This window comes from Prorops nasuta, unplaced genomic scaffold, assembly GCF_024137725.1.
Source record: "Prorops nasuta isolate Cenicafe-Biocafe unplaced genomic scaffold, Cenicafe_Pnas_1.2 PNAS00013, whole genome shotgun sequence".
Lineage (NCBI taxonomy): Eukaryota > Metazoa > Arthropoda > Insecta > Hymenoptera > Bethylidae > Prorops > Prorops nasuta.
In genome coordinates, this window is record NW_027116810.1 from 2,693,980 (window position 1) to 2,766,068 (window position 72,089).

At 35.5% G+C, this 72,089-nt stretch overlaps 4 protein-coding genes across 4 annotated transcripts; 3 read left to right on the forward strand and 1 right to left on the reverse strand.

Annotated features, from left to right (window-relative positions):
- The first annotated feature begins 19,311 nt into the window (after nucleotides 1-19,311).
- On the forward strand, nucleotides 19,312-20,019 carry LOC136778068 (uncharacterized). Its single transcript, XM_066734680.1, has one exon. It carries the CDS (start codon nucleotides 19,312-19,314, stop codon nucleotides 20,017-20,019), a length of 708 nt encoding a protein of 235 aa, XP_066590777.1.
- A 21-nt stretch (nucleotides 20,020-20,040) lies between these two features.
- Nucleotides 20,041-20,686, forward strand: LOC136778070 (uncharacterized). The gene is made up of 2 exons (XM_066734681.1): nucleotides 20,041-20,532; nucleotides 20,657-20,686. The coding sequence occupies exons 1-2, from the start codon at nucleotides 20,041-20,043 to the stop codon at nucleotides 20,684-20,686; spliced, it is 522 nt and encodes a 173-aa protein (XP_066590778.1).
- Nucleotides 20,687-32,702: 12,016 nt separating this feature from the next.
- Nucleotides 32,703-34,666, forward strand: LOC136778071 (myb/SANT-like DNA-binding domain-containing protein 3). Its single transcript, XM_066734682.1, has 7 exons — nucleotides 32,703-32,906; nucleotides 32,969-33,182; nucleotides 33,288-33,307; nucleotides 33,362-33,416; nucleotides 33,526-33,642; nucleotides 33,970-34,280; nucleotides 34,628-34,666. Exons 1-7 carry the CDS (start codon nucleotides 32,703-32,705, stop codon nucleotides 34,664-34,666), a joined length of 960 nt encoding a protein of 319 aa, XP_066590779.1.
- A 774-nt stretch (nucleotides 34,667-35,440) lies between these two features.
- Nucleotides 35,441-37,291, reverse strand: LOC136778072 (putative nuclease HARBI1). Its single transcript, XM_066734683.1, has 7 exons — nucleotides 37,260-37,291; nucleotides 37,160-37,210; nucleotides 36,997-37,055; nucleotides 36,599-36,936; nucleotides 36,183-36,479; nucleotides 35,819-36,027; nucleotides 35,441-35,735 (listed from the first exon to the last, which is right to left on the reverse strand). The coding sequence occupies exons 1-7, from the start codon at nucleotides 37,289-37,291 to the stop codon at nucleotides 35,441-35,443; spliced, it is 1,281 nt and encodes a 426-aa protein (XP_066590780.1).
- Between the last annotated feature and the right edge of the window lie 34,798 nt (nucleotides 37,292-72,089).

Consider the following 72,089-nt stretch of genomic DNA (forward strand, 5'->3'; position numbering starts at 1 on the left):
TAGTACCGGCTCATTTTTGATGAGAAAAATATGGAAAAAATATGAGAGGTTCCCAGATAACCATACTTTCAGCTAAAATAAAGGTGATCTCGATCGGACTAATAGTTTTGCTGCAAAAAATGTTTTAATCGAAAAGAGCGTTGACTGCAGAATGGCAGACGTAATATGGCATGCGGTGTACTCTTTCTGTCTTCAGTTGAGCATTGAAAACTCGCAAAAAATGTTATAGGTTAATATCTATACAAGAGCATCTATACTTTGATCTTTATCATTATATTTTCATATATCGTTGAATGTATTTGAGTTTTTTTGCTAGAAAAATAGGACGCAGAAATCAGTACGTTTATTCTTTTCCAAACGTCGCTCTGATAGATTCATCCACTTTTTGCATCTAAATTATTAGTCCGAGCGTCTTTGTTGTGGTTTTAGCTCAATGTGTAATGAACGAGGCATCGCTCTCCTTGTGAAGCATCAGTTTCAGCATTCTTAAATAGTGTATGTAATAATAATTCTAGGAAGCCGTATTTTGTTTTAAATGCTTTTCTTTACAAAATTGTGAAGTTTCAGTGCTCTCTTTTGGGTAAAAATAATATCGGAAAAAGTGTTCTGTTTTACCGACATTACGTCTCTTTGGACAAATTTGAATCTAAATTACTAGTTTTCAAACTGCAGCGTTATTTGTGAACCGATTCTCGATTTTGCGGGCATTTTGGAATCAGCAAAGTAACGCCTTTGGGATAAAACAGCGAAATCTTGAAATTATTGTTTAATTAAATTTTAATATCTATTAATTAGTCTTCATATTTTTTTTTGTTATTTTTCAATATTTCTTTTTTTATCCCAAAGCTGCTATTTTACCGGATACAAAACTACCGCAAATTTGAAAATCGGTCCATAAACAACGCTGTTATTTGAAAACTAAGATTTGAGGTGGAACCGCTCTATAATGTCGGTGTAGACTTTCCCGTTAACTACGTTTCTTTTTTGGAAAATTATGAGTACTACAATTTTCATTGCTCGACTTATACCCATTCACGTCCCTACAAGTTTAATTTTCAAGAGTTCTTAAAATGCTTAATTTTTCATGCAGCATTGCCAACTGTAATCGTTATTAACGATTTCTTGACAAAATTGGCAATTCTACGTGATAAATTGATCATTTTAGGAGCTGATGAAAAACACCCTTAGACCCACGGTCGTATTCACAGTCGTTCCTCTACCTCGACTCAAGTTTCAATACTATAGTTTACGTAACATATACTATAGTATTTTAGCCTGTGTCGAGTTCGAGTCGAGATGGAGGAACGACTATGAATACGACCGCCAGTCTCAGGAATCTTAATTCTGCTAAATTAAATTAAGAATGCTCTAACTTACGTAATATTTAATACAGTATAATTAATTTAATTCAACTTAATCAAAATTTGCGGGACCGGATCTTAGGGTGAGTTCCACCAAAACCTTAGATAAAATTTTACCATGCAGGATTACCAATTTTTTCAAATATACACTAACGCTCAAAAGTCTGAATACACTACAGTGAAAATCGACCCATCTTTCAACTGTTATATCTTTATACCAAAAAATGGTACAGAAGTGTACCAGGTTTCAATCGAAAGGTTATTTAAAGGTGTTTCGATTGGTGTTTGATAAAATTAATTTAAGGCTTTGTGTACATATTAAATTAGGAATAACTTAAAGATAAACAATTTAAATATTTGTACCATTTTGCAATTGCCCTCAAAATAGAAGGGAAAAATCATATTAATACTTAATACACAAGGGTTTGAAGATTGTTTCAATAGCTTTCGAATGAATCTAGGAAGAAATTGATATCTTTATTATTAAAAAAACTATGATGCTTTTAATATACACTAATGTTCAAAAGTTTAAATACAATAAAGTGAAAATCGACCCATTTTTCAAGTTTTTCGTCTTTATTCCAAAAAATTTTATAATTAAAGTGAGTAATAGTCATTTCTCGCCCAAATATAAAATTTTTCCTTTAGGAGTTTTTGTGTAAAATTATTGATTTCTAAGTTATATGAAAGTAGTGGAAAGTGACAATTGTTTATTAAAACCGCCATAACATTTTTAATAATAAAGATATCAATTTCTTCCTAGATTCATTCGAAAGCTATTGAAACAATCTTCAAAACCTTGTGTATTAAATATTAATATAATTTTTCCCTTCTATTTTGAGGGCAATTGCAAAATGGACAGATATTTGAATTGTTTATCATTAAGTTATTACTGATTTAATATGCAAAAAGTGCCTTAAATTAGTTTTATCACACACCAATCGAAAGACCTTTAAATAACCTTTCCATTGAAGCTTATTACACTTCTGTACCATTTTTTGGTATAAAGATAAAATAGTTGAAAGATGGGTCGATTTTCACTGTAGTGTATTCAGACTTTTGAGCGGTAGTGTACATATGTTGATAAAGAGCACAATTGAAAATCCTACATGGAATATTTAGTAATAATGCCCCTAATTATCAGCCAACATCAAACTCCTTTAGCACAGACCATTTCGGTTGACCCTTGACGTAAGATGAGATAAACAGTTCATTCTCAGATTCTGAATGGAAGGCTCCAACTAGATTATTTGCTGAGACACCTTACTTTTGAAATTGACCTTTTTGTACCATTGGTAAGAATCTGATGAGATCATTGTAATGCTTCATAGCCAAAAGGAATGTTAAACCATAATCATTGAGTGAATACGTAGAAACTGTTTCTCCTTTTGATATACCAGTAAGATTTTCTTTGGCTATGGTATTTTATGCAGTGTCTATAATGAAACGCACAGCAAAATCGACATTACAAGTCGGTATAATAACAGCCAATGCAAGATGCATTTAATCAAGGTTAGGCAAGCCAGGAAGATGAGCGTGCGTTACATAACAACACAGCATTATACCTTGCCTGTGACCGAAGTGTAAAATTCCTTATCTTTCTGGTACTGAGGACCTTCTATCTTTCTGTCGCGAAACTTAGTAGTCTTCTTCCAACATTATATCCAACAATTCCTACACGTTCACATTACTATAAAACGAGCCATTGTAATCCTGTTTATCTTCGGTTAGCTGTGCTACATTTGTCTCTTTGTCGGCAATAAATTGCGTCCATAATGTCAGAAGAGGGATAGACGTAATCTTAGTATAATTCTACATCGATTCATTAAGTACTTGAGTCATTGATCCCCCAGGTTTTAGCAAAGAAGTCGAGCCCACATAGCTGATCGACGTTGCTCTTAGTCTTGACCATCCTCTTAGTTACTTCATCAAATTTCCATCATCCACTCTTAACGCAGATAGAGTACCAATGAACACCTCACCAAATGAGCCAGTATAGTCTTTATCTATCTCTGTCTAATTGTATTCGAAGAAATACCTGATATGTAAAATTAACAAACCCAAGTGAAGTTCCGCATGTAAACGAACCTTTATTGAGAGAAATCTTTAATTTTATTTTTTTACGAAATTAATTACTTTCAAGCGTTGCCATTGTTTTTTTTGCAATTGTCAAACGATTATCTATCGAATCATATATTCCAAAATGATTTTTCTACAAGAAACAAAAACTTGTCGCTAAGTTCACGCATAATTATAATTTCCGAACTTATGAAGAAACTAAAAACTGTCAAACGTTTTTTTCTGGTTGTCAAACATCGTCAAACGATGTATAAAGTTTGAAAGTAATATTCTACTTTTTAGACGCCAACTTCATATAGGTAATGTATTTGTTCAAATTTCATTATAATGAACCTTATTGCTTCGGGACACAACTGATTGTGTTTCAAATCCTAAGCATTAAGGTAGCGTTATATCATGATTGGTCAGTTGAAACGATTTCACCAATCATGACATGCATATTGCCTAACGCTACCATAGCGCTAAAGTTTTGAAACACAGCCAATGTGTTTCAATGCTATAGTCAAATAACACAAACCTATGTACTATGTTCCCATAATAGAGAAAAACCCTATTGTAGTATTATTTGACTATAGCACTAAAGCACTTACTATACATTATCATAATTAATAAAAGCGTAGATAGTTAAGTTTTAATGGTTATGTTAATTTAATTGCTTCTATTATTCATTATAAATATCATTTTACTCAATTATACTCGGTCATCATGTTTAATACTTAAATTAAATGGAAAATAGTAATTTTACTGTAGTTAAAAATGCTATAGTCTAATAACACGAAATCTATTTTAAGTGCACCATCTACTAAAAATTAAACTTTATAGAGAAAGGCACTATAGCCTATGCAATTGCAAAGATGTCTGACCCCGCGGTGTTGGACGACGACGAGGTAAGTTCTTAATTTTATTTAATTTTGATTGTTTAATTAAACACATATATAAATTACTAATTTTTGCTTTTTGTAATTACAGAGAATGCTGGAGGAAATGGACCTAGACGGTATGTAGCTAATTTATACAAATTAAATAAGTAGAGTTGAAAATGTATGCACGTGGTCACAGTGGTAAGTTAGAATTAATAATTTAATAATTTTTTTCAGAACCAGTACCTGGGCCATCCACGCAGTTTCGGGGGGGGGGGGCAAGATCGGCTCATCCCCATAACCCAACGAATGGTGCTGACACCAAATAATGGTAAGTTTAAAAATAAAAAAAATGTTCAATAATAATTTATATTTTATATTTTTTTAACAGCACCAATGCCAGCTGTGCCACCACCGGCACCATTGCCGCCACCGGCACCCCCAGGGCCACCGGCACCCCCATTGCCACCGGTAGAACCAGCAGAGAGGGTGGGGCGAGGATATGGTAAGAGAGAGTTATTCAATAGTTTTATTTAATTACAATTTTAAATAAAAAATTTGTTTTTGCAAGTAGGAGACAACACCACCTCTCCAGGAGGGCAAGGCCTGGCAGATACAAACAGCACAACATCAATTTTACAAATGCTGCAAAAATGTTGTGCTCTATGGCCAGCGAGGCCTATGGACAAGGGAAAGGGGGAGGTAGAGGCCGTGGTCATGGTCGAGACCAGTAATACCCCCCTTTTCCCTTCAATAAATAACCCATTTTTATAATTAATATATTGTATGTTATTTAAACCCCTTATTCACTTCCAAATTATCCTTTTTTACACCTTTTTCAGGTATTACTAAACAACATATCTGGATCGTAGTTCTTAAATTATTAAATTAGCACAATTATTAACATTCTTCGATTAATATACAGTAGAAAATATGTCAATACAACAAATGCCTCTGTTTGTTAAATATACTGCTTTCGGTTTCCAAAATTTATTCAACGTATGCCTATAATATAAGAAACATTAAATAAATGGTTTTTAAAAATTATATTCTCCTATAGACTTTTAACATAATATTTATTAATTATTGGCCTTATAATCCAATAAAATTCAGCCCAACTTCACTAACAGTCCTTACATTTTTGGGGATTTGACTTTAAACATAACTTTTTTGATATTTCTATGAATTGAAGGTTCTAACATGACCACAGACTTCTGGCATACCTTGTGCCAAACCAAAATCATTTTTATCTTCCTCTGAACATTCTGTATCAGGAAATACCACAGAGAATATCATTGAAGCCTCAGTTTCTTAGAAATTCTGCTGTCAATTTCCCACTTTTATCTACTGTATGCCTATAACATGAAAAATGATAAATTGGTAGTATTTTCATAATTATAAGCTTCCAGATGTTCTGGTCATAATATTTGTAAACTATCAGCCTCATATTCTAAAGAATTTCAGTCCAAACTGAGTTGCAACTCCTTCTTTTCTCAAAATTTTACTTTAAATTTACTCCTTTTTTCATATTATTATATACTCCAGGTCTCAACATCACCATTGAGTTCTGATATATTCTCTGCCAAACTAAGATCATTTTTATCTTCCTCTGAACATTCTGTATCAGGAAATACCACAGAGAATATCATTGAAGCCTCAGTTTCTTAGAAATTCTGCTGTCAATTTCCCACTTTTATCTACTGTATGCCTATAACATGAAAAATGATAAATTGGTAGTATTTTCATAATTATAAGCTTCCAGATGTTCTGGTCATAATATTTGTAAACTATCAGCCTCATATTCTAAAGAATTTCAGTCCAAACTGAGTTGCAACTCCTTCTTTTCTCAAAATTTTACTTTAAATTTACTCCTTTTTTCATATTATTATATACTCCAGGTCTCAACATCACCATTGAGTTCTGATATATTCTCTGCCAAACTAAGATCATTTTTATCTTCCTCTGAACATTCTGTATCAGGAAATACCACAGAGAATATCATTGAAGCCTCAGTTTCTTAGAAATTCTGCTGTCAATTTCCCACTTTTATCTACTGTATGCCTTATAACGTACAATATTCTGCCACCTTACGGCATGCAGGACACTATCACGTATAATCTGAGAGCTTCCTAATCAAACCTGTAAAGATCCCGGGACAGGGAAACATACTATCTCGAAACTTTGTTGGGCGCCAGGCTCGATGTTAGAGCCCAGGTTCTCAAAATCTTCTCCCAGAATTCATCCTCACTGCGGCTAGTCAGTCCCCGAAGGTAAGAGAGGGGCAGGATTAGGACGGGTGTAGAACAAGGACAGGATGGCTACTCGTTACAAAATTGCTCGCAAATTAACCACACATACTCACTTCAGGGGTAATTATTGGGGCTTTATTCATTCGTTTAGTTTACATTTCGCTCAGAATAGCCCCGTATAATCTTCCTGATCACGAGTTTTCTACAAAATTTCACGTACACACTCATACCATTCAACATTCACGCACTGTTTCTCTCTCAATCATACTCTTCCCGCCCGAGGAGCGGGGAGGAGGGATCTCCTGGCGGATCGTACCAGGTAGGTGACTCCCTGGTGGTAGTATCGGCCCGATGACGGGGATAAATGACCATTTCCCTTATGTTAACCACGTCCCGAAGGGGGTTCCATCCAAGGCTTGAGACCTCTACTCATAGGGGAGGCACGCCATGGGCACACATCCTCCGGCTGCGCCCTCCGAAGGAGCCCCACGGATAGGCACTCGGTCAAGGCCCATTCAAGAGACACCCGACACTTCGCTAATCACTAGATGACCGCGCAAGTTCAAGTCCCGTCCTACGACCGATCGGATACCATCCGCACACGTGAGCGGGATATTTAACGAAACATCTCTACGCTCTTACAGGAGTCGGCGCCTCAGCCTTGTGGATTATTCTATTAGACAACCGACGGCATTCTTTTCTCTACGATAATAATAACTCCCTGTACAAATAAACTAAAAGAAGGGGAAAGTGGTCAATATGGGCCGAAGATTACACCCTACTAACTTTGCCTTCCGGTGGGGAGATGCCTGGGAAGAAGCGCCCTACAGGGAGTCCCGGGGCCCTCGTGAAAAGGGGAAAATTACTCCCTCCGCGACTCACATCCCTGGCGGAAGAGACAGTGTCCCCGAAAACCTCCCACAGGGTGCCTCCCCCCTCCTGGGCCCATCTCACCCACTAACCACCACTCAGGAAGGACCTTGGAAAGAAATCTAACCTGTTCCTGGAGATTCTACTTCAGTGGCGAGCCGCCCCCTTCACAGGTCCAGTCCGGTACTCTGCCTGGTAGTCCTCCCTTTCTTCGTTCAGAGCATCCTCTTACTCCTCTGCTCCTGATTCCTTGGTCTGGAACGACTGACTTCTTTCCTCTAACTTCTGTTCGGTCACACCTCGGACCCGATTCCTTCCTCGTCGAAGTTCTTCGTACGACTCTTTTTCCAGTCAAACCTTCTTCACTTCCTTTACAGTTCCTCTCCTCTCCGACCCATCTCCTCGTCCTGTTTTCTCAAAACCAGGTCGCTTGATTGGCCGAAATCGGGCCGCGTGAGTAATTGTACTACGCATCTGGTCGCCTATTCCCCAGTAAATAGTCCCATTTCGCGTAGTACTTACAGGTACTTATGCGTGGGTCTCTATTTAGCAATACTGGGGGAGGGGGCCTGGGCTGGGAGGGAGGGTACTGGTAGAAAAACATCTCCTTCTTTCTTCTAACTTCTTCGCTCCGTCGCTTTCCACCTCCAAGTCCATAGTGGGCCGCTCCAGGGACGACTCGCTCCAATTTTCCCCTACATCTCAATTACCTCCTCCTCGCTCGTCAGGATACTCTCACATTCATCCATTCCTTAAACCTAAACAACAAGTATTCTGGCACATACGTGCTGACTCGATACAAATTTAAAACAAGGACTAATACGATAGGTCGTTATAATACAAAATAGCTCAGGAGTACGCTCCTGAACGGGTGGGGAATATGAGTAGGGAGGAGAAGCACAGCCTTTACTTTCCCTACAGGGATAGATAACCTAAAAACTCTATTATAAAGGGGATCTCAAAATCCACGTTATAGCCTATAACATGAAAAATGATAAATTGGTAGTATTTTCATAATTATAAGCTTCCAGATGTTCTGGTCATAATATTTGTAAACTATCAGCCTCATATTCTAAAGAATTTCAGTCCAAACTGAGTTGCAACTCCTTCTTTTCTCAAAATTTTACTTTAAATTTACTCCTTTTTTCATATTATTATATACTCCAGGTCTCAACATCACCATTGAGTTCTGATATATTCTCTGCCAAACTAAGATCATTTTTATCTTCCTCTGGACATTCTGTATCAGGAAATACCACAGATATGATGATTGAAGCCTCTGATTCATAGATATTCTGCTGCCAATTTCCTATTTTCATCAACTGTATGCCTGCAATTTAAAAATTTACAATCTTACATGACAAATTGATCAGTTTGTAAACTGATATATATCTTAAGATTGTTCAAATGAAGTAATATTTTTATTTAATCTAATTAATTGTTACAAAGCATTCAATATTTGTTCTTGACATATATATTATATCTTTGTTTCTTTTGTAAAATGTACTATCATATAATTAGCTCAAATCCAAGCACTGGTCAACTTGTATTCTACGTAAATAATATTTTTTTGGAATTTCACATCATCCAAATAAGCATTTTTTTTATCTTAATTTAATCTGAAACCTATTAAACAGTTGATATCCTCATCAGTTTAAAGAGAAGATATAGCTAAACATGTATTGTGTTAATGATTTCAGTACCTGGAAGTTTAGCATATGATTTTCAAATACCTTAACAATTTCTTGCAATCTTGGCAATCACCGATGCATATAAATATTGAAAGTATACTTCTACTTGGCACAGTGTTGAAAATTAATCATACTTCATCCCGTCAGCTGTATCCTCAGCAATGATACAATAAACACATCACAATAATTTAATCTGAAATAAAATTCCACAAAGTACCACAAAATATATTACATTTAATATTATAAAATTCATTGTTATGCTTATCTAATTTGTTGATTCCTTTACGTAAAAAATTCGTTTAATGAGTATAACCTCATCGGATTCAAATAGGGACTGTTGTGGTTCAATCGCTGATTCACGACAAACTTGAAATTTTTTGTATAATAAGGTTTATTGATTTTTGATTTACAATGTCTCTTCTTTATACAAGTTGATAACCAGAGCTATGAGCTAGATAATTATAGTTTTAAGAGACAAAGGTTTGCCTGGATAAGATTAAGAGATAAGAGGACTGAAGGTCCTAGGAGACTCGACTTGTTCCTTCTAGCTTGTGACTCGAACTGATTTTTGGGGCTGCACGTTTGGGGCTCTTACCCTCAAAGTGCAGCGTCAAACATTACCTTATATGGTAACATTTGCGGGTCCTAATGGTCAAATGCGTCATTGTTCTAGAACATTCGACTGCCGTCGAAGTGCATTTGCCACGTGTCGGGCTTAGCCTTGGCGACAGTGTGAACGAGCTGCGTCTGGCGCTTCGTATTACACTCAGGAATTTGTCGCTATTAGGAGTATTTCTCCTTTACAATGAGGCTATTGGTATTTTAGTATAACTATGATAATTTAGATTTATTAATTATGTCTTCAAATGAAAATAATATTAAATATATTAATTATATTAATTATATAATGCTTATTGTAACAATGAGTTATGTATGTTTATTCTATGTACATAACACCCCTCCCCCCCTGGAAAAAGAGGGTGGGTGGCTAATAATCGGGGTCGTATTGAAGATTTGCTGCTTGCTCAGGTGTGACGATAATCAAGTGCGTCGGGGCAACGTCGTCCGTTGCTGGGGCGGCGGCTTCGTCTGTTACGATGGCATTGGATGGCAATGCCTGTATTGACCTGAGTCTTGGCTTAGGTTTTGGTCTTCTGTGAAGATATCGCCAGATTACGTAGATGGTTAATCCTATGATGATTAACGTTGTAGTAGAATATGAGATGGCCATATGTTGATAGGTGTGGTGTTGTCCTAGGTCTTCGTTTTGTACATCCCTTTTCAGCTGTTTTAGCTGGATGCTGAGCGTGTTGAGGCCGTTGACCTTGTTCAGGATGTTATGCAGCCTGGGAATTTAGGTTGTGTTGATTGCTGCTACGTAGTTTTCAGGATCTATGGCTCTCAAAGAGAAATTATAGTGCGGGATATAGTGTTTATGTTTGTTGGGCTTGGAGGTTTGTACGGGTTCCAAAACAAAATCAGTAGCTGTTAGGATACAATTTTTATATAAATTAATTACTCCGGAGCCCATTAATTCTATATTATAGGTAGGTTTTTGTTTGCAAATTACTTCTACAATTTCTAATCGCGGTGTGGAGTATATTCACGAGGCTTGGTTTTTCATGGGAATTAGCATCGGTTGCACTAAATGTATAAGTTTATGCTCGCACGTATTTATATCTATGTATTTTAAGTATAATGCAATTTCGCATGGATTAACTGCTTTTATTTTGTTGGATGGTTTATCCGTCGGGCAGAAATAATTATCTTTTATCGTATAACATTTTTGTAGTTCGTCTTCGGTATACTCTGTATAATGTTCAGCAATGCTGTCTATTGCTATGTATTCCTGTTTTAAATCTATTATGGAGTGTAGTGTTGTAGAATTCTGAATAGGGATTGGAATTGGATATATTTGCAAAAGATCGAATTCTTTGGGCGTTATTAGAGGTATATGAAATACTACAATTAGTTTGTTGGTTTTGGAATAAATTGTGGGTTTCATTAGTTTTGAAATTAAATGTATATTTAGTGTTTCTAATGGAAAAGGGAATTGCGTGCCAGGAAGGATGTGAGGGATCGCATCCTTAAGGTATTCGAGAATTTTTTTATATCGTATAATTTTCGGATTTATTACTCCTTGGCTCGCCTGTATTACGAAATTTAGTAAGTGTTCCGTGTCTATCATTAATTCTTCGGATGTAAGATTAATGTTATATAGAGCTTCTCGCTCGTCCGCTTGGGCTTCTAGATCACGTACTGCTTTCATCAGCATTTTTTCGTTCGCATCTATTTTTTGTATCGTGTTATTATAAGTTTCTATAGTTTGGTCGATAATTTGTATTTGTTTCAGGAGTGCTATTTTGTTGGTCTCTACTGTTTGATCTATGCTTTGTAGATGTTTATTTATTTCTTCTTCGTCGTTACTATCCATTATTCCGAATAAAATTTTTCCGATTGATCCTACTCCGTTTGCTAGTCCTCGTTTGTTTCTCTCTTGGTGTAATGTTATTTCATCTATTTCATCTAGGTTTTTTTCGGCTGTCTCTAGCTTGTAGACGGTATCAAGGACGGGGTGTTTACAGATTTTTCTTCCTTCTTGTTTGTAGCAAAGGGTTTGATCATATAGGAATTTGTCTAGCTGCGCGAGTCTTTGGCGATATTCTACTATGTCGGTGATTATCACTAATTTCCATTTTTCTTTATAAAAATTGACCGTGCCGAATTTTTCATAAAATAGTCCCGGTTGACCTTTGATGGGAATGTTTTGGACTTGCTGGGAGCTTCCGTGGATCGTTATGACCATAAGGGTCAGCATGCACCTATAATAAAGGGTAAGTGTGGTTAATTGTGGAGTTTTAATGTGAAAAATTTTAACAAGTTTTATTTTTTACTGGGAGTTATTTTAGTCGGTCGCGAAGGTGCGTCTAGTTCGTAGACATTGGGTCAGCGTTTTTGCGTGAATTTGCGCGAAGTGGGGAATGGACTATATATTAGTGGTTTCCGTACGGGGAATTTCATTTCGATTCTCAAAGTTCTGGAAACCGATAGTGACATGGCTGTTCAAGTATACAAGCGGAAAGATATGTACGACCGAGGGGAGATTGACGGCCAGAGTCGTCGCCTTTTCCTAAGGCTAGATAATGGTGAGTGTCTCTCTTTTTTTTTTGTTTTAGTTTTTGTTTCTATTTAATTTTAATTTCGTTGTTTCTATCCCTTTTCTTTTGTTTATTTAGTCATAATCTTCAACGTGGGTGCGGTGCAGTTCCGGAGGATGTGCCGAAAGTCGGACCGCATCCAGAGGTACCATGAGTGGGATTATGACTGCCTGGAGGATAGCTTCTGGGTCGTCTTCGACCTGTTTGGGATAAGGTGGCTCCAATACACCGGGGTGGAGCCCTACCGTGGTTGGGGGTACCCCAACCAGCAGGTTGAGGGGTGGACGGGTCCACCTCTGGAGGAAAAGGACGTCCTCCGGTACCATGGTTTAATTTAGAAAAGAAAAATATTTTTTTTTGTGTTTTTGAGATTTTAAACAATTGTATTTATATTTTAAAATTTTTGTAACAATTGTGAATGTGGTGAGGCGATTCTTGAATAAATTCCAGTTTATTTTAAAATGTATGTTTTAATTTCTAATTTTAGTACCTTTCCCTATTAGTTAAGTTTTAGAGATAGTTAGGGCAAAAGGAAAGGAGGGTAAAAAATAATAAAAATTGTAATAATCATATGAGAGGGGAAAATTATAAGAGTACTGTAGAATTAAAATTACATATATATATCTCTTTTCTTTTTTTTTTGAATCGAGCTTTACTTATTAATTGTAATAAAAATATTTAAGAGTTGATTTTGATATATAAAAATATGGTAAAGTTGATTACTCGTAGAAGAATTTATTATTATAGTTAACTAGTTTTAGTATATAGTGATTATTAAATTTTAGTGGTAATTATGAAATAAAATTGTAGTAGGAAGTAAATTAGGGGGATCGAGAAAGTGTAGGAGAGAGGGTGGTATGTGTGTGTGGTCGAGTCGGTAACTACACGTGATAAGGCTTTAGCCTATTGACGTGGGTTACAATCTTCTTTTTACCCACTGCTAATTCGTAATTTAATTCGCTTAGTTTTGCGGTTATGGTATAGGGACCGTCGTATAGGGGTTCCAATTTCTTCGGTCTTCCAGCGCGAATCATATCTCGCTTTAACAATACTTGGTCTCCTACTTCGTAATTTGATTCTTGTGTATTGTGATCGTAATAGATCTTCGATTTTTCCTTTTCCCGTATTAATTGGTCTTTCATTATGTTACCTGTTGAGCGAATTCTTTCGCGAAGCTCGTTATAGTAATCTTCGAATGTATATGTAGGTTGCGGCGGATATTTGAGCGTGGTCGGTAATTCAACCTCGCGTCCGAATAGCAATGAAAAAGGCGTTCGGCCTGTAGCTGTGTGTGGCGTAGTGTTATAGGTGAACATGGCGTAGCGTAACCATTCGTCCCAGTTATCTAAATCTTCGTTGACAAAGTTTTTTAAGTACGACGCCAATGTTCGGTGCGACCTTTCTAGCGCACCATTCGACTGTGGGTGGTATGCCGTGGTCTGTATTTTGTCAATGTCCTTTTTCATATTTGGCCAGACGTGTTTAATTTTAATTCTTTGCAGAGTTCTATTTACGCCTTCATGTCCTCCGAAGGGAGTATCGTGATACTCGTAAAGGATTTGATTTATCATTGCGGGAGTATAGGTTGATGATTTCTCATCAGCTGTTTCTTCCTCGGCGTCGGAGTTAGCTGAGGTTGCATCTTCGTTTGAGTCGGTTGGCCTTGGGGCGGCTTGCCGTGCTCTTGAGCGCGTGGTCACGTATATACGACTTAGCGCATCTGCGTTTGTATTCTGAGTACCTGGTTTGCATCTAATTTCGTAATCGTACTCGGCTAACTTTAATCTCCAACGCATCAATCTGGAGCCTGGGTTTTCTACATTGAAAAGCCAAGAGAGTGGTTGATGATCGGTGATGATGGTAAATCTAGTACCATATAAGTAAGGTCGAAAATTTTGTACAGCCCAAACTATAGCTGCTAATTCTTTTTCCGTGGTGCTGTAATTTACTTCGGCCTTGTTAAGCGTTCTGCTGGCGTAAGCAACGGGGAGGTCTTTGCCTATCTCGCCTTGCGATAACACGGCTCCTATTGCTTTATTGGAGGCGTCCGTGGTCAGAATGAAAGGAAGATGAAAGGCTGGATACTGTAAAAGTGGTGCAGTAGTCAATGTTTCCTTTAGATTTTCAAATGATGATTGTTCTAGGGAGGTCCAGTTGAACTGCACTCCTTTCTTTAATAGGTTCGTCATGGGTTTCGACAGGTCAGCAAAATAGTCAATGAACCTTCGGTAATAGCCTGCTAGGCCTAAAAAGGATTGTACGTCCTTTACGCTCTTGGGTGCTGGAAAATTTTTTACAGCTTCTATTTTAGTTGGGTCTGGAGAGATGCCTTTGTCTGTAATTATATGACCCAGGCAGCAAGTTTCCTTGCGAAGGAAACGGCATTTTTCCGGTTGCAGCTTTAGAGTATTTTCACACAGTCGAATGAACACTTGTTTCAGTCTTTTATTGTGTTCTATTAGAGTAGGGGCGTGAATTACTATGTCGTCAAGGTAAACGAAACATTGGATCCCTTGGAGTCCGGATAATACGGTGTTCATTAAACGTTGAAACGTAGCTGGCGCGTTTTTCAATCCAAAGGGCATGCGGTTGTATTCGTAGTGCCCTAGGGGTGTGGAGAAGGCTGTTTTTTCCCTGTCTTCTTCGGCCATGCCTATCTGGTGAAATCCAGAGGCTAGGTCAAGGGTGGTGAAATATTTTGAATGGCCTAGTTGGTCCAATATTTCGGTGATGTTTGGCAATGGATAGGCATCACCTATAGTAGCTTCATTTAGCTTGCGAAAATCTACGACGATGCGCATTTTTATATTCCCTTGTGCATCGGGTTTCTTGCGTACCACAAGCAGTGGCGCGTTCCACTGGCTTCGGCTCGGCCGTACTATTCCGTCAGCTTCTAACTGAGAAATTTGTTTATCAATTTCCTGTTTATGCTTTTCAGGTAACCTCTAGGGTTTTTTAAAGATAGGTTTGGTATTTTCTACCAAAGTAATGGTATGTTTTACCGCTTCAGTGGTGAGGAGTTTGTCACCTTCTAAGTGAAATATATCATTGTATTCCTCACAGAGTTCTGTTAGAGTGCGCAATTCTTCCTGATTTAAATGATTTAGTTCTAATTGAGACTTTAGCCGGGCGAGTCGATCGCTGGCGCAATTATTTACAGCGTATACGGTTATGGGTACAGAAGGGTCGTCGCCCTGAGTCGGTGGACTCGGAATATCTTCTAACACAACTGTAGGCAAGGGTATCTCGAGTTCTTTCTCCGTGATGTTCAAAATGCTGACGCAGCAGGTAGAATTGGTTGGCCTAGTGGCACAGTTACCTATATACACTCCAGGTAGTATTTGGTGTCCGTATACAATACCGTCTTGTTTACTATCAGTTAACGCGGCTACTAATGTTTGTGATCTCGGTTTTAGTGACACCGTACGTGATACTACTTGTTTCATTGGCCAGGTGTGTCCCAGCATTGTCAAGGACACATCCTTTTCATAATGGAAGCTGTTTCTTTTCCAGAAATCCATGCCGATTAGTCCGTCGGCTATTAGCGAAAAGGTGTCTGGTACTATTTGAAATTTATGGGTTATAGTGTATTTTCCAACCTTTATGTGTAGGTAAACTGACCCTAGTGTCTTCACGGGTGTTCCACTTATTCCCGTTAGCGTAATTGGAGTTTTGTCAGCTATTGTTTCTTTGCGCAGGACTCTTATTTTAATTATGGAGACATCGGCTCCAGTGTCGAAGAGTAAGGTAGCCGGTCGAATGAATTCAGCGGCTTGTACTTCGATCAAATTTTTTTATAGGAGTATGTAATACCATATTAGCGGTTAGATTTCCTACAGGTGTTGGTCGATTCAAGTTTTCGTTAATTGGTTGTTCTGAGTTATTTGCATTCTGTTGGGCTTCTCTTTCTCGCTTTGCTTTTAGGGTGCGGCACTCTTGGACGGTGTGTCCTGGTTTTTTGCAATAATTGCAAGAGGTGGATACTTTGTTAACGGAAGATGAGTGACTCTGAGTCCGTTTTGCGTTGCTAAGTCGCGCGTAGCATTTTTCGGCTACATGTCCTTTCCTGTCGCAGCGTTTGCAATGGAGGTGCGAATTATTCCGTTGTCCGGAGGGTCGTTGTTGTCCTTGGTTATCGCGTCTGCCATGGGTCGAGCCCTGTTGAGTTCTGTACTCTTCGTCGAAGCGAGTCAAGGATTCACGATCTATTGCGATAGCAATTGATTCTCTTAGAGTTGCTCGTTCGCAAGATGCTACCATAACTTGGAGTTTAAAATTCAATCCTTTTATGAATTGATGTTTCGCTTGTTGCGTTAACAATTCTTCTATGGCTTCGTTTTTAGCCGGGTCATTTGCTGGCGTGATGCATCTTTCTTTCAAACCTGATAATATGTCTTCTAGTCGAGAAGCATAGGATCGTACCGATTCGTTTTTTCCTTATCGGCATCGATTTAAACTATTTTGAAGGGTCGCGGTAGATCGTCGGGGTTTGAATGCTTCTTCTAATTCTCGTATTAGTTGCTCGATATTTTCGATTACTTTGTGCTTAGTTTCAGTATAAGCTTTGCCTTAGTATTGTGAATCTAACCTGCCGTAGAAATTCGTCTCTATCTAACGGGTGTAGATTTTGATTTGCCATAACTATAGAATTCACAAACGGTTCTAGCTCGTCTGGGTCTCCTTTATACTTTGGAATTCTTCCGAGAGTTACATGTAGGGAAGCATATCCGTGATGAGGTTCTTCTTCTTCCTCATCGTCAAAATTTTGCACGTATCGAGGTCTTTCGCAGGGAGTCACATACGATGTTCGTTGTGCCGGTCTTGCCGTGGAGGTCCTCGCGGGGAGCCTATTAAAATCTTGGCGTAGTCTGGAGAGTTCGTCTCTCAGTCTCGCCTTTTCTTCTTAAATTGCGCTAATTTCGCGGGGCCTTATGCTGTTGTGTAACCTTCTAATTTCAGCATCTATGGCGCTAGGAGGGACGGTTTCGTCATGAGGAATCGTGTTTGTTGGTGCGTCTTCTATTCTGATAGGCAGACGTTCTGCGGTGTAACTATGGTCTAAATCTGGGGCGTCGTTGTTCGCGTTGCCACGGTGAGCCATAGCTAGTCTATTCCGTCTTCGCGTATTTACGTTTCGAAACGGGGTTCCTTCGTCTGTTTCCCTAAGAGTACGTAAGGTTCTATTCCCTAAATGAGAGATGCAACTATCTATCTCTCGGGTGATTGAAACACGATTTGGTCGAGGTACACTATGTAACGCGGGAGTTAAACTAGGTTCAGATTGAGTTCGGTCTAAATTATCGGGATTACGGTACATGGAAGAAATTTAGTACGACGAACGCTATGGGCTCGCGGTTACAATGTTCACGAATAAAATTACTACTGATATGATTGGTACCGTACTTACCAAAAGCTCATTTTCACTGGTTGGCTGGCTGCAAGTTCTGCTGGTTTCCAGTCGTTGATTTCTTGTAGTCGTGAGGTAGTTTGCGGGGTGAACCTCGAAGTTGTGGGTTTGTCGCTCCGTTGCTGAGAAAGGCGAAGTTGACGGATGTCTCGTTGAGTATCGATGATTGTCCACGTCGGTTCGTCCTTGTAGAGGTTGGTCGATCGAAGAAATAAAATTTTCTTGATTTACCTTGGGATGAAGATTTATGTAGGTTTGATCTTCACCAGTCAACGGATCCCACCGCTGCCACCAGTTTGTTGTGGTTCAATCGCTGATTCACGACAAACTTGAAATTCTTTTGTATAATAAGGTTTATTGATTTTTGATTTACAAGGTCTCTTCTTTATACAAGTTGATAACCAGAGCTATGAGCTAGATAATTATAGTTTTAAGAGACAAAGGTTTGCCTGGATAAGATTAAGAAATAAGAGGACTGAAGGTCCTAGGAGACTCGACTTGTTCCTTCTAGCTTGTGACTCGAACTGATTTTTGGGGCTGCACGTTTGGGGCTCTTACCCTCAAAGTGCAGCGTCAAACATTACCTTATATGGTAACATTTGCGGGTCCCAATGGTCAAATGCGTCATTGTTCTAGAACATTCGACTGCCGTCGAAGTGCATTTGCCACGTGTCGGGACTTAGCCTTGGCGACAGTGTGAACGAGCTGCGTCTGGCGCTTCGTATTACACTCAGGAATTTGTCGCTATTAGGAGTATTTCTCCTTTACAATGAGGCTATTGGTATTTTAGTATAACTATGATAATTTAGATTTATTAATTATGTCTTCAAATGAAAATAATATTAAATATATTAATTATATAATGCTTATTGTAACAATGAGTTATGTATGTTTATTCTATGTACATAACAGGACAGTCTAATATTGTTTTTTCATTTATTTATAACGAAATTTAGTTCAAATTATTTTAAGGTTAATACTGTCAAACTTGCAGCTTAACCTGATTTACCGTAATAAACAAAGTAAATATATATCGATGAGATACACACACAGACACACTGTTTACGATTGTGTGCAACTATATTTACGTTTACGTCTACTGACGTCACTAAACCTACGTGAAGCAGCCAACTTCAGCCCGAGACATACACTCTGGCTGGAGAAGAAGAAGAAGAAGATTATGAAGGAGAAGAATCTCAATTTTCGATATATATATATAGCTAACTAAGTATGAGATCTCTGGATTGCATGAACCGTTTTTAATGTTCATGGTCTTAAATGAAAGCTTGTTCCAAACTAGTTTAAGGAAAGCTTTACTTAAATCATGACAGTGGATCATTCACGAAAAAAATTCGGTTTGAAAATTGAGGCGGCCAAACGTATTGTATAAGTTAACGGTAGTGCTCGGCGGTATAGACATGTCATTATCTACTTTTATATGTACTTGCCGTCGAAACACTACCGTGTCCCTTGATCTCCACGAACTTCAGGAATTAGTTGGAATAAAACTTCGAAATCAACACAACAACGACGAGGATGACGAAGAAATATCAAAAAACGACAGAGTAAGCTGAATATTAAAAATAAAAAGTTTTTAAAATCAATTGGTTTAAAAGTGTTGATATAAGAAGAAATAATGGTTTATTTATTAAACATTATCGAAACACCTCATTACGATAACCGTATCAATAACATTGAAATACACTATTACAATCCATATGTGAATTCATCACTCAACCACAACGACGAAATACGCATTCCTATCCAACAACAGGACCTCGTTGTGTTACCAAGCGAAAGTTTCTTGTTAATTGAAGGAGATGTATCTGCAATCGCTGCTAATAATGCCACTATTGATGAGAATAAATTGTTCTTGGATTCAAATGGAGCTGCTTTTTTGTTTAATGAAATACGTTATGAATTGAATGGTGTTGAAGTGGATCGTTGTAAAAATGTAGGTATTACTACTACATTGCGAAACTATGCATTATTATCATCACATGAGAGTACAACTTTGAAATCAGCATCGTTTGATATTAATAGTAAAAATCCAATTAAGAATTTCCAATACTTCAGCTTTTGCATACCGTTGAACAAACTAATGGGATTTTTTGATGATTATAAACGTGTTATCGTAAATGCACGTCATGAACTCATACTAATAAGATCATGCAATGATTCTAATGCTGTTTATTGTACAATGGATAATATTAATGTTAAAGTAGACTTAGTACTATCGAAAATTCAGTGGAAAATACCTCATATTACGTTGGAAGAATATACAAAATTACAATTTTTAAACATTATTGAAAAAGATTATCCTATTGCAATGACGTATCTTTAATGGGAATTGTATGAATATCCTATGCTTCTCAAAACTCAAAACCATTCTTGGTCAGTAAAAGTTTCAACAAAATTAGAAAAGGCACGTTTTATAGTATTTGCATTTCAAACCAATAGGAAAGGTAATGTAAAGTTGAGTATGGCTAAATTTGATCATTGTAATTTGAGAAATTTAAAATTATATTTAAATTTCGCATCATATCCCTACGATAAATTAAATCTTAATTTTGCCAATAATAACTATGCTATTTTATATGATATGTATTATCAATTTATTAATTCGTATTATAATACTGAATCAAAGTATATTATGCCTATGCTTAATTTCGAAAATTTTATAGACTATAGTCCATTTGTTGCGATTGACTGTTCTCATCAAAACGAATCAATTAAAAGTGGTACTGTAGATATTAAGATAGAACTTGAGTGTGATTCTAATATACCTGAGAATACTAGCGCATATTGTTTAATTATTCATGATCAGATTATTGAATATAAACCATTAAGTGGTATTGTACGTAAATTAATATAAAAAATGATGATGTAATATGTTTTTTTTTATGAGAAAAGATAGATAAAAAAATGTCTTGAATATGTAATATTTATTCATGTTTTAAATACAATATATTTATGTATAGATATATATTTACGTGTTTTTTTATGATTAAATCATTCTCTTTTTCATCATTGATACTATTAACTTCATTCTATTCCGTATTCATTCTCAATACAACATTTGATAAAATTACGATCTTCGTCATTGTCAATTAAAACATAATATGTATCTACAGCACTGTATCCATCCTGTAAAAAAATCAGTTTCGATTATAAAAAGAAATTGATATTAAAAAAAAAAGTTTTTAATATTTTCTCTTTTATATTTACCGTCCGCATTATATGCTCTGGACTTAAAAATTTGTAATAAACTCCAAATTTATAATAACGGAAAAATTGCTGTAGATTATTATCGCAATAAAATGTAATAATTTTCTTCAATATCTTCATATCTTCAGATTTTAATTGACTTAATTCATAAGGTATATTACAAGTTTTATCATTTATATTAAAATTCACATTTTTAGTATAGTCTTTTATCTATGAACAGAAAAAATATTTATATATAAAAATTATTTGCATATAATGATTTTTTTACTTACTAGCTTTCGAAAATTGATTTCATCATATTCCTTCACTTACTGATATATCCCAATACCAGATCTATAATAAAACATTTTATCATCAGACAAATCGCTAAGCCATAACTCTATTAAAAATTCTAATTCATTGATTATACACCGCTGTTCATTGTTAAATATTTCCGTTGGTAAATTGACAATTGTACCATCAATCAACATAAATGCCATTTTTTAAAGAAAAAAAAATGTAAAAACAAAAATATATACACACATACACAAACTTTTATTTCTCTCTTTCAGAAGAGGTTCGACAAGTTAATGTAAGGAAGAGAGGGAGAAAGGTCAAAGGAGACAAAATGATTGAAGAGTAGGCTTTGTGGAATGGGTAAACTAAATTGTTTGAGCTAGAACTGAGTTTTTTATCTACGGTCATATGCTATTATACTTGACAATTTTTCCACATATTCTTGTAGTAAGATTTAGGATAAGAAGGAGTAGGGAGAAGGATGAATATAGTGCAAAGGAAGTAGAGGGGAAAGAGTAGGGATATACCACCTACTTTATATATACAGGGTGTTTCACGTAAGGCGCCCCAGCTCGAAATGAGGACTCAGAGCGCATGGTGGGGGCAGATGCATCTAATTGGCCGCGGAGGAAGAGAGAAAGAATAACGTGGAAAAGGATAGAGCTATCCTTTACTAGACGATACGCCTAGCGTATCGCTGCCCCTCCCTTCCCCGCTCACACCAGTCATCTTTGGTCACTCTTGTCCTCTTTCTCTTACTCTCTCTCTCTCTCTCTCTCTCCAACCGCGGCCAATTAGATGCATCTGCCCCCACCATGCGCTCTAAGTCCTCTTTTCGAGCTGGGGCGCCTTACGTGAAACACCCTGTATAGTAATTCAATACCACTTTTTCCTCAGTCTATCAATTAAAACGAAAGCTGTGTGTGTTTTAGTAAAGAATAAAGTATAGAGAAAAATAATTCTTCTACATACATCATCATGAAGTGGTTGGAAGAGATTAACAATACTCTCAGTAGCATGAAATCGTATTTGCCTAATATAAGATGGTCTGATTTAAACGAAGGTGAATATATAATCAACGATATAAAAAATATGAAAACTAAATTTGGTGATAAAATAATTTTTGAATTGAATAATGATTATTCGCTATTTCTACCAATGAGGTTACAAAATATTCTTATGTGCAAAGATCAGAATTTATTGAATAAATTGAAAAACATTTTGCATGAATGTAAAAAAGATATAGTCATGTATGTTGATTCTACAAAAAATATGACTCTAAATATATTGACGAAAAAGCGAGTTATTAATAAGAACAACTGTCGACAAAGTAAAGTAAACGTTGAAAATGGTGACGACGACGACGACGATTGTGACAACGGTGGTGCTGGTGGTGCTGATGATGATGATGATGATGATGATACAGCAGAGGATGACACAGAAGAGGTAGAATACATTAATCCCAAAGACGAAGTATTGCTATATGAGGAAAATAAGAATAAAATTGTTGAAGAAAATAAAAATAATTCTATTGCTGGAAAATATCGTAAGAGGAATGCAAAAACTGTATTATCAAGAAATAAACCATCGTCATCGGTAAAAAAACAAAAAAAATAAAGATAAATTAAAAAATATCTGATTTTTAAGACATACTATTTGTTCTTATGTAATATTGATTCAAACAGATACATTAATATATATGTCTATAATCAATGTATGTAATATTTTTCACTTTATCAATGTAAATCACACACGCATAATTTAAAAAATATATATAATCAATTCTATTCAAGTTTTAAATTACTTAATCTCTTTTTCCTACTCCTCCTCACTCCCCCCTTTCCTTTCTTTTTACTTACTTTTAGAAAACTAACTTAAGATGTTGATGGTGGAGGTGGTGGTGGTGGTGGTTGTGGTTGTGAAGAAGATAGAGTTGTTAATTCCGATGATATTGATGGTTGTGGTGAAGGAGATGGAATTGGCAATTCCCATAATATTGGCGATGGTTGCGAATGAAATTCAAATGATAGCCCTCGTGGCATTGGTGTTGGTGGTCGTGGAGGTGGAGTTGGTGGATTTATTAAAGGTAATGATTCTTCTGGTATTTCCAGCGAAGGTAATGGTTCTTCTTCCAATAGTTCCAATGATGTTGTATCATACGTTGGTAGGTTCCATAGATTCACCATGTTCAACTTTATACAGTAATATTCAGCGATAGACTGAATCAAAATCGTAAATCTATGGATTTTCATCCTATAGGTCTGATCAAAAAGCTACAGAATTCATTTATTTAATATTTTGCCGAATCAATCAACAGTAAAACTAAATTTGAAATTATTCAATTAAATTACTGTTCACAGCAGTAATTCGTAGAACTCGCTCACTTATTATATCTTAATTCGTAGTTTTAACTTGTCCATGCAACAGCAGCAGCGATGCATAATGTTTTTCTTTTATCACACATTTATACGTCAGCTTCTTATCATAAACTGCAGAAGTTTAGATAGATAAAGAGGAAAAAGCTGACATAATTTTACTTGATTAATGAATAATCTCTCTTCTCTCATTCCTTTGTTTTCACATGATTTTTCATTGGGTATCATCACACTTTTTCTCTCATGAAGAGAAAAAGATGGAAAATTTATATTTCTCCTCTTTCATTTTTTTTCTTCACTTGATTTTGTGATTGACATTATCACACTCCTCATTGAAGGAGAAGAGGAAGGAAGGAGCTACACGTGTTTTTTTTGTGGGTGCGCAATACCTCGTAAAAATTTTATGATTTTATTTTGATTGATATTATCGCACTCTTCATTGAAGGAGAAGAGGAACCACATAAAATTTTAATGATTTTATTTTGATTGACATTATCACACTCTTCATTGAAAGAAAAGAGGAAAGAATGAGCTACACGTGTTTTTTTTTGTGGGTGCGCAATACCTCATAAAAATTTTATGATTTTATTTTGATTGATATTATCACACTCTTCATTGAAGGGAGAAGAGAAAAGAAGGAGCTACAATTGTTTTTGGATGTGCAATGCCACATAAAAATCTATGTTATTAACGAAAAACATTTTTTTTTTAGATTAACAGGTTGAAACGTGTACGCATATCTGGATATTAGCAGTATTTAATCTCTCTCTCCCTCACCATCTCTATCTTTCACTCTTTCACAAAAAAATTTTCCTAAAAGGAGTGTCTAACGCATGCACACCCGTGATGACCTTGTGAGAGAGAGAAAAAAAATTTCAGTGACGGTGGGATTCGAACCCACGAGTATCCCACACAATCGTAGGGGGACTTTATACTGGTTTCTTTTATACCAGTGCCTTAGACCGCTCGGCCACACCACCTTACAAGTATGAGGCATTAGTTCACAGTATCTTTTACAGTAACACAGAAGCAGGAACAAAAAACCCTACCTCACTCCCGGCAATACCGACGCTCCCCCCCCCAAACTTTTTTATACATACTTTTCAATATACCACCCTCTCAAAGCCCGGGCTGCAGCGGGGGCTGGGGCCCTCGCGCGCACGACAGCCGCACCGCCATGCGGCTACAAAATTCGCCGACAGGCGTCGCCACTAACTAAAATTTACTAGATTCGCCGCCAGGCGCCGCCACCTAAAAATTTACTATACTCACCGCCAGGCGGCGCCACTAACATCTAGGGGAAAAAGTACGTTCTGATATTTACCCCCACTACATCTAGGGAAAAAGTTTGTTAAAAAATACGTACACCCGATGGGGTGACATAGATATACTACTCACCATCATAAATATCACCAATTTCATCTGTTTGTGGTCTATTAAATCGATACTTTAAATTATCGAAGAAATCTTGTCTACTATATAGCAATTTTATCTGTTCTAAAAGGGAGACCTCTAAAAGCTGGAAGTTTTGCTATTATCACATTCTGTACATTTATCATTTTTCTCTAAAATTTTAGAGCAATTACTACAATAATAATGCTTGTTAAATAAGTTTTTTTGTTTAATTATCTTTTTAAATTTATAAGCTGTTTTAAATGAGTTATTTGATGATGGACAATGCAAATTAATTAACTGTAAAATATCATCAAAAAGAGATTTTGAGATCTTATGTTTAGTCTTCAGTGACAAAATTGCACATGCGCTTTCTATAACTGTAATTTGTGCGTTTGCATACAGTGGAATATTCCAATCTTCTTTATTTTCATTAAACTTTTTCCCGCTTTTGTTTCCCATATCGTCACCGTTGTGTTCTTCATTGTTAATGTCAGTTTCATTTTCCATTGTTCCATCATTGAAATTACGTTCAGGGGTACCTAAATAGTATTAAATTGAATGATTTACTTTTTCTTAAAGAGTACGGCAAAATTAAGAGTAATTATTGTAATATAAAATTAAGATGTTTCGAGATAACTAAATTTTTTAAAATTACAAAGATATATTTGTACCTATTCCACCAAAAATTGAAATTATATTATTAACTGGAAAATACCATATAATTTGTGTTATTTCCATAAACTAATGACTTTTGAAGTACGTGAATTTATGTTTACTAGTTCTAGACCGATGAATATTGCAATCTAATGACGTTTATAATGTATATAATATCAGCGTTTATCATTTTTTAAATTAAAAATGTATGCAGAATGAACAGTATAATTAACGTATGTTCATACCTGCAAAATTTCCTACTTCAGAATTGTTTCCACTGTAAATATTCAAACTATTCATTTCTTCATGTATCCTCTTTACTTCATCAGCAAATTCATTATCATAACTTTCATTTTTAGAATCAATATTTTCTTTATCATAATTTATCCTGAAAATAAGCATATTTAACATTTAATTCATTGTTAAACTCATCATTATCTTTTATTGTAGTATATGATACCGAGTCAAGAAATTATTGCCCATTATCTTATTTAAAAAATGCATAAAATACTATTATTGATTTAATTACCTAACCGAGTTTTGCATTTCTTTCAAAACTCTACGTTTAATTCTGGCAGAATAATCGTCGAAGAGGAAAGCCCGTTTCGACATTTCTAAAAAAATAAGTGGTAAACTTATTTTCTTTTTCTTCAATGTAAAAAATCAATCCTCTCGATGTGCAAGAAAATTTTTTAGCATCTTTATAAGTTCACCGTTTTCCCTGAATTTGAAATTAATTTCACTCTAATTGCCTTATTTCACTCCTCAATTAGCAAAAAATCAACAAATGTAGCAGAAGCGAGGTTAGCCCCCGGCAAATATACACTCCAAGACGTCAAGAACAATAAAATGACTAGCTTCAGTTTGTTAATATGGCTGTGTTCCGACTTCCGAATGACTCGTAAAATAGAGTATATAGTTCATGTTATTTTTTTGTATAGATTTTTGGAATGTAACTTATGGAGAATGTATAGCAAAAACGAGATGATAGCGAAATATCAGTGCGTAGCTGTATACGTATACCTAAAGATTAATTTATATTTACAAATAATCGTATTCATATGCACTACATATTCTCATTTAACTACAACTTTATTTCCTGCATGTTCCCTAAGTTTATTCGTGTTGCTTGCACTTTCTCCACGTTTCATTAAAAGAGTATGTAATATGTCACACGAAGTATATAGGAAAGACCCCGGGGTAAAGCGGTACCCTTAAGGATAAAGGCTTATATTTAGGTTATAATTAAAAAAAAAATTGAAAATAAAACGACTTTGATTTAATATAAACCTTCTTTAAAGTGGTGACACAAAATTAAATAATTATATTTATTTTTGATCAATCAAATCTTAATTTAAAAAAAACATAACAATTTACGGTTTTACCCCGACCCATGAGTAAAATAGGGTACTCCACGGATTCAAATTGGATACAAAAAATTGATACAAACTTCGCATGTATTATATGAGAAATTATGTACATCTTCAATTTTCTAGTCAGTTCATCCTTCATGAGCCCATTTTAAATTTTTTATGCATTGTATTCATCCTTCTTGTAATTTTGTTAATGCGCATATTTCTTTACAATAAATACATTTATTAGGGGAAACCCAGGTAAAATAGGGTACCAGGGTAAAACAAGAACCCATTAATATAACAAAAATTATATTCCTGATTCAGTCATTAATGAAGGTATGAAGTCCGATTTTACCCCGTACGGTTTTGCCCCTTAACCATACAAAGTGTATTTAAATATTATACAGACATATACCGTATGTAAATTAAAAATACGACTAAAGAAATTATAGTTAAAAAAATTACAAATTAAGTGACTTAAGTGAAAATTTACTCTATTAGTCCAGATTTTCTACTAAACACTTCGAAATTATCGGAAACTTTTAAGAATTATGTGCAAAAATGAAAAATAAAGCGTTTGGAAAGTAATCAAGCACCAATGTTTACAAATTTTTGCTGACAAATATCTATAAGTGGTACCATTACATACCTTCGTTAATGACTGAATCAGAAATGTAGTTTATGTTATATTAATGGGTCCTTTTTTTACCCCGGTACCCTATTTTACGCCGGTCTCCCCTATCTTCAATGAAAAGAAAAGTGCAGAAAGTGCAAGCAACAAGAATACAGCTCCTATATCTCTCGACGTACTCGACTGAAGCTGGTAGCGATTTCAAAACATATCTTAATTCTGACTGAACATAGAACGTTATATGTGTCAACAAAAGATATTATTGATAAATTGAAATATAATTATTTAATATTTTTCAATATATAGGAAAATGTACGCCTTCGTACAATGGACAACGAGTAGAGGGAGAAGTGTTTTAAAAGATTCACAATTACCTAAATCATATGAGGAGGGTAAAGAATCATATATTAAATATGGAAATAAATATGAAAAGGGTAAAATTTTTAAACTATGCGGTGAGTACTCCTTATTGCAATTTTGCTATACTTGCTATATTAATCATTTTCGTCAAAGCATAACATTATTTAAATTAAAAAAAAATATAAAAACGTAAGCATGCCGTGACTACAACCATTATGAATTAAAGAAAATATTGTTATTAAAATTCGTAATTTATGATTTCTTGTTTTATGCAGATACAGTATTTTTCTGCTATATTTTTGTAAAATATTTTATAAATAATTTGATCAAGATGTGCCTATTAGTATTTCCCAAATCTATCTCTTAGTGACCTTTTGCAAATAAATTTATTTTAAAAAGTTAACACTGAGACCATGTTATAGCTTACTTTCAAGTTTATAACAAAAAAACATCGTATTTGATAAATTTATTTTACTGACATTTAAGATGATAATAAATGGTTAAAAAGTTGGACTGTGACGAAAGAAGGAAAAATAATCAAGGGTAAAAGGAAATATGCAAAAAAAGACATTGCTAATTTTGTTAGTTTTAAAAATATAGATGAAGCGTGGATCATATCAATATACATTGTAACGTCGTATTTCGCGGCCTGGCCAAATAAGTGTTTCTACTCAGGTTATTTCCTAAATACAGAATTTTTCACTTTTGAGCCTTGGTTTGCCAGGGGATAGGCAGTGACCAGAACCGACGCACAAGGCACACGGAGGAGTTATTGGCCGGATAATTAAATAAGTAAATGACTAGCTTCTAAGACAAAAGAAATACAGCTTATTTTAATTTGTACGGATCTGCAAACGTTCTCATAGATACAATAGGGTATTCCCTACGTTGTATTAAAATGACAATAGTTAATTTTATAAACTTGTTATTTATATTAAATACACCATAATGAAAAGGAGATCACGTACAATAAACCGTTTACAAGGTGTTGGGCGCCAGCTTGCTAAATCCGCTAATATGACCCTCCGCGGCTGACCGGCTTGAGACTCGTCTCATGCGTGAACCAAGACGCTTTGTAAATTTTACTTAAAATAACGGGGAAACGGCTAGGGCAAGGATATTCGAACGGGCTCGCGTCGGGAAAACTTCGAGAAGGCTCTGGATCGCCTTTCTCCGACGAGGGACTACACCCCGTCCTACAACGTATTCCTAGAATACAGGGAATCCCTACGCGATTCGCGACCCGTCCATTAGCCCACTGCTCTTAAACCGCTCCCGAAAACGTAACAATTAATAAAAAGGAGCAATATCCAAATTAATTAATTAGAAAATACCTGATATACGCTCAATACAAATATAAGAAGAATCATACGAGTAATAATGCCGGACGAAACTCAAGGAAAGAGGAGTATAAGATTAAGGAAACCTGACTTCGCAAGTTCGAAGTCAGCTTTACCTGGAATCAACTATATATGCAGACAAAATGGGGATTCATGCAGGGGCCTTTATAAGGACTACCACGTGCTAGACGGTTCTTCCCAAGTTCTGCTTTCCTTCCATGCTTCCTGTATCGGGTCCATTTACCATGCTACACCTTTTTTCCTTAATAACCAGGGAATCCTTTCAGTGAAATCGCTATGGCGCACTATTACAAGTAGAGAAGAAATAGAAAATACTAAACAGGGGGGTACCCTTAACGACTCAACAAGACACAACTACGGCACACAACCGGCTACGTAGGGCCCAAAAATGCGAGTGTCGTCCGGCAATTATGGCACGCGAGACAATGTATTCTGCGCACGCGCGGATCTGTTTTCTCATCGACCGCGATTAAGATTAATACGCATGATTGTCGCTAAACCCGGCAGGTGATGTCCCCCTCTCGTTTTCCGGACTAACTGAAAAGACGAAATACATATAAGTGACGAACATTATATTTCGTCACAACATGAAGAGACTGAAAAATTATTAAAAATATTTGAAGATTCAGGTATGAAATTCCTTTGTGTGTGTATGCTTGTGCTGTTATAGCATTTTCGTGTTTATTACTATCAAAATGAAATAGCTGTACCTTAATAAATGATAGGGCAGAAGTTATTTAAAAACATACGATAAAATATTATTTACATATGTAATTAAAAAATAATTTAAAACTATGTGACACTTGCCCATATCTAAAACTATCTTTTTACAATGATAGCTATATCTACAAAAAGTTTTATGAAAGATCTCTATATATATGCATTAATTGAATAGATCCTTGCACTCGACGATCTTTTTTTCTTTTTTCATTCCTGCTCAATTTGCCAGTATACTATGTACATTGTAGCTTCAAATAATGAACTATCGTATTATTTTAAAAGATGCAGATGAACCGAATCCATTAAAATCTATAGAATTGGAGCCTTAGGCGAATATTTGTGAGAAGGCAATGAACCGTGAGATAGAAATTGGATCATCGAATGCATTAAATAATTCAAACCAATAATTCAGTTCAAAGTTGCAGTAGGACCGATGAAAGTCAATGTGACGATATAGCAGATGTATCTATACCAAATTTAGAGATTTGTACAGATGACTCTTTTAGCAGAATTCAAGAATTTCAGAAAGTTATATTCTTTATCTAAAAATCTCAATTCATTATGATAATTAATAGTATCTATAAAGAAGACTAGAACTGATGAGCCATAAAAATCGGTAAAATAATAACTATTCAATTTTCAGAAATTTCATCTTCCTTTATAATGGATCTTAAAAATATGATCCATTTATTAAATCAGGAAGTGACGAAAAGATCCACTGCGTTAAATATTGTTAGTATTAATTCTAATTTTATTTTCTGAAGAACTGAATCTTTTTAAAAACTATTCAGTTTTGCAACATTATATTAATATTAGATTTATTTACTTTATAGTTGATGTTGATTGAATATTTCATTCAATAAATATTAATTAAAGGTTATTATTTTTTAGGTTATTGAGAAAGTCGAGTATAATTAAAAATTACATAGAGTCCAGTATTCGAATACTTCAGATGATACACTGGTATTTAACTGTTTACACAATAAATATTATTAACATTCAATGATCTATAATGCTTTCGGGCAAAGATGATCTTTAGTGAAAAGAGGCGGGAGGTTTTCCCCTAAAATTTATCTAGGCGTACAAATTTGTCAAGGTCATTCGATGTTCGCGTCTCCTAACGAAGTTATGAAGAAACAACTTGGTTGCCCTATTTCGTAATAATGGATATTTAGCTATAATAGGGCTATAAGGAGGCAGAAGTTCGTAAAAAATATCAGATAAAAGTATATATCCGATAAGCATACTAAACCAACTTGCTCAGACATTGCCTTTGTCAGTCGTAAGATACACGCCAAATTCCAGCATAAGTATAAAAAAATTTCATAGCCTTCATAATTTCTTAGGGGCACATAATCAACGATTGATGTAGATCGACGTAACAAAATTTTTCTCTATTTCGAAGTATTAAATTACGGTTACCCACATCTCTAATTGTTATAAGCTTTCTATATTTTCCAAGTAGAAATACAACCACGCTCAAAAGTATACGCATATAGTTTAGAGCTCCTATATATAAAGAGGATAAAAAATAAGCCAAATGAAATAGTCAGGAGGTTATTGAAGCTATTAGTAGGTGCCGATTAATTAAAAAATATGTGTGTGATGGCGATGGGAAAGAAAAATATGGAAGCTATACCGAAGAACATATTGACCGCAATGGAATGTGTGTGCATATATGTGAATAAATCTATAAAATAAAAATAGTCCTTAAAGATCACACTTCCTTGAAATTATACCTTGTTACGTACCTTTCAAATTTCAGGGTGGGTCAATAAAAACGCGTCTTCTTAATTGACACCAAATGAATATATTCGGGTGTTCAATCTATTATGTGGTATCCTTCGTCATCCAAAAAAATAAGGATCTATATAATAAACCCATGGCACACATTACTGAGCCTTCAGAAGGGAAAAGAATGGGAAAGGGTTATTAATAATATTTAATTGTTCATAATTTATAACCTTCTTTTATTAAAATAAAGCTTTTAACGTTTATATAAAATTGTATTAAATTATTATTAGTTATACTCATAATATAATTAAACATAATGAATATAATACAATGCGTTACTGTATTGTTAATAAGTGGCTTAAAATAAAAACCAAACAAGTAGTGTAGCAATGCGGTTCCGGTGACAGGGAGTGGGGGAAGCTGTTTTGTGGTGTGGAAAGGGGATGGGTGGGGATAAGACTCTCTTAGGGCGGTATTCATAGTCGTGTCTCAAGTCAGTTCTTAAGACCTGACTTTATTGAGGCTGCCTTATTGAAATAAGACAAACTTATTTAGACTAGTATTCATAGTCTGAAATCAAGTCAGTCTTAATGAAGAAGCATTCATTTAAGCAAGGATTGTTTGGTTTTAAATTTACTTGATGAAGCATTTGCTTAAGACAAACTTAAGTAAACGCTTATCAGTTTCGGCGATTTCCGTAGTTTTTCTGTTGGATCGTCCAATAGGAAGACGATATTTATTACGAATATTTTTATAACAGGTATCTATCTATCTTGACTGTGCATACTCAATGGAATACTGTGTATTCGTAAATATCCAAATTGGCAAAGTAGGTTTCAATTAAATAAGTATATTTATCTTTTAATATTAGAATGTGATTGAAGTTAAACATAATATTATTCTGAAACGTATAATAATTTAAATTGTTTATTTTAAGGATGTCTGAAACAATCAGAAGCAAATATAAGCACTACACTACGATAGAAAAAAAATTGTTTCTACAAATTTTAAATAATTTTAAACACATTATAGAAAACAAAAGGAATGATGGTCCTTCTCTTAAAGAAAAAGATCTTGCATGGAATTTAATATGTGAGAAATACAATGAATCAACTTTAATTAATGAAGTGGTAGAAGAAACAGTAATTTAAATATAAATATAGATTTTGTAAATGTGTTATTTATTACCTTTTAAATTTTACAGAGAAATATGACTCAGTTAAAAAAGTTGTGGAGGAATTTAAAACAAGGACAGCGAGAAGCACTGACTAAAGAAAAAGAATCCCATTTCAGAACTGGTGGGGGACCAGCAGATGAAATATTTGCGATTGTTCCAGATATAAGCAATATTGCTCCCAATTTAATGATGACTGCGCCTGTTATGTTTTCATCTAATATGACTGAAAACGAAGTTATAGGTACATGATATATTATACGTTTCTTATAACAACCATAGTAGTATTTTGTATATTTACTGTAGACTTCAAACATTTTTTCCAACAAAGAGAAGAACTAAACTTTAGAGACTGCATTGCAGTCGACTGTTAGCTAATTTTATGTAGGTTGCCCAAAAACTTTTAAAAGATTATATTAACAGGTTTCTGCACTGGAAACTACGAAGGCAGATTCCCTTCAATATCAAAAACAGGATGGTTGGGATTGGCAGTTAACATTCAAAATTTTACTTAATAATTATATTTTTCAATAACGTTTTGATCTTTTATTTGAATATAAATTAAATACTTAATAAAATAATTTCAGATAAAACAGAATCAGTATTGAGTACAATTTTATGTAACAGTGCTAATACACTTCAAATTGAAAATGTAAATGCAGATGATCAGGAACCAATATCAGGAAATGATTTTAATTTAGAAGGTAGTTATTCTTATTCATTATATACATATACATCTTTTTTCATAGAATAGATATATAAAGAGTTATATAGTAATAATAAAGAAATTTAATTTATAAAGCCTACACCACACACATGAATACAGAAAAGTTTTTACTTTTGTGACAGATATAGATTTTATTTTTTGCATCAAATCTTTATGAAACTTAATCTAATGGCGGGTCAGGAATATCTTATATAAGATTTCAATATCTGTATAGTTATAAAGACAAACAAATTTTTGTTTTTAATCTGGAGCGCCTTAAGTACGTAGCTAAAATATTTTGATATTATGTAAATTATTTTTATAGTTTCATCTTCTCCAGAGGAAACCACACTTATAAATAATACATATTGTAAAGAAAATACTGAAATACAAAAGAAGAATAAAATTTATTCTGTTTCAATGAAAAGAAAGAACAAAACTGATGAAGAAGAATTAAAAATAGCTCGAATAAAAAGAAAATTATCTGAAGAAGAAGATATAGCTACGATAAAAATAGATTATGAAAAAACTGTTGCTGAAATTAGGAAAAGACATTTGTATGAAATTCAGGAATTAGAAAAAAAATATTTGAAGGAAAAATATGCTTTGGAACTAAAATTAAAAGAAAAACAGTTGGTAAATGTAGTACAGAAAGAAAATATGTCTTTTGGCTTAAATACTTAAGAAATTTACATGGAGCATTTCAGAAAATTGAATGTACTCCTTTTCTTTAATTTAACACCGTTTAAAGAAATTACTAGAGAAATTCACGTTTTAAAATCAAATATTGCAAATTTTAAAGAGAATAAGCACAATGTCATTTTGTTGGCATAGCTACAAAGAAAAATTTAATACTTTGTCAATGCCCTAAATATCTCTGAGGCAAAATTAACCTTAGTTTTTAAAGAACAAAGTTTAAAATGCTAAGGACGCATAGATTAAAGACTTGATATCGTTACGAAGTTTCAAATGTTATATTTTAGTTACTTTATGATACAAAGGCGGAAAAATTAAAGACTTGATATCGTTGCGAAGTTTCAAATGTTATATTTTAGTTACTTTATGATACAAAGGCGGAAAAATTAAAGACTTGATATCGTTGCGAAGTTTCAAATGTTATATTTTAGTTACTTTATGATACAAAGGCGGAAACCATCAGTATTACAATTTTAATGTGACTGTTGCATATTATGTGATTTTAAACTACATTTAGTAAAGCGAAATAACTGTTGAAAAATGTTTACGCAAACTGAAATTAATGTTAGCGTCAATATTAATGTTCTTAACATTAATGTTTTGCCTCGCGTATTTAAACATGGTAATTGAGAAATTATTACTTAATAATGTTATATACGTATAATGAAAATGTTCTATTGTTTGTTTGAAAAGAATATGCACTACATTAAAGTATATGTATATGGGTATAATATATATGAACATTAAATTATAACTGTTTTATAGATTTAATGTAAAATTTATGTTTACTATTGTTATCTGACATTTTTATGAATATAAATAAAATACAGCAATTGGAAAATGACTTTGTTTTATATCATATTGAATTTATAAAATCATCTACACAATTATTATTAGTAGTTTTTAAAAAGAAATTATATATATATATATATATATGGTACTCTAAAAATTATTATTAGAATAAATAGCATGAGTAATGCAGTGAGTAAATTCCAATATTTTAGAAAACCGATTTTTATTTTCATCAAAAGCAGACCATAATATTGATTAATACACTTTTATGTCTTTGTTACAATCATCAAAACATTCTTAATTTGACTCTATCCGAACAAACGCTCAATAAGTGCACTTCGAACAATAAAGCCTTCACCTGGCTGCCAATGAGGAGGCTCAGTCTCAGGTTCATCCTCTTCAAACTCAAAATTTTCCTCATCTTCAGGTAAAATATCATTAAATATTAAACTTAAATTATGTAGTATGGCACAGGTAACTACTATTGAGGTACAAGTCTGTAATTTGGTTGTTAATCCTTTTGACAAACAGGGAAATCTTCTCTTTAAGATTCCAAAAGTTCTTTCCACAACAAGCCTCGTTCTCACCTGAATTTGGTTGTATCTGTAAATGGAAATATTACATTATGTTTTGACAGCTTAAATGCTACTATGAATAATTTATATAATTTCAAAAACGCAGAAAACCTTATTTCTTCTTCGGATACAGGATTATTTATTGGAGTCAGTACAAAAGGTAGAGATGGGTAGCCACTGTCACCTACTAACATGCCATCCAGCTGTCGTGTTTGATACCTCATGAACAGACGAGAATTTTGGAAAATTCTGCTGTCATGTTCGCTACCTGGCCATTCTGGTACTACATCTAGAATTTCTGTGTTTGGTCCAACGACAGCCTAGTAAAATTTACCCCTTTATGTTATTATATATAAGTCGTAAATCAATTGTACAAAATATATTTTATTTGAATGAATAAATTTGCAATCAATTATATAGCTATAATATTAAATAGATTTATAGTTAGCTTAAGCTCATATACTTTAATGCTCACTTGTACATTTAAAGAAAAATAATTTTTCCTATTTCTAAATGCTTCATTGATGTTTTGTAATTTTGTGCTGGTTAATCTAATATGGGTGCAATCTATTGCTCCATCAATGTTTGGAAGACCAATATGTCCTGACCCACGACCTAACTCTTTAAACAATCGTCTATTATTTTGTTTATTTTCACTCGTTACTGGCATTTTGATGTACTTATAAATATTGCTGGCTAATATTGTTGTAACTCTGTTTACAATTCTACTAACTGTTGGCTGTGATACGTGTGCCACATCCCCCATAATAAGCTAAAAAATATAATAATGTATACTATAAGGTTTCTTTACCTTCACTGTGTCTTTAATTTGCAAACAATCAATTTATAATAATTTTAAAGTTATGTTGTGAAAATATATTTCCTTTTTACCTGAAAACTAGAAGTTGCGTAATACCTAAGTGCTATCAATAATTGTAGTACTGGTGTTATTGGTAGCCCTCTATTACTTGACCTACTTAGCTTTTTTTCGCATAGTGGTAAAATGCCATGTATTACAGATTCTTTTGAAAACCTAAATCTTTTCTTAAATTCAATTTCATTCCAGCGATCAAAAGGGTCTTCAAAATTTCTAATGTATCTTTTTGGACAACGCATTGTAGAATTATCATCTTCGGTGTCACTAGAGATGGGTGAGATTTGAGACACATCTGACAGTTCTGGTATATTATCTTCGTCCATCTTTTGGAGCACTATTGTCAACAACTTCTCTAATTTAGATTGCACATCAATATTAAATATTGATCATAAAATTAAGATAGTTTTCTCACCATCAGATACTTCTTGTACCAATCCGACAAATTTTACATATAAAATAAAGAAATTTTTGCTGTATAAATAAATCAATATAATACTATAAACAAATGTAAAAAACAAATTTTATTTATATATTTTGCTTGGATGCTATTTTGTTGCCTGTAATTTTCTATTTACTTTTTTAGCTTAATATTTATCTCAACAAATTTGTATTTTTCATACAATTTTCTTTATCGAAGAGCCATTTTAACTGTAAAAATATTCTCTGCAAGTTTACTGAATCGTCTTCTCACTCATTATTATTAACATGCTTTCAAATCTGATTTATTAAAAAGATGATTAATACTATATAGGAAAGTGGTCATTTTTGTTATTGTAACTAAATTAAGAAATCAATTCAGTGAACTTGTATAGTATGTTTTTTTAGTTGAAATGACTCTTCAAAAAAGAAAATTGAGTAAAAAAACAATTTGAATGTAAATGATAAATTACAGGTAATAGATTGACATCTAAATCAAATATAAAGTTAAAATATTCTTTGTATATTGTGTGAACTATTATTTGGCATTTTAGCATTATATTAATTTGTTTATTAAGCAAGATTTTTTGATTTCATATCTAAATTTGTCCAACTAGTATAATAGGCATCTAGTGAGACAACTACAAGTTATTTCGTAACTGAATAAACTTTTCATGATCTTACTTACAAAATAATTTGATCTGTAGCTTCAGATAATAAAAACAATATTTATAAGGATCATTCTTGTATACTCAATAAAAGAAATAATAATTTAAAAAAGTAGGTTTGTCGGAAACACTTGTGCTTATCAAAAATATAAACAATACAATAAGATTTTTGCAAAGAGTACTTATATGTTTATTAATTAAATAAGGATTATAATAAATAAGTTTTAATAGTATAGCACTTGCACGTTTGTTGAAAAAATAGGTTTATTCCTCGAAATTATTATAAGCAATATCTAAAACAAAAAATCAAATGTTATCTGTACAGAATATAATTACTTACTCATTTACTTTTAATAGACATTTTTTGTACTAACGTGTACAGTACAACTTTATTATTTTTATTCACTCTAACAATGGGCTACTCTTTAATGAAACTGGCAAAGCTTGTAGTCCAAAGAAAACATCAAATTTAATTAACTAATGTTAACTATTTTCACCATTATAACGACAATATATTCAAGTTGAATGTTGACAGTTGAATAGTCCTAATAACAAAAATACCACGTTACTTGATTGGCGTCTGGCAATTTAAACGTTAATAAACTCGGTCAAAATTAAAGTTCAACAAGTTAACCTCAGAGATTATACTGACCTTACTAATAATAAAATTTGAACAGTTTGAGTCTGTTTTCCTGCTAATAAGTCAACCTCAGAGACGACTAGACGAAGTTAGGCTTATTTACATAAATAAATGTCTAATAAGGTAAGTTTAAAGGACTATGAATACAGCCTAAACAAGTCTTGCTTAAAAGTCAGGATTATTGCAAATAAGGCATGACTATGAAATGTAATAAGTCATTTTTAAATTAGACGCACTTCCAGAAGCAACAGTCTTGAGACTTTTCTCAAGCATTGACTCATTTCATGACTATGAATAGAAACGGTGACTTAAGTCAATACTTAAGCCAGGCTTAAAAATAAGTAACGACTATGAATACCGGCCTTAGTATGGTAGTGGTGGGGATGAGGAAGGAAAGGGTCTTATCGTGGGATCGAGTTTCGTTAGGGAGGGAGGGGGTATTTTTCACCCTATGTAACAATTAGAAGGTCTTATAGTGGGACCGAGTTTGGTTAGGGAGGGGTATTTTTCACCCTATGACACAGTTGGAAGGCCTTATAGTGGGATCCCGAGTTTGGTTAGGGAGGGAGTATTTTTCACCTTATGGTACCGTTGGTTAGTTATCCTACGGGGACCCTAGTTGAGGGAAGGTTTTTTCACCCTTCGAAGTCGATGGTTAGTTACCTTACGTAGCCTAACTATTTCCGACTCTGCTACACAGATAAACTAGCTTGAGTTAATTGCTAGTTCCAGTAGTCACCGCTAGGTGACTGCCTTCCTTATTCTTCTTTCGCGCTAATGGTATTTTAATATCACGTAACTACACACACGGGTGAACTAGTTCAATTTAATTGATAGTACCAGTAATTTCCGCTAGGAGGCTACCGCAATCTCCCCTTTTCTCGTTAGTTAAATTGTAGATAGCTATTGTGATAAGTTGCTGATATCGTGCAAGGAATTAACTTTCCATCGAGCATGGAATTATAATTTTGCATGGTTTTTTTTAACTAAACCTATGCAGCGGATAACAAAAAATCCTTTAAATGAAAGGATACAAATTTAATAGTCTCCTCTATTGGGGAGAATAACAATTTAACATCAATTTCAGGAATATTAACATTTTTGCTAGGACAACTTATTTAGTCCTAGCTCTTACTAAACCCAGGGCAGGTTTACCCTTTGCATGGAGGCTCTCCATTGTATTAATATTTTGATAGGGCAACTTATTAAGTCCTATCTCTCTCTAAACCTAGGTATCTTATAAAAGAGATTGCAGTTTCAAGAATTTCTCAGTTCAAAGTGCTACATCACTATGTCGATAAATAAATTTGGATCTGGTTCCAATACAGGTAAAGTGAGAAATTATTCCCACAAAATTGACAATGATACGTTAACGTTTGATAAAAAAAGGAATGCATTTAATGCCAAGAAGAAAATAAGTTCAAACTTAGAATGTGATGTTACTGATGAAACAAGTGCTGTGAATATGGCTGCTCTGTTACGTAATTCGATGACTGTACGTGATAGCTTAATGAGGGAATTGTTTGAATACAGTGAAAAGCTAACTCACTATTACCTAAAATGTAACCGCCTTGAGGAAAAAGTTACAACTCTGTTGAAAAAAAAACTGATGAAATTGATGAAAAAATTAATGATATTAGTGAAAGAATTAATCAATTGAATGATAAAGTCGATTATATTGAAAATAAATTGGATCGAAAAGTTGAGGCATTACGGAAAGATATGTATGGTAGATTGAAAATTGTTGCAAATTATATCTCTAACGAGCACCAAAAAGAGGAAATCACGACTGCCAATGAGAAGAAAAGAGAAAATGATTGGAATTATGCTCTAAAGAAACTTATATTACCGCCAGTGATTGATGAGCTAGTGTAAACATAATACGTAGTGGAATAGTCATGGGAAGTGAGGAGAAGAAACAATTGGTAGAAGAGTTGCATGTGCCTGCCAGATGGAATTTATTTATATATATACATAAATTTATACAAATATATAAAATGAATTTTTTTTACAATTAAACTTATAATTAAACATATATACATAAAATTTATATATAAATGATAGAGAAACTTATATATATTATTCAATCATCTGAAACACAGAAACTCAGTTAATATTTTACAAATTGCAAGCTTAACTCATGATACTTATATCTATTTGTTGCTGTACCCATCGTGCGAAAACGTTAACTTCTTGATACACACAATGTATCGGCTTCTTTTCACGATCGGTATACAATTTTTCATGTAATTTACATTGACTCTGATCAGGTTGAATGTGACGTATTAAATTGTCGAATTTCGGACAGCCGAAATTTTCTAAGTTAGCATTTGGGATATCCAGATAATTTAATAAATCCCGTTCTATGTGCCCGCCTTTATACGCAATGATTGGATATTCAAATTCATATGCACTATTATTAACAAATTTGTGTACATCCTCCTGGGTAAACTTCTCATATCCCGTGTTGTCATATCTAATTCCATGCACATTTTTGAAAACATAACTGACACTTTTTCTGTCTGAAATACTCAGACTTCTAAATGAATCACGGATGCGAAATGCTGCATAATATGTTTTCCCAGAAATTAAATTTTTAATTGCAATTTCCTTATAAATAAATTTCTTATTCACCACAAACCCATCAATATTAATGATATGGGTGATATATAGAAGATTAACCATTTTAAGTCGTATACTTGTAAAAGTGAAGAATAAAGTTATACTGAACTGTTTTCAACGGAGTACACGTTAAAGAAATACTGATGCCTGTCCTACGATTTCTTCGAGCTTTTAAGCACTGTTAGGGAGGTGTCAACAATTTTTTTAATCTACGGTAGGAAGATGCCTATACTACTCTTAGAAGAACGGAAACGTCATTGGCTCTAAGAAAGAATATTTTCTGCCCTATGCTACATGTAGTGGGCGGTAATTCTAAAATGCTTTAAGGGTTGACAAAACTTTTGTCCTACGGTGGGGAAGTGACTGACCTGCCACTCTTGGAAGAACGGAAACGTTATTGGTCCTCAAGAGAATATTTATGACCTATGCTACGTAAAGTGGGAGATAGTTTTGACCTATGGTGAGAATAGTAGGAGGGATGAAGAACAATTAGCTTGAAGAGAGGGAGAAATTTTCATGAAACATGCATATTTAAATAGAATTATTTTAGTATAAAAAACGTTGGCATAATGGCACCATCGTTCGTTGATTTTCAAGGATTCCGTTTGACGGATAAATCATTTATAATAAAAAAATTTGCTGTTGTACAAGAACAAAAAGTGTTCCATATTTTATTTTCACCACCCTATTCATATTCTTGGCTAAGTGAAGAGGAGCGAAAGCGGACAGAGTAAGTATATGAAAAAGAAAAAATATATATTATTTTTGTTTAATGTAATGTTTCTTTTTTAGCTGGTTCTCTCTAAATTATCACGGCTTAAATTGGGAGGATGGCTACTCACCCTACTATAAATATAAAGATAATATAAGGAAGTATATTTATGATGATGAGGATGAGGTTTTTGTGAAAGGTATTGAAAATATAAATTGGTTAAGAGATATTTGTAATTTAGAAATAACCAATGTAGATAATTTTATGTAGGGGGTTTTGATTTAGAAGATAGCTTGCATAATTCACATCTTCCAGCATGTTTGAATCATGAAGGTGTATGTGCCTTAAAAAATGTCTATTATATGAAATATATGTATGAGCAAAAATCTGGAATATATGTATAACTGAAAAACGCTTGCATCTATTTTCTAACATGTCGTTACCTGTCCTCAATGTTCTCTTACCCCCTGAAGTGTTTCAGAGATCCTTTATCTAAAGAGAGCTCAGTTTCCCACCCACTTTTCCTCAGTTCCTGATTAGTTCTCTCGAAGAAAAGAACAAAAGATGTCTCTACGAAATAGAGTTTTGAAAACGCAAGAAGAATATCGCGAGTGGGTACGCGAGTGTCGTGAATATATTCATAAACTCAGAATCTCTAATCGCAACGCACCTATAGGCACGCTGCAGAAAAATTTTGCAGAAATTGCACAAATACAGTGTCTTCTACTTAGAGCAGCTAAGGATAAGAGTTATTGTTTGAATCATGCTCTCAAGAATCCTGATTTAGGAAATCAGCATAATTATCATGAGTGGGTACGCAAGTGTCGTGATTATATTCGAAGTTTAAGAGATGCTAATAGATCTGCAGCTCCCGATACAGTACACAAAAATCTGACTGAAATAACAACTATCCAGCGTCTACTTCTGCATGTGGCAAAAAATAAGAAATCAACTGGAGTGAGAAAGCTTATTTGGAAAGATCTTGAGTCTTCATTTAAATCTCGAATATGTAGCGGAATGGTTGTAAATTATAATTATATAGAACCACGTGATTTTCTAACAGGTGCAAAAGACTTAGTACAGACCTACACAGAAAAAGTGTTTAATAACGTGAAGGCAGTTAAGATAAATTGCATCTTTAACGGACAATTTATTTGTAAAGAGATAAGTGATATTAAACATATCTCAACCCGCAATGCAGGTTTATACAAAACTGATAGTTTTAGTGAATGGTACAATACAAATATAATAGACAAAATTCTAAAAGAATTGAGTGAGTTTCAAGAGCGTGATAGTGGATGGGCGTTGGAAAAAATTCTGAATTTAATTATAAATATAAATTATTATAACCCGCTGCATATAGGTTGTGCCATCGAGCTTCCAGAATCTATTAAGAATAAACAGGCTGTGATAAACATACACAGTGATGATAATACATGTTTTGCATGGGCTGTAACGGCTGCACTCTATCCGGCAAAACCGAATACTCATCCACAATGAAAATCTTCATATCCTCATTTTACAACTGTTTTCGATGTTAGAAGTATAACGTTTCCGACTACATTAAAACAGATTCCGAAATTTGAGGAAGATAATGATGTCTCTATTAATATTTTTACTATGGTGGAAGAGACTGAGACGAATGAGAATACAATCATAGCACCTCTACAATTAACAAAATGCAAGAGGACCAGACACGCTAATCTTCTTCTTCTTCTCGAGAATCAAGGAACAGCAGCACATTTTATATGCATCAGGAACCTTTCCAGACTGCTAAATGTACAGCTTACTAGAGGAAAACGCTCTCATCTTATTTGTGATCGGTATGTTTTACTGTATATATATATATATTTGGCATTAAAGCCTAATTCCTGTCATCGTACAGGAAATGGAATTTATAATCCAACTCATCTCAATGATAGTTCACTTTCCCTATTGGAAATACTAGACTATATGAGTGCAAAAAGGGAAAAGCTCTGTACCTATCTCCTGTGTAACGAAGTTCCCCGTTACGTATACGAGATACGGAATAAAAAGTATAAAAGCTACCGAACAGTGGATATTATTTATCCCTACGTTACCGACTCGTGAGATAGGCTCACGAGTGGAATATAGCTAACGTCAAGGATAGACCCCGTTGACAGGCAGAGGCCCGGATGAAAAGACCGGCGCTCCAGTAAACGATGTCCAGGTTACCCTGAGAAGTAAGGCAGGGCCATGCCAAACAACCCAGGCAACCTGAGATAAGGAGAAGCGGCTTCGGGGAGTCCTAAAAAGAATGACCGTGATTATAAGTCCCCACGAGGAGGGGAGATAGAACATCGAGTCTGGCTTGAACGCTAGTTACGCGCTTCAAGCAGGCTGCGCGAATGTTGTGCGCAGACTGCCATAGCAGGCAGTCGGAACGCGACCATGGGACTGTGCTGATGTATCCGTGCGTGCTAGTGAGCGCGTGACGCGGCACTCAGGCAGCCATGGGTCGGTTCGCGTACGTGAGGCGTGTGCTATAGGCCAGCTTGCATGTACGTCACGACTGGATACCGGCCAATGCATAGCGGGTTGTGCAGGGGCGTAGTTAGCCCGTGGAATGTGTCCCGGTGCCCTCCGTAATTCCATAGGCTTGCGCTATGGCTGGACGGGATGCGAACATTGCCTCCGTGGTGGTCCGCTCCTGGCAAACTCTATGCTTGGCAATGATACCGCATGTTCCCGCACTCCTCACCACCACCTGTGTGTGGGTGGTGTGGGGGATAAATGTATGCCCCTCAGCAGATAGGTCTGCGAGGCTCGGACTTCCGCAAGGAACCCTCCCCTCTCTCCGCGACCTAGCATACTAAGCGACACTGGCTACCGCTACCGTCCAAATGCATGGCCGCAGGGCCATATAAGATGTATAGAGAATGGAGTCGAAAGACTCAAATGATAATGTAGGGTTGTTGGCCACCCAATTGACCAACTGGCGCCCTGATACCGATAGAAAAGGACTAGCGAAGGTAATGGGAAAACCCGTAGAGTGAGTGGTCCCTCACACTGACGGGAATAACGTTACAAATGGCGCCCAACGTGGTTTCTGATTATAGATTAATTATTCGGCGAACGAATAATCCACAAGTCCGAGAAGTTACCGGAAGTGTTGGAGTTTTCAGGGAATAGGTGGCCCACTATTTTCTGGAGGCTCGGTTACGCTGAAAAAGCATGAAAAGATAATCTGGTTGTAAAACGGATCAAATTCTGTTAAGAATTGATAGCCTAATCGAATTGACGTGCTCACGTTGAATTCGAGCAATCCATGCTAAGCTAACGAAAAATTGGATGAGAACCACGGGCGCAAATATAATTTAATATTATATTCGCCCGTGTTAAAATCAAACGCTACCGAAAAGGCTTCTTGAGTTGGCAAGTGACAGCTGAGCGCTTGTTTGTAAACAAGTCGACCGGCTGAGCTGAGCCATGCTGCCTGACGGAGTCCGACCGGCTAACTGTCAGAGCAGTTCAATTAGCCAGCTATCGAGATGTTGCCAAACATAATTAACGAATTAAGCGCAGAATCGGAAATTTGGCAACAGATGATAACGCCTCGCTAACGCTCCGCGAGCCGGCAAGTCGCCTCACACCTTATCCTACCCTGGATCCGTATAGAACAATATTTCTCTCCGTCTCTTTCACTCTCACCTTCCTCGCTCTCTCTCTCTCTCTCTCTCTCTCCCTCTGCCTACAATGGCATCTCCAAACGCCTCGCCCTCGACCACGACTGCCGTCGTTCGCGTCGGTCCCAGCCCAGCGCCTATGGCGCTGGACATCCTCGATGAGGATGCCCCTCTGGCATCCCCGTCTCCTGCGGGCCCGTCTGAGGGTTCCGCTTCTGTTCCCGCACCTGTTCCCGTGGCGCAGGTTGACGTTCCGGCGGCAACCTGCGTTACCGTTATCGAGATGGGCGGTGGCCCTTCTGTTCTCGAGGGGTTGACGAAACACCCTATGGAGTCTGGGCATGAGGAGGTGGGTACGCAAGTACTCAGCGAATTAATGCAGCGACACTGCAGGAAGCGTTCGGTAACCCCGACTCCTATGGAGGGGAGAAGCCAGGGTTTTCCTAAACGTAGTCTAGTGGAGTTGCTGGCTGCTCTCTTCCGAGCGGACCCGGACCTCTACCACGAAGTCGTGGCAGCGGTCGAGGTGGCCGAGGCACCTGCGTTGAGCACCCCTGTCCGCAAGCTCTCCCGAGTGGAGCGTAAGCGGGCCAGGAGGCCCAACGGGAGACAGCGGTAGCTGTTCCGGAGACGAAGCGGCCGTCATACGCAGCTATGGCGTCCGTCAAGCCTCCAACAGGAGCAAAGCAACCGTTGCCGCCTAAGGTGACTCCAGCACCACCGGTGAAGAAGGGGAAGCCTTAAGAGTCGGTGGCCACGCGCACTACCGGCAATTTCGTCATACGTGTATGCTGGAATTGCAAGGGTAAGGGCCATCGGGTTTCCGAGTGTCCTACGCCAATTACAGAGGCTTTCTGTAAGGAGTGTGGGTGCACCGGGAAAACGTTGCGCATCTGCCCTGCCTGTGTGGGCCGCATTGGGAGACAATCGGTCCATACGTGGCGAAAGCGGGTACGAACGTACCACGTAAGGTAATCGCGGCAAAACGCAGAACCGAGCGTGGGAAAGTACACGCCCAACCACGGCTTTCCGAGGCGACTCCGAAGGCAGTTCCCCAGGTGGTAACCCCACCGAAGGAAAAACCTTCGAAGCCGCTAAAGACAAAAGCGGCTCGTAAGGAGATTTGTATTGATAGGGATTCACAATTAGTCGAACCCTATAAACACTTCTCCTGCAAGTCACCGAAATGTTACCGGTACGAGAAATCGTACGATCCCGCACGCTACTGTACACCTCGTTGAATTTCCCATCAATTTTCCACCCTATTTTCCTTCATTTTCACTCCTTCCTATCCATCCAAAACAAAAATAAAATTGATGAGCTTGAGCCGTTAAAGGCCAATGTTTTCAGGACGAGGTGAGACAGAGACCACACGTGGACCCTCTGTCGAAAAATGTTACCGGTACTACCATCTAGCGGTAATCGACGGCAAGACGAATCAATACTTCGTCGAAGTGTTGCCGTCTGTCGTGATCGATGGTACTAGAGGTCGATATACTCAATCCTAGTGCTGCCATCTAGCGGTCCGTAGATGAAGCAGAGCTATCGAACGCCTAGATCGAAATTCGATTAATCGTAAGGCGATTGTTATCGAGCAGTAGCGATAAGTGAGAATACGAGAATCACTTAGATCGTCTGCGCATGTCCAAAGCTCGGGTGGGGGTAACCTATCCGACGGACGGCTAACGGGGCAAAACAAAAGTTTGCCGGATCGCTCCAGCGACAACCCTTGGACTACAAACAACAAAGCGCTATTATTATATCCGTAGATGGCTGAGTCCACAGGACGGAAGAGGAGTACCGGGTCGGGCGACTCTGATGAGTTCGCAGAACCGACAGCTATCGATGCTTCCCAGGCAAACCTAGAGAAGAAGATCTCGAGTCTAGACGAGAGAATGGAAAAACTGGAACGGTCTTTCCAGGATTTCATTTCTCAAGTCCAGCAGGCTTTTGACAAGCTGCTGAAAAGTAAGACTGTTCCCGATGAAGCAGCAGTGGCAGCTGCTTCTGCTAACGAAAAGCGCGCTAGAAGCCAACCGCGAAACACCGCGACCGCTCTACCGGCATCGGCCAATCAGGATCAACCTTTATTGACAGTGACAAGGCCGAGTGATGATCCCGAATCTCAACCGACATCGGACGATGCTTCGGCTGAAATATTGCAGGGGGCCTACAGGACGAGGATCCTGAAGGGAAAATCTGGAAAAGTTACCGGCCAAGGGGATGACTGTATGCCGCGTTGGCGTGTTCTCGAATATCTCCAGAGGTCAAACTTAACCTTTGCGGGCGACGGAACGGAGGCGGTTGAGAGTTTTATTTCTCGAACCGATGCCGTCCTGAACCTTCTCAGGGTAAGAGATTCCGACCTTGTTGACGTCTTTCACCACATCCTAACAGGTGTGGTGAGGATGTGGTTTGGGGATAACGTATTCTCAACCTAGTCTGACATTAAATCCGCCTTAAGGTTTTATTTTAGATCACAAACATGGTAGGAAGAACTGGAGACTGAGCTTCTAACAAGAACTCAGGGTGCTAACGAACCTGTGCGAGCCTATTTGCAGACTATACAGTCGTATATTCGGAAAATAGTCAGGGAAAGATCGGATTGGAGCCGAATCGCTATCGCGCACAAAAATATGCTACCGGTGTATAGAAGAGGCATTGCTATACACAAATACATGACGTATCGAGAATTCGAGCGTTTGGCGCTCAATTTGAAGCCGCTTATAGGCCGTCATTAAAATACCGTCCACCTGCCGCGCCTGAGGAAAGCTTAGTTCCTGAGTTGGCGTATACCGGCAGTCATGGAAGAACCCGAGAGTCTAGATGACACGGTGTGCGTGCCCTAGAAGTGGATAAAACATCCAGCTCTTATACCGACGAATCAACAACGGAGGATTCGAATGATAACGAAGAGCATTTGAAAGCCTTCAAATCAACAAGGAACCGACAAGGAACCAGTTCCAAGTCGAAACCTTCGTTAGATAAGGCAGCTGGCAACAATAACAGCCGGCAGGGCTCAAAACGTAAACAACTGGGCCCGAGCGCTACCTGCTTTAATTGCGAGAAAGCTGGACACGGTTGGAGTGCGTGTAAAGAGCAGAGAAAAATGTTCTGTTACCGATGTTGCAGCAAAGGGGTTTCTACAGCGGAGTGCCCTAAATGCTGTTCAAAAAACGCCAAGAGGAGTTCGTAAACTTTCCCGAGAATGTTACGACACTCCAAGAGCGGAAAAACATGATACCGAAAATCTTGGGTGAAAACCAAGATAATATAATCCCGGATAATTATGTTGAATAATATTCAGTACAGCAATGTGTGAATATTAACCTTAATTATCGCTCCCGCGACTTCTCAGACCAACATGTTATGTTGGAGACGGAGAATGTAAACAAACACTCGGAGTACACAAGCGCTCGAGTGGTTGCTACCGAAAATTCGATCGATGATCAATCGGTCGATAAGTTACCGGTCGGTGATATTACTGATATAGTAATTACGACGTTTGGCGATAGATCTAGGAAACTAGCATTCTACACCACGATCACCGTACAAGGGAGAAAGCTGCGTGCGCTGGTGGACTCGGGAGCCTCACGCACGTTTGCAGGCAAAGTAGCCATTGAATTGTTTAATTCAATTGGTATACAAGCCAATAAAATAGAACCCTTAAGAGTTACCGTTGGCAACAATTACACATGTAAAGTAATTGAGTCCGCCAAGATCCCGATTTTCTTGAGGGGAAGACAATTATAGTTGACACACTATGGATGCCTTCCTTGTCGAGTGATTTTATTTTGGGACTTGATTTCCTACAAGATGCTCATGTTGTCGTGGACTTCTCCACGGGAGAATGGGCTTACAAGGAAAAACCTCAAAATAAACATTGATTCTCGAATGCCAAATCACTAAACTGTGTAGTGGTGAATAACGGCTTAATGGTTCCCGATAATGATAACGCTAAGAAATTAAAAGAGTTTCTAGAAATTAAACTGCCCCCCATTTCTGGAAAACCTGGAATTTCAAAGTTACCGGCAGTCATAATTGACGTACAAGATCACGAGCCAATCAGACAGTGAGCTCATAGGTGCACGAATAAAATCCGCCAAGCTATGTGGCAAGAGGTTGACGATATGTTAACCAATGGCATTATCGAACCGTCGCAAAGTGATTAGGCGAGCCCGGTAGTCATGGCGAAGAAAGGCAATGGCAAACTCCGCTTTTGTGTGGATCTCCGGCGCGTTAACGCTGTAACAAAAAGGATGCGTACCCATTACCGAACATGGCTGCGATCCTAGATGAGTTACGACAGGCCAATTATTTAACAACGCTCGACTTGAGTCAAGCGTATTGGCAGGTACCGCTAACAGAAAAGTCACATGGTATCACGGCTTTTATTGTTCCAGGCAGAGGCTTATTTCAATTTAAGCGAATGCCTTATGGATTAACTATTACTCCCGCAATATTCCAGCGTGCTTTGGATAAATTATTGGGTCCCGAATTTTATCCACATGTATTCATTTATTTGGATGACATTATCATTGTCACCAAAACATTTGACGAACATTTATTATGGTTGGATAAAGTTATCGAAAAATTAAGGCAAACTGAGCTAACGATAAATAGGGAGAAAAGTTTCTTCTGTAGAACGGAAGTAAAATATCTCGGATTTATCGTAGACAGTCAAGGTCTTCGCGTGGATCCGGCGAAAACAGAAGCCGGAATCACGTTTCCGATACCGAAGAATTTAAAGCAAATTCGTAGATTCTTGGGAATGGCATCTTGGTATAGAAGATTCATTATAGAATTTAAGACTGTTGCTGAATCGCTAATACGAAATTGACAAAGAAAAATCAGTGACGGGGATGGACAGCCAATCGGCAGTCAGCATTCGACGCGCTGACAGGATGTTTAAAAAGCGCGCCAACAGTAGTGTAGCAATGCGGTTCCGATGACAGGGAGTGGGGGAAGCTGTTTTGTGGTGTGGAAGGGGGATGGGCGGGGATAAGACTCTTGGTAAGGTAGTGGTAGGAATGAGGAAGGAAAGGGTCTTATAGTGGGATCTAGTTTGGTAGGGAGGGGTATTTTTCACCCTATGTAACAATTAGAAGGTCTTATAGTGGGACCGAGTTTGGTTAGGGAGGGGTATTTTTCACCCTATGACACAGTTGGAAGGCCTTATAGTGGGATCCCGAGTTTGGTTAGGGAGGGGGTATTTTTCACCTTATGGTACCGTTGGTTAGTTATCCTACGGGGACCCTAGTTGATGGAAGGTTTTTTCACCCTTGGAAGTCGATGGTTAGTTACCTTACGTAGCTTAACTATTTCCGACTCTGCTACACAGATAAACTAGCTTGAGTTAATTGCTAGTTCCAGTAGTCACCGCTAGGTGACTGCCTTCCTTATTCTTCTTTCGCGCTAATGGTATTTTAATATCACGTAATTACACACACGGGTGAACTAGATCAATTTAATTGATAGTACCAGTAATTGCCGCTAGGTGGCTACCACAATATCCCCTTTTCTCGTTAGTTAAATTGTAGATAGCTATTGTGATAAGTTGCTGATATCGTGCAAGGAATTAACTTTCCATCGAGCATGGAATTATAACTTTGCATGGTTTTTTAACTAAACCCATGCAACGGATAACTAAATATCCTTTAAATGAAAGGATACAATTTTAATAGTCTCCCCTATTGGGGAGAATAACAATTTAACATTAATTTCAGGAATATTAACATTTTTGCTAGCACAACTTATTTAGTCCTAGCTCTTACTACACCCAGGTCAGGTTCACCCTTTGCATGGAGGCTCTCCATCGATTTGGGGAGAATAATAACCCCCAAAAAAACACTTTCGTGTAAAAAAAAGACGGCAAGTAATTGAAAGTGATTCCACTGAACAAAATAATCTATAAGACCAAACATTTTTTAAACTCAAATGTTACTTTAAAAATTTCTAGGTAAATATATTTCCACACATCAAACATCAATACTTTTACAATAAAAAATAATACATTAAAAACGAAATATTGCAGAAAAAGAATTTTAGACAAAAATATCTGAAAAAACACTTTACAGTTAAATATTTCAGAAAAGGAAGTAGTTCTTCTGGTTACTTAATAAATATATCTGGCAACATAAAGCATGAAGATCAAATAAATTAGGCAAGTAAGTCAATCAATCGGCAACATAAAGTATTGAGATCACATAAATTCAGGCAAGTAAATGAATGAATAATTAATTATTATATAATTTTTGTATACGTACACAGTGGGAAGTTGAATCGTGTGTGGTTTCAACTACAGTGTAGTATATCATTTTCCAAGTTAAATTACAGAGTGAAGCTAGCTGAACCACCCACGATTCAATTTCCTACTGTGTACTACTTGCCCGGACGGGCCGAAAAGTGTAAATTATATTTGAGTATTCATCAGTTGCACTTTGAACTATCATCTACAGTACACATTTGGCCCGTTTCGGCAAGTAGTACACAGTAGGAAATTGAATCGTGGGTGGTTCAGCTAGCTTCACTCTGTAATTTAACTTGGAAAATGATATACTACACTGTAGTTGAAACCACACACGATTCAACTTCCCACTGTGTACGTATACAAAAATTATATAATAATTAATGATTCATTCATTTACTTGCCTGAATTTATGTGATCTCAATACTTTATGTTGCCGATTGATTGACTTACTTGCCTAATTTATTTGATCTTAATGCTTTATGTTGCCAGATATATTTATTAAGTAACCAGAAGAACTACTTCCTTTTCTGAAATATTTAACTGTAAAGTGTTTTTTCAGATATTTTTGTGTAAAATTCTTTTTCTGCAATATTTCGTTTTCAATGTATTATTTTTTATTGTAAAAGTATTGATGTTTGATGTGTGGAAATATATTTACCTAGAAATTTTTAAAGTAACATTTGAGTTTAAAAAATGTTTGGTCTTATAGATTATTTTGTTCAGTGGAATCACTTTCAATTACTTGCCGTCTTTTTTTTACACGAAAGTGTTTTTTTGGGGGATCTCAGAGCTTTTTGTAATGTGACAAAGATACATCTTAAGAATTTCTTTATGCAAATAATACAAAATGTAGTGAAACTCTTAAAGAAAGAATGTGTATTCTAATAATTAAATTTTATTGGACGGGAATATAAATTGAAATATATAAATAATTATATTGTTAACAATAATCAATTTTATTTAACAATATTAAAAAAGGAAAAGTACAACATTTTAAATAATATATTGAAAAGTTACATATCAACTCGTTATAAATAGTTTTGCTGAAGAAAGATACAATAATTTTCTACACATAAAATATGTATTACGGGATTTTATTTGAAACTACGCGATACTCAGTGAGAAAATAATTTAATAATGATAGAAACTCATTGTGGAAATCATATCATTTTTAAATAGTTTACTCGCTAGATATATTGCAGCCGAAGGCGCTATAATTGCGGCCAATATTTAGTGAAATGGCGTTTTAAACGCAGCCGTGGTGCTAATATTGTTGAACATGTTAAGATGTTTTTACCCATGATAGCAACTTTCAACATTTATAAAAGCAGCCGTTAGAGATACGAATAACGTAATATTGAATTAATTAAATTTCCTTCAAGAATATGATAAACGTACCTTTTAGAATTTCTGGGCCATGTTTTCTTTTGAACGATATGATCGTTCGCATATATCCATGATTTATCCTTACGTATCATAGACTTATAATGACCAGTTGCAGCATCCTTGCCGTCATGGAAAATCGCACAATTTGCTTTATAAACTTTATCACCCATTTCTAATTTCTCAATAGGTATACCTTTAATGTTTCATTTTTAAGAACAATCCAATCATTAACGTTTTCTATATTTTCAGTTTTGGTATTATATAATGATAATTTAACAATCAGAACTTTGTTAGTAACTGTACTAGCAATTTTTTGCTGAAGTTCTAAAGAACTCATGCAATTACTGCACAAAGAATTCAATAGTTTTTTTCCACTTAGAGAAGTTGTTCGGAATTATTTCTTTCTTGTGCTCCAAGAATTACTTTTACATAATTTTTTGGGAATTAACAAACTCTTCATACCATCAAATAGCGTAAGTAATAATATATTATTATAAGATTGGGTAATATTTGCATGATAACATGAAGTACTACATTTGTCCGTTTTTGTTAGATAATGTTGCACAACGCGATTCAAGCAACTTAATTTATCACACAGAGCAGTGATTAAATCACCAGCATCATACTGCCGCTATCCAACAAATTGGATTTCAGCATATTGTCTAATATCAATATTCTCTAAAGATTTATCAAAAGTTTCTGTAAGCAAAAATAAAAGATTTTAGAGAATTGTATGCTCCTATACGAAATAGTACACTTCTAATTGAATGACAATTTATAATGCATTGTATAACTGCATTTGCGTATGAAGAAATATAATCACGTTTTATTATTCCTCTTATGTATTAATCAACCACAAAAAACAAGCTTTGCTTGTAAAAAAAGGACGGTAAGTACATAAGTCGTCTCTAGCATGATTAATAGAGTAATATAAAATATTTTAATTAAAAAAAAATAGTGAAATCCAACTGTAGGCAAGTATAAATTTTTTCCATGGAGAAAATTGAAATTTGGAAAAAAGTAAATAGTAATACAAAAATTACTTGCCGGGCCCGTTGTATGCAATCGTATTAAATAGCCACATTTTTAACTTACGAGAAGCAACGCTTATATTGCAAGATTGCGACTTACACATGAATATTACGGGCCCGGCAGGTAATTTTTGTATTACTATTTACTTTTTTCCAAATTTCAATTTTCTCCATGGAAAAAATTTATACTTGCCTACAGTTGGATTTCACTATTTTTTTTTAATTAAAATATTTTATATTACTCTATTAATCATGCTAGAGACGACTTATGTACTTACCGTCCTTTTTTTACAAGCAAAGCTTGTTTTTTGTGGGATCTTATAACGTTTTGTAAGAATATAGGAATTAAAACTAAAAAATTGTTTTAAGTAATTCAATCTAACAAAACATTTTCCAATGTTCTCATCGTTTTATAATGTAAAGCTTCAATTCGAGATATTAATTTATTAATCTATTAAATAAAATACAAAATATTACAATGATGAGTTCTTATCATAATTACACTTTTAAAGGCATTTAACATAGGATTCAATAACTGTTTGAGTTATATTTTCAACATCTTATAGTCAAAATCACATTAAAGCCTTTCGCTTTCAAAAATTTGTTTCTAAATTTACCTTTAAATCCAATTTTTTCTTAGGTGTTACTCTCACTATCATCTTTGCATTATTGCTCTTTCTCTGGTAAACTAGTGACGTTTATATATTCTTTTCATTAATATAAACTGTAAAATATATACCAATTAATGCAATGGAAGCCTATGATTTTTAGGTATACTGCTTTCAGTTTCCTGAAGTTACACATCGTATGCTCTATTACATGTGAAATATTGAAATCCTGAATTACTTTTATATTTACAAATCTACATGATTTTATAATTTTCATCAACTATGTGATTTCTAATTCCAAAGTTGTATGCCCAAAATCACCTGCAAGTTTTTCCCTCTCAAGGATTTTCTTATGAATTGACTCATTTTTCCACCTTTTTCTTAGCTGTCACTCTCAATATCAACTTTGCATTATGGCACTTTCTCCATCACATTAATGCCATTTATATTTTCCTTTCATTAATATACACTAGGAAATACACCAACTCCTGCAATGGATGCCTCTCTTCTTTAGATATATATTTTTCAGCTTCCTAAATTTATTCACCGTATACCCCATCACATGTTAAATATTGCAATTATGAATTCTTTTCATATTTACAGATCTACATGATTTTGTTATAATTTTCATCAAGTATGTGATTTTTAATTCCAAAATTGTATACCCAAAATCATCTACAAGCCCTTCACTTTTAAGGATTTGGTTAGAAATTCATCTCTTTTTCTTAACTGTTACTCCCAATATCAACTATGAATTAGGGCTCTTTTTCAAGCAAAATAGTGCCATTTGTATTTTCTTTTCTTCAATATAAACTCGAAAATACACAAATTAATGCAATGGAAGCCTCTATTTTAGATATACTGCTTTCATTTTCCCAAATTTATTCACTGTATGTTCTATCCTTATAACATTTCCTGTGCCAGAGTCCTCAGATATTCGTTTCGCTAATTTCTATACACTGTTGAAACTGGTCGGACTTCTGGTGCTACAAAATGGAGTAGAAACCATTAATTTTTGGACTGACTTTCAATTGAGAATAAACATTGCATTTTTTCATCCATACCAATGACCAGTATACTGCCTTTGGCCTAGAATACTAGCATAGGTAACAGAGGAAAACAATTAATAGTTATTAACTCAATTTTTCAGAATTTCATCCAATGAGTCTCATCCTTAAATTATGGCTGAGCAATTGATGACGTTTTTCTGAATATTGACTTATTCTTACTTTGCCAATCTTTCCATGCTTTCATCTTTGCCTGTTTCAAGTACCAGAATACAGGAGTGAAAAGCCCAGTTGTTGATTCAACTCCAATAGTCAGTATGTGAGCGAACCTTCTTCCTTGGATTTTTAACTCTATTGTACCAAATGTATTTATGTCAAAGCACAAGTATTACCATTTGCTATAAGACACTTCCACAGTGACTGTAAAATACTAAATGATAACACTATGAGTAAGCCTGAAATCAAATTCATCATTTAACAATCTTAATCTTCAAAGAAAATAAATATTTGAAGCAACATGAAGCATCTCAGTTACTTAACAGTATTTGATTTTGCCCCATCTCCATTTTCTTTATTGCTTGTTGACCTAACTTCTGTAATATTTGGTTGTCTTCGCATCTTTTGTAAACATCTACTATCGTATAATTTGTTCAAATCCAAATACTGGTTAACTTGTATTTTACGTAAATGAAGATTCTTTGGAATGTTTCATATATTTAAAATAAGCATTGCCATAATTTAATCTGAAATATTTGTTCGTATATATATGATATAACCTATCGGATAGTTACAATCAATATCAGTTTAAAGAAAACAAAAAGCAAAACATGAATTTGATTAATGATTTCAATACCTGAAAGTTTAGCATATGATTACCTTAACAATTTCTTTCAATTAATATCCTCCTGATAATGACCGATGCACATTAATGTTGAAAGTATACTTCTCATAGGCACAGAGTTGTAAATATTAATCTTTTTTAATCCAGTCAGCTCTATCCTCATCAATGAATATGAAAATGTTCTGTCTTAATTTAATCTGAAAAAGAAATATCACAAAGTACCACAAAGTATACTACATCCTGTATTGTAAAATATATTGTTATACTTATCGAATTCGCGAATCCTTCAGTCACTGTTAATTGAATTATTTGTGATTATAGAAATTAACAGATGCAATATCGCAACACGATGAATAACCTCACTGCATTAAATAAAAATAACCTCACATTACAATTTACACAGTTCAATTTAGTCACCGAATTGACAGTCCACAACCATATAGTTTGATCGTTGAGTATATTATGTTGGAAGCGTTGTGAAAATGACGTCATTTTTCTTAGCGACTAACTTCAGCCCGAGACATACATTCTGGCTAGAGAAGAAGAAGATTATGAAGGAAAATTTTATTTTCGATATATATATAGCTAACAGAGTATGAGATCTCTGGACTGCGTGAACCGATTTTGATGTTCTTAGGCGCAAATGAAAGCTTTTTTAAAACCATTTTAAAAAAAGCTTTACTTAAATAATGGCAATGGATTATTCACGGAGAAAAATCGGTTTGAAAATTGGGACGCCTTAACTAGCTGTATAAGAGAGTAGTGCCTCGACGGCGGTATAGGCATGACTTTTTCTACTTTTATGTACTTGCCGTCGAGACACTACCGTGTCTCTTGATATCATTTACATATACAGCAATTAATGACAAATTTAGATGATGAAAGTTCTACTTATTACTACAACCTTCTATCCTCATTAAAATTAGTCACCAAAAATTTTCGTAAGTTATAATGTTTCATCTGCATATCTTTACGCAAACATGTGACTGCTTAGCCTATTTCCCACTATTCTAGTTGCTCCTTCTTGTTTCTGATATAACCTGTAAATAAGAAAATTATAATATAAACATTGCTAATTAAGATAAAATATGTATAAATTAAAATTAGATAGGTATTATACGATACAATTTTCTTTCAATTGTTGCTTTGCTACTTATAGCTCAAGTCATATATAATAGTTCCCAGGCTTACTGTTTAAATATACATATACATCGATTAATGAAAAATTAAAATGATGAAAGATCTGCTTATTACAACAACTTTCTATCCTCATTAACATTAGTCACCAAAAGTTTTTGTAAATTATAATGTTTTATCTGCATATCTTTACGCAAACATGTGACTGCTTAGCCGATTTCCCCCTATTATAGATGCTCCTTCTTCTTTCTGAAATAACCTGTAAATAAAACAAAATTTTAATATAAACAATGCTAATTAAGAGAAAATTTGCTTGGATTAATTTTGGGTACATATTAAACAATATAATTTTCTTTCAATTGTTGCTTTGCTACCTAAAGCTCAAGTCATACATAATAGTTCCCAGACTTACTATTTAAATATACATACAAAAAAAATTAATGACTATTTTAAATGATGAAAGATCTACTTATTACTAAAACCATCTATCTTCAATAGTTAGGCACTAACAGTTTACATATGTTAAAATGTTTATATGCTTATCTTTACGCTAATATGTGACAGATTAGTCAATTCTCCACCATTGTAGATGCCCCTTCTTCTTTCTACGATAACCTGTAAATAAGATAAATTTATAATATAAAAAAATGCTATTTAAGAGAAAATTGGTTTGAATTAAAATTGGATACGTATAATACAATTTTCCTATCAATTGTTACTTTGCTACTGAAACTACATCTCAAATATAATAGTACCCAAGCTGACTATTTAAATATACATACTAAACAATTAATGACAATTTTAAATTATGAAAAATCTATTTATTACTTAAACCTTGTATCTTCAATAATTATAGGCACCAATAAGTAGTGGTAGCTAGGGGGTTCCTGTGACACGGTGGTGAGGCGAGTGCGGGTGTGCGGGGGGAAGTGTCTTAAGAGAGCTGGGGTATATTGGGAGATGAGGGGGAGTGCGGGTGTGCGGGGGGGGGGGGGGGGGAAGTGTCTTCTTAAGAGCTAGGGTTCATTGGGATGATGAGGAGGGTGCGGGTGTGCGGAGGAAATGCTTTGGCTGTGGGGAGAGAGAGAGAGAGAGAGAGAGAGAGAGAGAGAGAGATTCCTCTCACCCTCTCTTTCTCTCTTAGTCTCTCACCCCTCTCCCATCAGTCTAGGGCCCGGATGGTTAATTATCCTACGGGTCCACTAGTTCCCTAAGGCTTACCCCCTCTCCCATGACCCTAGGACCCGGATGGTTAGTTATCCTACGGGTCCACTAGTTCCCTAAGGGTTACCCCTCTCCCATCACCCTAGGGCCCGGATGGTTAGTTATCCTGGCAGTTACCCAGAGAACTTTTTTTTGTATTTTAGTTGGTGGAGGAAAAAGTTTTATTTTTCTCCACTGGGTGGCGATCACGAAAATTACTGGGTACAGCTACACCGATAGGGGTCCCGAGCATCTTACGGACTGCCATTTTTTTTTCTTAGACCTGCCCTCGATGGGTCTTTTCTCCCTCCACATACTTATCCTAGACCCTCCCACTATTTTCCTACTATAGACCCGCCATTTAACTTGATTTCACATTTTCTTAAACCTTGAGCACTAGGTAGATTTTTTTCTTTTACACAAGTTAGTAATAATTGAAAAAATATGCAAGTTAGCATTGCTATTATTTTAGGACGTCCTACGGACAGTATATTACAGGAAATGCTTGAATTGTTTCATTTGAATTTCTTTGAAATAAGTGAGCGAGAGTCAGAAGATGTGTTGGATATAGATGGTAAGTTATTATAGATGACCACATTATACATTTTTTTATTTTTTGAAAATCTTCTAATTTTTTTGTTTTTATCAACAGTGTTATGCTTCTTACAAATGTTTTTAAGACGTATCAGGGAAATTGAGGAAGGAGGACATACGATTGACGATTCGTATACGTGATCGGAAGAGGAAGAGGAATAGATTCATATGTTAACAAAAATTTAATTGATTGAGATATAATGTTACAACTTGTAAATAATGAAACAAGTGAATATATTAAAATTTTGTTTAAAACTAAAGTCAATGTTCTTCTTGAAAACTTCCCTAATACTCTTTAACCATTTTTCTCCCCTCTCAAACGACCTCTACGCTATTGAAGGGTCTTTTTCCCTCCACATACCCATTCTAGACCCACCTACTATTTTCATCCTATGGGTCCTTCTTTTAATTTCACATTATACCTTTCTTGACCTTGGATACAGATTCCTTTTTTCTTATACAAGCTGTCGATAAATATAAAGTGAAAAAATATGCAGTATCAAGTGATTATTAATTTAGCGTATAGACAGAATTCTCCAGTAATTCATATAATTACAAGAATAATAGATGAAATTATGCAAAATTTATCACGAGCGGTAAATGAAGAAACAATCGAGACGCATGGAATGGAGTATGAAAATAGTAAGTTATTATGAATAAGATTGCATCATACATTTTTCTAAAATCTGATGATTTTTTACAGTAACACGCTGTATACAACTGTTGATGAGAGGCATCAGAATGATTGAGATAGAGGCAGGGATAATTCCGCAGGAAGAGGAGGAGGAGCAGGAGGAGGAGGAGGATGAGGAGGAGACAACGATGGAGGTAGCAAGGGCAGAAGAATAGCTTCATATTTTAAAATATTATATGTTAAAACTCTTTTTAGTTATATATATATATATGTATATATATTGAATAAAAGTATTATATGTTAAATCTTTTGAATATTGAATAAAAATTACTGTAAGCATATTATAAGTGAATAGATTATTCATTACATCTTCCTGTAAGCATGCTCTACATGTCAAATAGTTAACAGACATTATTTTTCCTTTTGCGAAACAATGGGGAGTGAAATTCTAGGGACCACCCAATGTTCCTCCTATGAGCTTTCCCAGGGCTCTCTAAAACTGACCCGATACCTTCTGCCCATATTTTACCCTCTCAACTAGTCTCTAGCTATTTTTGTCGAGACTTTTCTCACAAACAGGTCAGACAAATGAGCCCACGTGCTAAACAGAGTCACAGAGTGAAGTAAGATTGTCAAGAAGCCATTGATGCGCTCGATACTTTCTGACCATATTTTACCCTCTAAACCAGCCTCTAGCTATTTTTTCGTGACTTTTCTTCCTCAAGCAGACCAGACAAATCATTCAGCCTCTAGCTATTTTTTTCTCAAGACTTTTCTCACAAGCAGAGCAGACAAATGATCCCACGTGCTAAACAGAGTCACAGTGTGACGTAAGATTGTCGAAAAGCCATTGATGCGCTCGTAAATTTTAAGCTGCACTCAGGATATGTCCTTAAGATGCTAGTATTCCCAACCCAAGTAATAATGAACGTATATTTCACGACTCGTTTCTAAATAATGAAAAGTTTATATTTTAAACTGTCATTACTTTATCTGAGGAACGTGACTATCTGCACCATCTAGTACGTGTTATGACACGTTTGAATTAAATATATTTGTTTTAGATGACGGTTATTTGATCTGAAGAACGTGTATCTCACTACTTGCTTTTAAACAATGAAAAGTTTATATTCTAGACTGATGTCACTTTATATAAGGAACGTGTATATAATTAAATGGATTTATTTATTTTAATTAACATCAACTTGATCTAAAGAATACATGTATCAACAGGTTTAAAATAATGAATTCTCTTTGAAATCTACAATCATGAGTGAGTAACCCATCAAAAATGTCGTTCGCCTGCAACAGTCCCTCCACTCTCAATTTCCAATAAGTGTGTATATCTTATCCCTTCCTACGATATTATTCAAAGCCACCCAAGTTTCGTTTGCCTGCAACACTTCCCCTACTCTCAATTTCCAAGTGTGTATATCTTATTCCCTCCTAGGATATTATTAAAAGTCACCCACGCTAGCAATTAGGAAATTTCATTCAGTCTCGATTAGAAGCGTGAAGCAGTCGAAAGTTCAAGTCTGTAACGCTGCAGTCATAATATTTTATTGTGGTGTAATAGCAGTATTGAAGCTTCAAGCAGTGCAAAGTACCAGTTTCACGTTGCAGACAGAATATTTTTTTATTGTCACGTAATTGTCGTAGACAATCTTTAGAAGGTAAGAATTATTTTTTCTTTTTACGTTATTCTCTATTCTTAATATTATTTTATTATTATAGAAATGGATTTAACTAAGATTAATGAACCCGCAACTGTAGAACCAAAAACTTTTATAAAACTGAATACTTTGGAGATTGGGGGGTCATACCGAATAACTGAATTATCGAAAATTAAAACCAATTATGGAGAGAGAATAATAGCAAAGCTGCTTACGAAGGAATGGTTCTTCTTGCCTGCGAGGATGATGGCATTACTGGAAAAACCAGAACAATTCAAGAATTTTCAAGATGCAGCTTCAAATCAAATATTAACATTCACGTATCATGGGGGAAATTACAATAATATGACATTTGCAATTGTTAGCAAATTTCAAAAGATTAATTTAGAAAACATTTGTAAGAAATGATTTAAACACAAATAAATGATTATTATATCTTATTTATTATTTTTTCCCTTCATTATAATGATAAGCTTAACTATAGTCTATTAGCGATTAACATACATTTCTAACTATTAGCGATTAAATTACATTTCTAACTATTAACGATTAACTTACATTTCTAACAATACTTGTAAGCGGGTTATATTCAACAATTTTATCATGTATAATTAAACAATACGCAGTAGTATTACTTGCAATATTTTTAGAACAATCGATCTCTATTTTAACGTCAACTGTGCCAGATTTACTAGATTCGTTTTGATGCGAACAATCAATGACAAAGAGAGGGCCATATTCTAAGAAATTGTTGTAATCAAGCATTGGTTTCGACGGTTTTTCTCCAACATAATAGGATTGGATAAATTTAACATACATATCATATAGTACAGATAATCGTGATTTTTCAGTTTCAGTATCAAGTCGATCATACGAATAAAATTCAGAATTAAGATAGACTTTAATATCACGAACAAAACTATCATCGATGTCAAGCACCTTCATATACTGCGTATTCTTCTTATTTGTTCTAAATGAGCTGCTAGAATAACGTATCGAGGCTTCTCCAATTGTGTTGCAGCTTTTACAGCCCACGTATGCCTCTGTGTTTCTGGTAGAAGCGGGTATTCGTAGAGTTCCCAGGATCGAAAAGCCATGGTGAGGCTTTTGTTTTGCTCAATCAAACGTAGAAATTTAAGTTTTGTATAATCATTCAGTGATACATGAGGAATCCTCCACTGCATTTTTTACAAATCAATTTTGGAGTTGATGATTTTTCTCGAAGAATGTAGTGAATTTACATCATCACGTACTCGAATAAGAACGAGTTCATGACGTGCATTTATTATAACTCTTCTGTAGTCTTCACGAAAACCCAACAGCATTTGCAATGGTACACAAAAGTTGAAATGATTCGTAGACCTGTGATCTGTTAGAAACCATCCTGAATGACGTAGACTTGCACTTTCCTCAGCAGTTAAGGAGATGAGATTCTTCATGGAGCTAGTAATACCCACATTCTTACAGTGATCAATCTCAATACCATTCAATTCATAACGAATTTCATCAAACAAGAATGCCAGGGAATTACAGTCAAGTCCTACGACATCTTGGGCTGTTGCATCTGGAGCACGGTTCCAACGATTATCTTTCCCTCAATGTAGAGATAACTTTCACAGGGTAGAAGAATTAAATCTTGCTGTTGTATAGGAATTCGAATTTCATCACTATTTCCCAATGAGGCATTTGCATAAGGATTGTATGCATGCATTTCCATTTTAGTGATGCGATTATCGAACACCGGTTGAGCGGTTACATCTAATGGATCCATTTTTATTTCTAACGTTGAAACCCAGTGATTGTAGAAAGGTGATATTTCTTCTTGTTAATGATGCTCCAACGTTACCTTCGCTCAATGTATTTTGTCCTCCAGCGTTACCTTCACTCAATGTATTCTGTCCTGCTGCAGCAGTTGGACTGTTAGGCTCATCGAGTATCGGTGATTTATAAGTATTCTTGTAAATCAACATTTTCTAATATGTAAACGAATTGTGATTTCTTCACCTCCGAAATTTACTATACGATCTTCCTGATCGAGAATACGCAAGGTGAGACGGTAAATTACTTTCGCAATGACTGGTAAGTAAATGACGTTCTTCGGTGTTTCTGCGATTTTATAACCTGGCGGAACACTCGGAAAAAATTCATGTATAACATGTCGAGGTCTACCGTTTGTGTACGCACCAGCTGCAATGTTGCATTCAATTCGTAGAATATTTACTCTTATAATGTTTACGGGCTCGTCTGATTCAGCTAGTGTTTTCGGTGGAATAACACGATCTGATGAAAAACCCAACAAAGAGCCTATATTGTTAGGTTGTGTAAAATCAATCTGATATTTACACTTTATTTCACTTTTTAATGTATTATTATTAGCACGTAGAACAATTACTTCTTCTTCATCACCATCGAACATCTGAGCACGTAAAAAGTCATTTATAGCATTGAGCTCATAACAACCTGTAGGTATAGTTAGCTCCTGATCATCAACGTAAAATATATTGTTTGTCTCATCAACATTAGAGATTGAATTGAAGCTCTGAAAGTCTACGAGACCGAGTTCATAATGTCCATCTCGAAGATCGATCGGGGGGAAAAAATCTGACCCCAATACCGAGTCACGGCCAGAGAGTGTAACTGTTAAAGACATTGTTCACGTAGATACTTGACACACAACTGACCGCATATGCTTGAATCATACGATTGATATTGGTCGTTGTTGTAGTAGATTATAGCAGAAGGTCCAAAATATTCCACAAGTTCAATTGGTGGTTTTAAATTTCCGAAGGAATCGAAATACTTAACGTGCTTATTACGTTTAACGTAAGCGACCCAATGTGTTCCAGGACCTTGTTCGTCATCAAGATTCACAATTGCGCACTCATTGCGTTGCGCATTTTGAGGTAGAGATGTACGCATAAAGACTCCCCGAAAATGCGGTATTTTACGGCAGACGTTTGATAATTGCATATTACTAGTAGGTCCAGATTTAGGAAGTCCATTTATTTTCTTTTCCTTTTCCTTTTCACTCCCTCTCCTATTCGACTGTATGGTGCGACGTATAAACCTTGTCCCCGTCTCGCTTCCATTAAGCGATTGTGTCGATGCATTTCTTCCAATTGTTTTTTGGCTGCTTTGGTGTCGTTTACAGCCTTTGCTATACCTGCTGCACCGCCAGCTAATGCGCCCACCGCACTCAGCAGCGGAAGCAAAGGTAATAAACCCCCCCGTTTTGTTTTAGTAAGTGACTTTTTCCTCAATAAACCACCTCGTTTTTTCGGTACACGAATGTTTCTTTTCTTCGTACTTTTTCTAGACACTCGCAGTCCTAAGCCGAGTTTCCGTTTTGCATTCATTGATGCCCAGACAGCAGTCGCTGTCGCTAGTTCACCTACGGATGAGTCACTAGCTATGATACGTTGTCGTGCACGGCGTGCAAGTACTTTATCAGCATGATGACGCGAGGGCAGGTCCTTATATACTGAATATGCGATATCATGCTCACGGCAAGCATCATCCAGAGGGATTATTCCTCGATCACCACGTGCTAACCGTTCATGAAGGCGAGTACCTGAACCGCAATAATTGTAGCCAGGTACATGCAGCTCGAAGGGTAGATTATTTAGCAGCTTATTGAAAAAAGATCCACAACCATATCTCATCATGTCATGCTTTCCTAACGGGTTCGTTGGCAAATCCAGCAATTTTTTATTGAAGGCGGTATTCCATCAAAATGATCTTGATTAGGTAAATTATAATGTTCCGTACAGGCACGATATTGTTGCACTTCAGGATCTGCACGAATGTGCTCAGGTAATTTACACAAAACAAGTCGAATACTGTTTGGAAAGCGCTTCAATAGTAAAATTTTTGGAATTTATTCAAGCTGCTCAATAGTTAAATCCTCCAAACGTAGCACATCTAACATTAACAACGACATAATGAGAACTGATGAGATAATCTGCTTCGAGCCTATAAATAGCTTGCATGATCATAGAGTTTTACAGTTATGGATTTCATAAAGCAACCACTGCACATTCGTGTCTCCAACGCCGATCGTTTTATTGTCGGTGGGGGTTGTGGAGGAAGGAGTAAACGTCATGGATCCCTACTTCCATCTACAATTCGTAGTATAATTTGCGGACCCTCGAATTGCGGTAAAACAAACGTACTGCTTAGTCTCGTAGAAAGTCCTAACGGTGTGAGATTTGAAAATATTTATGTATACTCAAAGTCGCTTCAACAACCCAAGTATCAATACCTTGAACGGTTATTAAAAGGACTAAAAGGTATTGGATATTTTAAATTTTCAAACAATAGCGACGTTGTAAAGGTAACTGAGGCGTTACCCAATTCTATTTTCATATTTGATGATGTTGCTAACGATAAGCAGGATAATATCAGAGACTACTTCTCCATGGGTAGACATTCAAATATTGACTGCTTCTACCTCTGCCAGACTTATGCTAAAATTCCTAAACACATGATTCGTGATAATGCAAATTTTCTCATAATCTTTAAGCAAGATGGTACTAATTTAAAACATATTTATAACGATCATGTAAACACGGATATGTCATTTGAAAAATTCAATGAATTGTGTTCAAAGTGCTGGCACCATGATTATGGATTTCTAGTGATCGACAAGGATAGTACAATTCAAAATGGTAGATATCGGAAAGGTTTCGATGAGTATGCTAAGATTAAATAGTATACCGTTTGCTTAAGATTGTTCAGTTTAGAGCTAAGTGTCCATCAAAACACACACATCAAATGAGCATGGAATAAACCTAGTATAAACGTGGAAATAAAAACGTGGACCGAATCTGGATTGAACGTGGATTGAACGTGGAAACGTAGATTGAACGTGGATTTGAACGTGGATTGAACGTGGATTGTCCGTGGATTTGAACGTGGATTGAACGTTGATTGAACGTGGAAAACATGGAAAGCAGGAAAATGGAAGAAAAGATGCTGCTAAAGAAGATTGCCGCGAAAAGTAAAGTAATTCGTGAAAAATATCGTGCACTCAAATCAGGAAGAGAAATGATGGAAACCAATTTAAATGAAACTTTTAAACCAATTGTTGAGCCATTGAAGAAGCTCACTGAACATAATGAGATGACCTTCGTGTCCCCGAAATATGAGTATAAACAGGAACCGCTACAGAAGACTACTGTAAGCGATAATTCTTTGATTATTCCATCGGAACGTAAAAGAACTTATTTCTCATCGGCTCCACAACGTAAATATTTCGCAGACAACTCTAGAATTAAAATTCCAACCCCTTCATCTGATGATGATGATGATGAGCAAGGAAATTCACGACCTAATGAAACATTATACCTTTCTCTGGAAGAGGATGGTGATGAGGAGTAGGAGGAGGAAGTGAAAGTGGAAAAGGATGTTAATGATTTAGTAATACCATCACCAATGCAAGCAGAAACTCCATCATCACCATTGCAAAGATCCTTAGATTTAAATAGTTCTTTGTCAGAATATGCACCAATTGGACGTAAATATATAGAAATGTTTCTGCGTAAAAATAAGGATTTAATTGATGATAATTTTGGAATTGAACGAGATGCTAGACTTAACAAAATGAGACTTGGAAAATGTTCTTTTAAAGTAAATCGTAAAGATTTTATTATTATTGATGATGAGTATTATCAGGGTACTATTGGGCTATTTGAATTGATCTTCATGAAAGAGCCACATGATTATACTGAAGATGATTTAAAAACATATAAGAATATACTTTCTCTAACTAATGTACACAGAGCAGATTACAGTAGCGAGGGAAAGCTTCGTGGGAATAAGGGCCATAAATGGAAGAAAATAATTAGCCCATTATTTCCTCCAAAGAATCTTGTAAAAGGTAGCGGTTATATGTGTGTTAATGATAAACCAGTGAACTATGTACATTGGAATGATCCGAACGAATTAATTGAACGTTTGAGACTTTTGATAGCATCATCTGCTGCAGGACATACGAATCATCATAATGAGATACAATCAATAATTGAGGAGCTTCATGAAGAACGTATTATCCTATAAAAGAGATTACACTTTCCATAATTTCCCAGTTGATTGTGTTACTTCACAATGTCGATAAATAAATTTGGAGGTATTTCCACTGCCAGTAATGTGAGAAAATATTTCCGCAAAACTGAAGATGAAACATTAAAATTTGATAAACGTATGAATGCATTTAATGCTAAGGGGAATATTATTTCAAATTTAGGATTTGATGCTACTGATGAGAAATGTGCTGTGAATATGCGTGTTCTGCTGGATAATATGAATGCTGTACGTGAGAACCTTAAAAATGAAATGCAAGAAAACAGTGATATTTTACGAAGTATTGCGTTAAGACTGGATGAAACCGAGTTAAGGCTGAATGATTTTCAAGTGAAATTGAGTAATTTCATGCAGAAACATGCTGAAGATAATGCAGATTTAAAGAAATATGCATCAATTTTCATGGAGAATCAGACTAAAGAGGATGCTGAATCAAAGAAACATATAATAAAGATAATGCGGAATTAAAAAAAAAAAAGTGCTATTTTTCATGGGGAGAATCATGCTAAGGAGAATTCTTCTTGAAATAATTCGACAAAGAATTTTATTAGGAAAAAGAAACTTTTACTACCATCAGTGCTCGTTGTACCCCTGTAAACCCAACACATACCTGAAGAGTTATGGATAGTGAAGAAAAGAAAAAATTGGTCGAAGAACTGCATGTACCTGCAAGACGGAATTTTCAACGTAGAAGAGTTATAATAAGAGGCTTCGATGACCTCTGGCAAGCAGATCTGGTTGATATGAAGAATTATACTGACGGAGGTTACCACTATATTATCACAGTTATTGATGCATTGTCGAAATTTGGATGGGCAGAAGCACTAAAAACCAAAACTGGCAAGGAAGTGACAGACGCATTTACGAAGTTTCTGAAAGTGGAAGATGTCCCAAAAATTTGCAGACAGATGATGGCAAGGAGTTTTATAATAGTGATTTCAAATCGCTTATAAAAACACGTAGAATAAATCATTACTCAACATACAGCGTATTGAAAGCTACGATAGTTGAGCGCTGGAATCGCACGCTGAAGACTGAAATGTGGAAACGATTTACGTTGAATGGAAATTATAAGTGGCGAGGCATACTGCAGCGACTAGTTGAAGACTACAACGCAAGAAAACATCGTACTATAGGAATGCGACCAGTTGATGTGACACCAGATCATGCTAATATGCTCCTGACTACAGTATACAATAATATAAAGATTGTTGGCCGTGCCAAGTTCAAAGTAGGTGATTTTGTACGAATCAGTAAATACAAGAATGTATTCGCAAAGGGATACACACCAAATTGGACAACTGAAATATTTGAAATTATAAAAGTGCAGAAAACAAATCCTGTTACATATTTACTTACAGACTCTAGTGGTACTGATATATACGGAGGATTCTACGAATATGAACTTTTAAAAACTGCTAATCCTAATGTATATCTAGTGGAGAAGGTATTACGTAAGAAGGGTGATAAGGTCTTTGTGAAGTGGTTAGGATTCGATAATAAACATAATTCGTGGATAAATAAAGATAATATTTTGTAAAAACAATATTTATTAATAAAATTATTCAATTTAAATATAATTAATTTATTCTATAATGACCCCATGGTAGAGTCGATACAGTTCCGTGCACGATATAACGCTTATCATCGTATGGGCTGAGAGCTACTTTCCGTTGCGTAATCGAATAAACATTATGCAATTTTGAGCGAATTAAATTTTGATTGCGGACTTGTACAGTAAAATTTGTTAAACAGTCCTTATAATCCTCGAAGGTTATGTTTCTAGCAACAACGTAAGTCTTAATACCTTTAGCTTTTTTGATAATTTTATTTTGTACTTTAAATGTGTACATTTTTGATCTCAGTCCAATAAACTACATCATTATCTGCCCATTTTTCTCATCTTTCATCAGCCCAGGGACTTTTTTATTTACGAGAGGTAAATTGTACTGATTGTTGGGAGAATAATCGCTTGTATCGAATCTAGCAAGATTCTCCCTCATAATAGTGTAAATATCATCACACTCAATGCTGTATATTAGACTATCCGTATCGGTATATAACGCTTTACATTTGCTACCGAACGTAGGAAGCATATAATCATAATGAAAATCATACAAACATGTTTTCGAAATATAAAGAATGCTCATACCTACTTATATAGGCTTATCGAATTTAGCTGCTAATTTTGTTAATTCAATCGTGACCAAATTCTCACTGAATATAGTGCGACTGTGAAAATTAGGCTTAGCAATCATTGCTTCAGCACCATATCTTCCCTCCCACCTACTCACGATTCTCAGATCAACTCTATTTCTAACATTCTCCATAGTCTTACCGAACACCGCATTGTTCATTAATTTGAAAAGATTTTTCTCAAACTTATTTTTAGATGCTGCACACAAACTAGTGTTCAGATCGATATATTTACATAACCAGGTGGACTGCTGAAATCCTAAAACGCGATGAATGTGTTTTAAGACAACACCATTACGCATACATTGCTGTAAAGCACGATAGTGTATAACATAGCGCTCCTTATTTTCTAAAGTTGCAAGTAGCTTCTTCTGACGTGTACCCGGTGGTGCATCACGTACGGGACAAAACGGAAGGTCGGAATGTTTATCGTGAAGCATGCTTGGATACTCTAAGTCAACCTCTAAAATATAACCCTCGGGTGAATCTATCGGTATATTAGAGATATCCAAATTATTAACATTATCAATCCAGCGAAATCCGTGAGTAGGTAGCGGTTGAGACATTGCCCACCCATACAAATTATTTACATCGTAGTACATTAAATACTTAGAAGGTTCCTCGGGATTGTAGTTTTGCATGTACCGATTGTGTGTTAGCCTTTTCATAGCGGTGTGAGCATTGGCTTAAACCACCACGTATGCCCCGTTCTACGAAAAGCAGCATTTCTACGTCAGTGAAAAGTTCTAATCTTATTCCTGTATGTTTGAGCATTGCATCCCAAGTGAAGCCTGGGAGTGTATAATAATGAGCAGGATCCAAATTATAACTTTGCATGCAGCTATCACGAAAATTTTCGAAAACGTCAGCCAACAATAGTACATCAGTTTTCAAATAGAGATCGCTATACTCCCCAAGTGTTCGTATTTGAAATTTGGTCCATACCTCCTTAGCGTGATTATACGCACCATCACTAATATCACTATCGGATAATCTATTATAGAATATCTCGCGTGGAGGTAAAGCAGTTTCTTCCAGACGGTTCAGACTATCTATGTAATCGTAAGGAAAAATACCTTTCCTTGTCAGAAGGTTAAATTGTTCTATGTTTAAATATGAGAATTCTGACTCTAAATTTTTTAACTGTGATCTCGTTAAATATGAACTCAATTTGTCTAAACTAGATGCCATAAATTTGAAAGAATCGATAAACCTTAGTTGTATATTATATTTACGGATGAATTTAGTGAATGAAATATACTTCTCCTTATGTATAGGTAACAAGTGTACTGAACCTTCATACAAGTTAGCGATTGTACCGAAAATAAAATTTGCATCATAACCTGATAAATTATGAAAAATTACAGGTATTACATGTGAATCGTTAAAGTTTAAATTACAATTATTATGAACAGGTCCCCTATATTTACCAGTTAAATGATCATGATCGCGAACACGTATTTGATCTGGAAGAAACGGCTTTTTACATATATGACAGTTGGGCTCAGTATAATGCCTTGAATTTTCACTAATACTTAGCGTTCTCATAGGTACTACAGTCTTTAGTTTTTCGCTCGCTATGCTAGCAATTTTATCGAGTTCTCGCACAAACCATTCTATACACTCGAGTCCACGATATGATTTGTAAGTTGAGAGCGATGAATCACGAACGCTTTTAAAATAATAACCTATACTAAAAGGTATGTGTTTTTGATAAATACCAATATCTTCATCCGTTTGCTCAACTTTTTCAAGCAAGCATTCAATGTCAGCGTATATGACAAATGGCACCCTCTCACTATTCTTCATGTTATTGAAGGAAACCCAACTGTCCTTGTCAGGAAGCACAATTCTGATGTTTTTATTGAGTTGCGCACAATCACGTTCATGCGATTTTAGTTTCTCATCATTGTATAAATAGTGTAAGCAACTATAGGAGGGAAAAAGTAATATCAGAATATAGAAGCAGTAATTATATATATATATATATATATATATATATATATATTGTGACGAAGTATCATGTTCGTCACTTATATGTATTTCGTCTTTTCAGTTAGTCCGGTAAACGGGAGGGGGAACATCACCTGCCGGGCTTAGCGACAATCATGCGTATTAATCTTAATCGCGGTCGATGAGAAAATTGATCCGCGTATGC

Bases quoted from the DNA above. Each gene is read 5' to 3' on its own strand.
- LOC136778068 (XM_066734680.1), top strand. From the start codon at position 19,312: ATGGTTTATTTATTAAACATTATCGAAACACCTCATTACGATAACCGT.
- LOC136778070 (XM_066734681.1), top strand. From the start codon at position 20,041: ATGCTTCTCAAAACTCAAAACCATTCTTGGTCAGTAAAAGTTTCAACA. The intron at 20,533-20,656 runs GTACGTAAATTA...ATTTATGTATAG, and splicing joins ATAAACCATTAAGTGGTATT to ATATATATTTACGTGTTTTT.
- LOC136778071 (XM_066734682.1), top strand. From the start codon at position 32,703: ATGTCTGAAACAATCAGAAGCAAATATAAGCACTACACTACGATAGAA. The intron at 33,183-33,287 runs GTACATGATATA...ACTAAACTTTAG, and splicing joins GACTGAAAACGAAGTTATAG to AGACTGCATTGCAGTCGACT. The intron at 33,643-33,969 runs GTAGTTATTCTT...TTATTTTTATAG, and splicing joins AAATGATTTTAATTTAGAAG to TTTCATCTTCTCCAGAGGAA.
- LOC136778072 (XM_066734683.1), bottom strand. From the start codon at position 37,291: ATGTTAATAATAATGAGTGAGAAGACGATTCA. The intron at 37,056-37,159 runs GTAAATAGAAAA...TTATTTATACAG, and splicing joins ATAAATATTAAGCTAAAAAA to CAAAAATTTCTTTATTTTAT. The intron at 35,736-35,818 runs GTTTTCTGCGTT...TTCCATTTACAG, and splicing joins GTATCCGAAGAAGAAATAAG to ATACAACCAAATTCAGGTGA.